Raw genomic sequence first — 56711 nt, forward strand, 5'->3', positions numbered from 1 at the left:
TTATACCATGATAAATGATTTATTGTGTGAGATTGGTTATTAAAAAAATTGTAAGAGGCTTTTCCTTATAACAAAAACTTTTACTTTTAGAAGCTATCCCTACCTAGAGTTTTGACTTCTTACTTTTTGCATCATATGTGTAAAATATTAAGCTAATACTTATTTTTTAACCCTTCAAGCTGGTTCCTGGATTAAGAGATCCTACTATGGTATTTAAATTACATGTATATATTGGGTGTAATTTGAATTGCTGCTCTGAATATTAGGTACACAGTTAACTATAAATGGGGCCAACTAATTATGTGACATGTATGGCGAAATGATTTGGAGAATTAAGATTTATTTTTAATATCCTTTACAATGACCCTGCCTCTCCATTTTACCAAATTTAAATGGTTAAGACATGAGAGGGGAAAAATGCTTCAAAATGCCAGACATGCAAAGCAATAAACTCCATACTTCTATACTATTTCTGTATGAAATTTTGATATTTAATTCTACAACAACCAACTAATACGCCAAACAACCAAAGCATTCAACATCCATTTATATTGAGCAAAAATATCATCATTCTTTGTTACATATTGCCATACGTACCCACTAATTTGCAACAGTTCGGAAAGAGTACAAATGATAATCCATGATCAAAGAAAATAAATGCAAGAGAGCCCACACAAATTGTATTTACAAACAAGAAAAACTACAAATATGGGTCAGTTAGTACAAATATGCCAAACATAACCATGAACCTATAGGTTGGTTTGATAGGCAGGGTGGATTGCACTTGACACTAAGCCCAAGAGCATGTGAAATTCACAGATGAGGGCAGGGGGACTAGTTCCTTTCCCTTTGATGGCTATGGTTTCCTGGGAAGATCTCCTTCCCTGACAAATCACACACTTTGAAAAAATTTGTGGGTGCCTTGACATGACCCAGAGTCAAATCTAGGCACTATGGTGAAAAAACTGTGAATTAATAAAATTAACTTTTTTGGATAAATTTATGCCTAAACCTCTCAAGGCAGGCAGAAGTTATTATCACAGTTATTAATGAATATTGATTATTCTCCGGACAAGCTTCTACCCTGGTGACTGCTGCTTCCTTGTACAACCAACTGAAAATAAAACAAAACCAATTATGACATCTTTAAAGTTGTACAATCAACCACAGTATAATACTAATACTGATTTAGTTATTAGAATAAATTGAATTGTTTCTCAAGGAATTATTATTAAGGCCATAAGATCCAAACTCTTTGTACCTCAGAGGGAAAATTACCATACTGAAATCACCAAATAAAACAATAATCAATTTAATTTTGTATAAACCACCATTAGCATGTGTAAAAACACTCAGAGCCACCTGGGTTTTTCAAATCATGTGAAGCAGTAATAAATTTCTCTATCTACTCTAAATACAACTAACTAATGTCACAAATATCATTTCATATTTGAAAATTAAAGAAATTTGCCATATTGCTCAAAACTGCAAAAAACAAATGATAATTATTCATTGCAATAAAGCAATGGAGTAAACTAAGTAATGTACACCACCATTCATCGGGATGAAATAGAGTAGTATTGGAGATCTTTTTGAGAGCCAATATTGTCACTGCTATTTCATTTGCATTTACTAAAATTTCTAATAATGTTTCAAGAAAAATAACACAGATACTCTCCTACCCTCAATTTTCATGCTATATAAGCCAACTGAAGACCTCCAATGTAAACTGTAACTGCCACCATACTGAGAACACAACCAGGTGGAGTTTCAAAGACAGAGTAGCTAACCAATATGACTCCAACCCCTTAGCATGGTATAATTGTCTGACCACATTCATAATTACTTTCGGTAAGGACTCATTTCCAGTTGAACGTCTCGGTATTTCTATTACATTCTATTCATGATACTATTTTAAGGTTCTTGATTCTAGTACTGAGAGGTGTAGTGCAAAAAACATCCAACACCCTTTAAAAAAACTTCTTGCTACATCCTCCTCGTCAGTACCACTCTTTTCAATGTGGTCTAAATTTTCCTTTATTAAGACAAGACATTATTTTTCCAGAAAACTCAATGAATCATTTGTGAACTTTTACATAGTTTTTCACAATTTCTGCATTTTCAGAAGGGTATGACTGGGGTTATCACATTCAATACATATTATCAAGTACATATAACACATCCTATAACAAACCATCACCCCATATATTGCATCCTATTCTCTACCCCTAAATGCCACAAACCAACTATCCAAATTTTTACCATTATATTTATTTTTCTTGCCATTTCTGTGAGGAAAAATATGGCAAACTAACGTGCAGAATTGCTACAATTTTTATCAGAATCCAGGTTATTAACAGCAGCATCTGCTTAACAAATCTCCTTAAGATGGGGACACTAATTAAGGACTAGTTTTAGTCACTGTAGCCCTATTATGAAGGAGTGACGGCAACTCTTTGAGCCAGCTGGAAAAGTTTACTTAGGATGCAGATGAAGATGGTAAGGGGTACATGGAAGTTCCTTCACTCAGGGTGTGGGGACATGAAACCTTCAATTTCGCTGGTGTCAGCATTTTTTCCCCTAACTGGCACAAATGATAAATATCAGTATGTTTTGGATTGTACGTATTTGCATAAGAATGAATTAATGTATACCTCACACTTGAATGGCAACTGCTGGTACTTTTACTCATTCAGTAAATGCTTTGTGAAACAATTAAACACCACATACTTAATAAATAACTGGTCTAGCAGCAAAGGGCATACAGTAAATAACTTGTATGAAAGAGGCTGCTCAACTGATGGAACTAACAAGATAAATGAATTCAGAAAATTTAACATTTTGCTAATGTAATTTGTGCATATAATTATTTACACCAATTTTCTCCCAGTAATGATTTCATTTTTTAGGCATACCGAGACAGTTCATTTACATCAATTCATTACAACTTTAACACAAAATCTTTTTCATTAATTAAATGATATATCTTATTTTGCTAGAGTGACAAATTACAAACAACCTAATTCTTTTAACTGTTTAATGATGCACCATAAGTGACATGGCAGCCTCGTGGGCAATACTTTCAACCGTTGGCACTAGGGTTCCATCCCAGGACCAGATTCATATTTGGATGGCAACGTCAGACACTCACAGTCAACCTCAAGCAGTCATATTTTTTTTGATTCAGAACAGAATGGAATAGGTGATAATGGCAGATAGAGAAAGACCACGCGATCCTGGATGCATGAATTTTACAACATACCGATTGCATACAAATTCAAAATATATCCATTTGATATGCTATGAAGTGTGTATTTTGAAGTACCCAATTGAAGGTACAATGTTTTTGGTTTGAAGGATTACTCACCATCACAACTTGCAATCAAAGATTTGTTTAATACAGAGAGTAGTGCTGTAAGCTCCAAGATCAGACCAACCTTCAGGTTGATTCTGAATGACTATGTTCTCTTAATGGAGGGACTCAAAGGCACACATCCTTCACAGCATGTGAAATGGCTCTGAGTGTGACTTGATTGAGTCCCAAACATTTTTAATACTCCTCAAATAAGACACATATTATTAACCACTAGTACTACTCCTCCCTGGGCCACTAATATTCATTACATGGGGTCCACGGCTGAGTTACATAATTTTTTCCCCTGTTGATACTATGTGGTGGATGGCCTATATGCCCACTATAAACCTGAATAGCACATGTTAGCTTGCCACCAAGATTTCCTGGAAGCCAAACCATCATAGTCTACAAATATCCACGCCCAAGAGAGGAGGTCTCAAGCCCATGATTTTTGGTGGTGGGTGCAATACCAATCAGACTAACCTGGTAGACTGGCTGAACTGTATGTTCCCAAAGTTGAATTCAAGGTTTTGCTTTAACTCCCATTGCTTAATGAACACAGGGAAGCTGATCTTTTGTGACTATAAAAGAAAACTATAATCCAAATGAAATGGATCATTAAGGGTGCGGCAATATAACTCCCTCTTTTCTAATGCAAAATGCTTTCAAAAAAGGATGTAATGTTGCTGCACCCTAATAGGTTGAAGTGAGCTCGCTGAGACTAAATGGCACCTTCCATATGATATTTCATCATTTGACCCAGTCGCTCAAAAGGTTAATTATTGTTTACAGGTTTCAGTGCAAAATATCACCGTTCTTAAATAAAAAATACGGTGCATATTTATTTTAGCATGTAAAAGGTACATATTATTCATGAAAATGTATCAATGATATACTTGACACATTCTCTTGTAGTGAAAGGGAGGAAATATAAATTTGAATACCATAATTTCTACATAGTTTCACACATATATATGTATATATATTACTCGTAAAATGCCTTTCCCAACTATATAATTCAGGCATTTAAAATACTGTAATTTCCCATCAATAATGTGCACCCAGAACTTTGTATCTGTCATGAATTTGTATAGATACCGTGCATCCAGGGCATCATAGTTATCTTGAACGTGTATAGATACCGCACATCTGTGTAAACATATATATATATATATGCGCGTATGGCCTGAATTGTCACTTTGTTGAAACGATGCATACCGGAGAGTTGAATACTTTGCTTTTCCGCATGAGTTTTGGTGTGCGTGGCCATTGTTTCGACTTGCAGGGTCTTGATCACGATTATGTAAGTTGAAACCTGGGTCTCGGATGTTGCAATAGTTGCGGTGAGCAGATTGTTTTCTTTTCTGATTTTGTGTCAATTCCACCTCCTGCCTCTCCCTCCTTCCCTATCTCTGCTCCCCTCTAGCCTCTCCTCTCTCCCAACCATTCCTCTCATCCCTCCTCTGCCTTCCGTTCTCCCCTTCCCCTGGCCCCCTTCCTTTTCTCTTGCACCCCTCACCTCTACTATTCCAGCAGTCATTACTTCTACATCTTCCAATGAAGACGGAGCAGAAAATTCCGTCGAAATGATCACAAAATAACGTGTGAGTGATCTTTTTATGTGTTTCTATATTGTTTGTTGCTGTCCAATTTATTATTCAACACTTCCGTGTTATGTCAACAAAATCATATATATATATATATATATATATATATATATATATATAAAATATATATTATATATAGAAACAGATATAAGGAAAAGGGATAGGAACACACATAAAGGACGAACACAATAAAGGTGGGGAAGGCGGAATCGAACGGATCACAAGAGTAAAAATATTTCCTTGACTGGGACTCGAACCCCGGATCTTTCCACTTGCTGGGCGGATGCTCTTAACCACTTGAGCTATCGAGGAAACGTAATTTACCCTGAGATCCGTGGGTCTAATATGTTGCCAAGCCGATGATTCTTTCGCCAAGAGATGGCGCCAGGGGGCTGTTTCACCCACCAAAGGAGAAATAGACAACACACAAGAAGGAAGGGCAGTGGGTTAGAATTCATGCATCATAAAGGAAAGGAACAGTGCGTTTCATGGCACTCATAGCCAGAAGAAAGAGATGAGCCACATTGGCCAAATACATATTCAAACACAAAATCCCGCCAAACGGCGAATAAATACTCATTGAGTATTTATTCGCCGTTTGGCGGGATTTCCTTTTCATTCCATGGTATTAACTCACTTTCTTAGCAATGGAGCGTACACTTTATTCAATTTTTCATTAGTTTTTTAAGTGTAAAATTATAGTTATATAGTTATCATGACGTGAATAGCAGAATATTTCTCCTCAGCGAGCTAAACCAATCTTGGAGCCAAGAAAAAAAATGACTACTGAAGGGCAAATATTGACAAATCATTGCAGATACAGAGTCATTCATCATATGATACCAATTTAAATAATGGAGTCTAGATATTTAATGAGATATTTTTCACAAAGTAAAGCTATGTATTTGCTTGCCTTAGGGGAGAATATGGACTTTTCAGGGCTAATGAATGCAAGAGAAACCATAATGGGAAAGTACAGATAGTACAAAAATGTTTTAATTAAAACATTAAATACCACTGACAACTTTTGATTTTGTGAAATTAAAAACTTTTAAGACAACTCAGGTTTTTCAAACTTGTTTTTTTTAATATATCCAAGTTTCCAAGAATTTAATTATCTTAACTATTGTAATTTTATTAAAATTTTGAGTTACCATGAAGAGAATAGCACAGATAACTGAGTTTACTGTACTTTTATCCTGCAAGGAAAAATGTACCTCAAGGCATCAAGGGTGAATTATTTATGCCATGACCTTTAACCATATGATCTCTCTGCAATGAAACAACAAAGATGAGTCATGAATAAACCAATTCAGATTTCATTAAACTAATGGTGCACAAGCTTTCAGCTTTGTTTGCGATCTAGCTACTATTCATTTATTCCATAAACAACAAAAAACTTTTGATTTTAGTTAACAAAAAAGAATACAAAGGTGGCTCTGAGTTGTGTTTAAAGAATTAGAAATACTTGGTAGTCATTCTGTGATAGCTGCACGTTTCACAGTCACATAGTTTCAAATATAACTTCCAAAAGGATACAACCATTTAGCATTGACAAAACTAGCAATATGTTATTATTCTTTCAATTAATGAGCCAATACTGGGGTGTGAGAGCTAAACCATTGTATAAGGATTTTAAAACATAATTGTGATGCTTTTCACAGGCAAAGTAAGTAAAACAATTAGGTTCTTCCATTGACATTCCAAAAGGTTTATTAATTTACGAGGGTCATCCGGAAAGTAGTACCCGTTCGTGCCGCATGAAGTGCTGACGACGCGAGTAGCCGCTGGACGAGGTCAGATAGCTTCAGTGGCTTGTCTGCCTTCTCTGAGCCAAGTTGCGTGACGCTAGCATTGCCTGTGTTGTTTCTGTGATTGTTTACAATGTTTAAAAAAATTGAGAACGCCGCCAGTTGTGAAGTGAGGGCAGTGATTAAATTCCTCAATGCAAGAAACGTTCGCCCATGTGATATTCATCGCCAATTAAAGGAGGTGTATGGAGACAATGTAATGGACGAGTCGTCTGTTCGGCGGTGGTGTCGCAACTTCAACATGGGGAGGGGGAACACACACGACGATGAGCGTTCGGGGAGACCGTCTGTCATTACAGACCAACTGGTGAGCTCAGTTGACGAATTCGTGAGGAACGATCGGCGCGTCACAATTGATGACATCTGTGAGCATTTTCCCAATGTTTCTCGAACAATTGTTCATGAAATTGTTAAACACCATCTGCATTATGCAAAAATTTGTGCAAGATGGGTCCCTCGCGTATCTCAATGAGCTGGCGGCGAAGGACTATGCAGCAGGAATACAGAAACTTGTCACACGTTATGACAAATGCCTTAATTTGCTTGGAGATTATGTTGAGAAGTAGTTTAAAGTATCCTCTTTCAAATCAAATTTTTTATGTTTGTTAATATTTACTTTTGTGTCTTTATTTCACGAACGGGTACTACTTTCCGGATGACCCTCGTAGATATCCTATTCTATAAAAGGCCATCCATATGATTCATTTGTCTATGGGTTCCTGACAAGGTTCAGTAAAAAAAGACATTTAAAATTGCATTGAACAAATAACACAAAAAATACAGTTGCTGTTGTACCTTTAATGCATTTCAAAATATTATGCCTGTAACCAAAACAATAGAATAATATTTTCATTGCATTTACAGGAGAATATAATTAAAAATGACGGTATATACCACAAGGTAAAATATATTAATAATATAGCTCTCCACAATCATAAAGTAAGAAGACTTCAGAATTTTAGAAGTTTCAAATCATCACCCATCCTCTTAAGACGAAGAACATATATAATTCTATTTATCCCTTACCTGGCCTCACTTCCACCCATAGGAACTCTGAATATGATTTTCTTGCGGCCAGTGATTTTTAAAAGTGACTTCTCAATCCTTTCTTTCAAGATGTCAACGCCTGCAGAGCATAAAATACTACTATTGGTAACCAGGTTTTTATATTTTGTAACCATAATTTTCAGTGCATTAATGCTTTCTCCCTGTGTTTTTATAAATTAGGGTGCATAATATATAAGGGAACAAATATGCATTATATGAACATTTTTCTGTGTGTTAAAGGTAAGTATTTTTATTTTCATTTTATCCAGATAATACCTCACATATGAGGGCATTTAACTTAAAAAAATTGCCATAAAATATGAAACTTTGTTATTTTGACACTATTAAGTTACAGGATCAAATTCAGTAAAAGTAATTTTTTTGGAGAAATCAGTATTAAACAGTCTACATTGGCCTTGGATTTGCATCAAAGATGTAGGATGATATCATTATAAGCACTATATGCCCCGAGAATATTACAGTAGTAGTTTTAGGAGAAGTGACTGACAGCTGATGTCATTTAGGCCATAGGGAATGGATGGGAAAGGAAAAGGGTGGAGAGAAACCTAGCATTGTCAAATTCCGAAACCAGGTTTCTCTCTACTCTTCCTCCTTTCCCATCATTCCCTTAGGGTCCGAAATGACCTTAGCTGTCTTTGACCCATTAGAAAGGTATCAAGGAGTCCGCAGTTTAACATCTCATTCAACTGATGGTGTACTCACTCCAAGTACTCTCCACAAACCACTTCAAGCAGAGATCAGGATACCACTGAAAAATATTTACCATCTTCAGGATTCAAACCCATGCCCTATGGGCAGGAAGTATATACGTTAGCCACCCACCATCCTGATTCCCAAGATTATTACAGAAAGTCAGGTTTCTATTACATGTGATTTGGTTTGCACATCTATTTTTCATAATACTCCTCTGGGATTATCAAAACCAGTAATAAACGCAATAAATTCTAGTGTTGGCCTATACTTCTATTTCAAATCTTGCTTGAACACGCCATCCAAGCTAATCAAAACATTCAAAAAAGGACAGGAAGTAGTCCTAAATAGTGTCAACGAATTGCAGTCTAGGTTAGTGAATTGTATGAAGAAGATAAAGGCTCAGAATTCAATAAATCAGACAATATCTAAGCATTGAGAGGGAAATACAAATGACTCGGAGTGCATACAAAATGACTAGGATTTGTTTAGTGCAACAAAAAAATTCTAAAATGGACTGCAAGAACAAAGCAAGAAAAACAGAAAAGGTAGATGAATTGAAAATCATCCGGGTAAATCATATTATTCCCCAAAACCAGTCTGTGACGTCCAAGATGAGTTTGAGTGCCACACATTCAACGGCAAATAACAATTTGCTGATGTAGTGAGGGGCTGCAATATAGATTAGCCATTAGACCAAGTGATTAAAACCCCACTGAATAGGATAACTTCCACAAAGTTCACAACAGCAGGAGAGGAGAAGTTCTCAGATTGATGGAGCAGCAATTGCTGATTCCTCAATCAGAAGGGTCTAATGGAAAATACAAATGGATGTGTGGAATTTTCACATCAATATTACTGCTGAAGATATAAAAAAACCATGTAGAGCAAAAATAGAACAACACTGAACTATACTATAAAGTCCAGAGGTTAAACAGTTAAAAGTGACAAAAGAACCATGTATCCTTTAAGATAAGAGTTGATAAGGACTTAAAGGATGCCATTTTAGAGCCTCCCTTTTGGCCAAAAAACATAACGGTGAATGATTATCTTTGTTTCTTAAGGTTTGCACAGCAAAAAGACAACAGTTAAAAAAAGTCAATTCAATTGTGATAAACTCCTTGAATATTCAGTGCCTCAGAAATAAAGTATAACTTTATAGTAAAAGTAGAACTGAACAGTATGATTGATAGATGAAGGTAGAGATCACTAAATGCTAAACGCAGCATGTGAAATTCACATATCAGGGCTCCTAGTATTTAATAAGTGGGTTCTTTTCTTGGTGTAGCCTATGATTTTTCAGGAAGATCTGGGATGCAAACAAACAAAAAGTTAGGGTGAAAATGAGACTGAAGACCACCTGGAAACAAACAAGTCAAAAAGTGCAGTGATCTATCCATTGGGCTACCTCCCTGTCAGAAAATGAACATTAAAAAAAAACTACACAATCATAGTTACCAGCATGTGTTACAGAAGATACTGACAGGGCATGACTACCCAGTATCTGATGTTTATCCTTGGGTCCAGCAAGGTCCACTTTATTCCCAATCACCAATATGTTGCTTTTTAGCTTCTCAGATATATTTAAAGACTGAAGCGTCTTTGTCACTTGCATTGATTGTGCCAAGGCATCAGGATGGCTAATGTCACATACATGGAGTACAAGATCCTATGAAAAAGATAAAGATTGATTTTCATTGATAGGAGAGGGATTTTGACTGATAAAGTAGGTATAATGGTTGATAATCAGTCAATACTATACTTAAAATTAGACATTTCACGGGAAATTATTAGGGTTTACATGTTTAAGTACTCCACTGTCATTAACATAAAGATGTTTTATTCAGTGATGCTGAAAGACTGGAGAACATGCAGTAATACCAAATACATAAACATATAGTACTATGCAATACGTTTGATGAAGAAAATATTGGTTTCTATCCATAAACTACTTTGGATAAATATTGTGACATTAGCGATCATTAGAGAGACTCATATACGTTGGTCCGTCATGAGATTAATTTCAATACTAACCTATCATTGTTCACGACTTATCAGTGTCATAATTTTAAGGGTTCTATACAAACTCTGACAAACCAGCACTTTTAGTGAAGAGTGGAATTACTACAATGGTTCCTGGCCAGGAATTGATTTTTCTGCAAATAAGCACAAGAATGAATAATGTAGATTGCCTGTCTGTGAGTGTGTTTCCTGTGTGAGGTGCTGCCTAGTGAGAGATTAAATTCCCCAGAAATCACTATACAAGTATTCAATTCTTTTTCAGATATATATATATATATATATATATATATATATATATATATATATATATATATATGTATATATATATATATATATATAAATATATTTATTTACAGAAACGTTTTGGGTCACAATTTAATCAAAAGAGTTTTTCTATGCAGCTTTGCTTCCTTTGTGGCATTCAAGAGCGTTTTTTGAGGCTTCTTGAAAAATGTTCCTCATTTTGTAATATTGAAAATTGCAGTTATGGCAAAGTACTGATTATCCAGAATCTGGTTAACAATAGCTAAAACTCAGTTTTGGAGAGATGTAAATGGCTGCTGAAATCCTTCATAAAAATATTTCTCTATGGCCAGAATCAGTAATTATTTTCCACCAATAGGCAGATTATCGACTCTTCCTCAAGAGGCATTTCCTCTTCTCCATACAACTTCCATTCCTACCTTATCTACTACATAGGTGCAAACTAAAGTGCAAAATGTAGGTGTCCTGCAAGAAATGTACAGGTGAAGAGATATGCCCGATTATTTGAGCTAATTATATGACAATTGAGCAATAGATTATCAAAGAAATTTAAATACCAATTTAAAAACTATTTCCTGTACAACTTCAGTAAATAATAATGGCAATACATATTATCTTTTAGTTCTAGAGTTATACACCCTACCTGTAACTATTTGTAAATCTAGCAACTTATCTTTGGGGTTCCAATATAACAATTTCAAAGAGATTAAATATAAACTAAGTCTATATCTGAAGCAATACAAAGAACACGTCATGCATTAAATTGTGCTTTTTTTTATGACTAACAGTTGATAAAAATGGATTATTTCAGAATCTATATATAATTATTGAATAAACATAATATTCCAAATAAAAGATTAAGGAAAATCAAAGTGGTCAAATTTGACTATTTGGCAGCGTAAGATTAGTAGGCTAAGTTGGGTGGTTTTAGTGATGAATGATCCATTTTGGCATGGAACCTAAATCATTGGTTCCTAAATAGTGTTCCCCTCCATAGTGAAATGAAAATATTTCCTAACAATATGATTCAGGTTTCTGGAATAAAAAGTTTAAATAAATATGCAGCATATAAACCTGATGGATTTCTGAGTATTAATGATCCAGTTCCAGAAAGTAAATGAAAAGGAAAAAGTATAGGAAAGATAAGCAGAGAATAATGTTTCAAATTAGTACATCTTTTAGGCAAAATGAACCCAAACTAAATTATTCTCTTTCAGTTCACATTAAGTCTGAATGAAGCTGTTTTGTAATACAGTAAAACCCTTTATTTCTATTTCCTAGTGACCCCAGAAAAGTGCAATGTGAGAGAATGAAAATAGCAGAAAAGGAGAATTTTCACAATTGACTATAATACTTTTCCACATTGTCTTTCCATTTTCAAGGAGAATAATATTTACATTTTAGGGTCATTGAGGAAAACTTAACAATTGAGAATCTGCGCTCCCTCGCCATCCAACAAGAGCAAACAGTAGCCATACTGCAACATTTTTTGAAGAAAATAAAATCATTTTTGATTCAATGTAGTTTTGATTTGATGAAGCAAGGTTCACTACTTTTTATCATTCAGGAATCACTAACTGGTTTATCTTTTGTGGTGAGGAAGCACAAATGATATCTGTTGTCAGTCACCAGTTCTTTCGTTTTTAATGCTTCAACATGTTTGCGTCAGAGTCATTTTCATTCCCTATGTGCAATATGAAGTCTCTCAGGTATTCTTATTATGCATAAATTAAATATATTAATAAAATTATTTAAATTTCTCCTAGTTGTAGAATGTATTCATTTCACTGCACGAATCTCTCCCTGGCAGACTGAGATTAAAAGTTGAAGTAGTTCGCATTTTTGTCACTAGAAGTATACAGTAATACTATTTTACTAATAATTTAAAAAGTCTTCATATTCTAAAATAGTACAATTTTCTCATAACTTAACCCAAGAAAAGAGTAAGGTTTTTATCTGCCAATACAATACAGATCGTAATATTACCGATTGAAGAAAAGATTAAGAAAAATTCCTCCAATATTTCTAAAGCAGTTATTGTACTGCCTGCCATAATCAAATTCCTTACTAAAACCATTCACATAACCGCTCCCTCTCGTCTTTTTAAGGTATATATGTAAAAAACAAAGACAATTTTTTATAAAGGCTGATATACCTGAGCAACTGTTTTAGAGAATGAAATTTAATTAATACAGCAGTTATAGAATGTTAATTTTACTGTTAAATGTAGACATCATTCAATAAAAATAACAAGCATATTATTTCATGGCCCAGATTTTCTTTTGGCAAATAAAGTTTCCAAGTGTTACCAATAGAAGATTTTAAAGCAGCTCAATGGTTTGCTTGAAGATTCCAAAAAATGTGCAGAAATTCTGTATGCAAGTTTGTCAATATGCCTGATTACAATTTTTTCTGCTTGACTGCACTCTTTATCTCTCCAAAGTGTCCTATGACAGACCCCAATAACCATGTTGCAGCACCCTCTTCCCACAATTTCCCTTCCATCTCACCACTTTGTAACCACTCCTCATGATGAGCAAAATGTCCACGACTTTTACATACAAATAGTTAGCATGATTCCAGCCATCTCAATATCTCTCCGAGCAAAAAAATTAACCACCGCAAAGCTTCCCATTTCATCAGAGAGAGGATGAATATTCTGGGCATATTTGGAGAGCAAAAAAACTTATTACACGAAGATATCATAATAACTTACAGCAAGAAGGGCATCCTCCAGCGTGGCATTAAAGGATTCTATCAAATTTGTAGGAATGTCACTAATAAACCCAACTGTGTCCACATAGAGCACTTTCAATTTAGAAGGAAGGATGCCAGCATGAACCGTGACATCCAGAGTGGCAAACAAAACATCTTTGGGTTGGAGGGCTTCCTCACCAGTCAGAGCTTTGATGAGTGATGTCTTCCCTTACACAGAAAATGTGAAAATTGCCATTCAATGAAAAATGTAACATCCAAGAGCTGGATTGAAATTGAACAAATTAAAAATTATATTAAACAACTTAAGGCTGGTTACACGGGTCTTGAGGGTAGAGCTCACCCAAAAATAAGCCATGGAATGGGCATGGAATTCATATATGAGGGTAGGCAGGCCAGATCCTTTACCTGAGTCGCCTGTGGTTTACCAGAATGATCTGGTACCCAAAAAATCACAAAACTTGGGTGAATTTCACTAATCACACAGCTGGGTGAAGTAGTGAATGCTCAAAAGCATCACCTGGCATTGAATTCCAGCCCCCTGGTCCAGCACTCTACCTACTGGACTAACACACCTTCAAACAAACAAATACTTATGAATAATTAGGTACCTGCATTGGTATATCCCACCACTGCCACAGTTGGATACTCATGCTTATGTCTCTTGTTTCTCAGTAATTCTCTTTGGCTACGCAATTTTTCTAATGCTGTTTTTAACTTATGCTCTCTGTTGGCAAGAATTCGCCTCCTCATCTCTGTGTAGGACTCCCCTGGGCCTCCATAACCTTGTCGAGATGGCTCCCCTTCATACATTAAATGAATTTTTGACCTGACAATAAAACAATTTTATTTCAATTAACTTTTCTTTTAGCTGAAACATAAAACCAACTTCAATGGTAGCAAGCTGGGCACTGGAGGAAAGAAAAAAATCTTGGTGGTGCAGAGAAATAAAAGTGGAACTATCTTACCAGCATCAAGGTGATGCTCCACATTTTACTAGGATTCTTTCCATTCCCCTTGGCATGTGACACTTAGTGGGTGTGGATTGAGTGGCCCATTAATACCCATCTAACTCCTATTGAGTGACTGACCTTAGATCACCTATTCCTTATGGTGCAACTGACCCTATATATCAGTCCCCCATTTATAAATATTACTACGAGAGTTATGAATAACTATACAATGTTACATAATGGAACAACAAATAATGCCAAAAGAAGGCACAGCAATAATAATAAATATGAAGTTCACTTCCATTAAATATGGAGAGAAAACAACATAACATGAGAACAATTAATACACTCATGTTTTTGAGAAAGAATTAATATAACATACCAATTTTTCAACAAAAAATGGATAAACAAACATTCTGGGAGTGGAAAAGAAAAATTTAATTGCATTGCCTTGAATACATTATAATAATGAGAAAACTCAATGACAATGTACAGGATATATATGTTTATGGAGGAGCCAAGTTATATGCAGACCAACACTTAGTAATTGCATAACTAAAGCTAATAACCTATAAGAGACCAAAAGATGAAAAGACCAAAGAGAAAAAAAAGATATGAAATTTAAAGTTGAGCACTATTTTATATTTATCAAAATATAGCCAGTGCATATAAGATTTCGGGGTGATTTTTGGGGAACTGTTTTGGAAAAAGTGCATTTTACCAGGAACGCAAGTGTGAAATACAGATTTCAGATAGTAGATGGTGCACCAATGCAGTTTGTGGTATAAAGATTTGACACTTATGCCATATTGTTGTGCCATCAACAAGTGTCAGACGAGCATTGGTGATAAATTGAAGAAGTGTTCCCATAGTCTTGTATTGCTGTGTTCAAAATGTTGACATTTATACCAAACAAAGAGCATTTGCAAAAAGCATTAATTTTTGTTTTCATTTGAAGAAAATAGAGCAGAATCATACTGATTACTTCGAGAAGCTTCAGGTGAACATGCTCCATCTCAAAATGCATGTGAATGATGGTTTTGGTATTTCAAAAGAGGTGACTAGATGTTGCAGACAAGGAACATGGAAAACCACCAAAAAGGCAAGTAGATTGGGTATTGCGAGCATTGTTGGACAAAGATGATTCACAAACAATTCATTCACAAATTCGCAAAGCAATTCAAAAATGATTCACAGAGCAAATGAGCATTAGTTAACAAGCAATTTCTAATCACCTATGACAGATGGCAGTGATTCAGAAGACTGGCAGTTGGGTACCATATGAGTTGAATGACAAGCAGATAGAGGAGCACCTCTCCATCTGCCTCTCAAAAACCCATTTGGAATTTTGCTCGCATGATACAAAAGGAAGTCTTTTTGCGTTGTCTCTTTACTGAGGATGAAAAGTAGATTTAATTTGAGCATCCCAAGTGCAAAAAAATCATGGGTACACCCAGGCAGACCATTCACATCAACCGCAAGATATAATTGATTTGGCAGAAAGACGATTCTCTGTGCTTGGTGTGACCAGAAGGATGTGATCCATTATGAGCTGTTAAAACAGTTAATACTGAATGCTACCAACACCAATTGTTAAATTTGAACCGTTCACCGCCAGACTTAAGACGAGAATACCAAAAGTGCATAACAAGGTGATTTTTCTTCATGAAAATACTCCCATCACATATGGACAAACCTGTGTACGACAGGTAGGAAGCACTCAGCTGGGAGGTTCTGCCCCATGCAGCATAAAAACCAGATTTGGCTCCTTCCAATTACCATTTGTTTACATCTATATGTCATGTACTTGCTGAGCAGCAATTTGGTTCTTATGAAATTGTGAAAAAATGACCTAATGAATGGTTTGCGGCAAAAGGGAAAGAATTTTTCTGATTTAGTATCCAAAAATTGCACGAAAGATGGGAAAAATGTTTAACTAGCAATGGATCATACTTTGAATAAAGCTATTTTTATTGTTCTTCTAATTTTTTTGGAAAAAAAATCTGCAATTACTACTTGTACACCTAGTATAAAACCATAACCATAAACAGTAATCAACCAGTGAAGATCGGCTTGGTAGGTGATGGTAGAGTTCACCCAGTACTAAGCCCGACAGCATGTGAAATTCACACTTTAGGAGTGTTAATGTTCTTAATGTTTTTTCGAATTTATATGCAAATAGAATTATTCTCTATTCCAGTCATAAAAAGGGTGAAAAACAAAAAAAATTATTCATTTTTTATAAATCAATTAAATATTTTTCCACAAACACAATAATGCAGATTAATAAAATATGATTACCTCTTCTAAATTCATTTTAAGGGTAAATTTTTACATATGGCCATTTCATATACACTGAAATAGAAGTTATGAATTCTTGTGTGTGCATCTGCACAAAGCAATGAATCCCCAATCGAATGTCCTTTATGCTTGAAGGGCTCAATAAAAGCTGAAAATTGGTAGTAGGGGCTCTTCAAAGAGGACAAGGTGGTATTATTAGAAAATATAAAGCAAAATAATACATCTCACCACAGGTATGGAATTTCGGCCATTGCAACTTGAATTTTAGCTTCTTTGGTGACAGCACGCTCTCGAAATATTTGCATTACAACACTGTATCGATCAAATATAGGGAGTCCAAAAATTTCTTCTAAGACACTAGGAATAAAAGTTTAAAAATAGTTAGCTCTAAAGAAAATGTGATTACCAAGGCCATAAAAATTCAAAACACAAAATATGCTTCAATGGAACCTACATCTCCGGCCTTATACTGAGATTGAAGGAGAGTTTTGTCTCACGCCAGGGATCCCAACATGAGAAATACATACACACAAACAGACATACAACGATTTCTCCCTCTTTATCAATGCAGTGACTTATGAAGAACTAATCCTACACATGGATCAGCACATGAGCCAAACAATATCAGTCACAAAATGTGTCACTGTTTACAGGAGAACACACTTCTTGTCAGGGATAATTCCAGGTTCTCAGGCACTCATAATTGCTTGATGGGGGCCATCACCAGGGAATAAAATACAGGTTACATTCATCCCATCAGTTTTTATTTCATTACTACTATAATTATAGGTTACCGACTGGTTAAGGTAGGTTTGGGTTGGACACAGCTACCGAATATTTCTCCTGACTCTTCTAACAAAACAAAACCCAACATCCTCCTTTACAACAAGCCCCTCATCTCTGTGTACTTCCTTTTTCCCTTCATCGCTTACGATACCCTTATCCTATTCCTGCCCCTTGCTCTTTTGCCTCACATTCTCCCCTCTATCACAGCCTTCAACATTCCATTGCCAATCAATATGCTCATGTTTTGCATCCATCTTTCCTGTCTCCTTATGATATCTCATAACAATCCCCCCTCCACCAAACCCAGCACTTCCTTAATTGATTTCCTATCTGTCCACATCACCTTCTCCATACCCACATTTCAAAAGCCTCCAATCTATGCCTATCATTCTCCTTTAATGCCATAGTTCAGCCCTGTACATAACTATGCTCCTTATCAAAGTTTCAACAAGCATATTCTTAACATCCTTACTCAACATCCCATCATCAATTCCGTCCTCCTTGTGAACGCTTCTCTGCCTAATGCAATTATTCTCCTTAGGTACCAACTACCTTGATCATTTTGGTCCAAAACACTCGAGATATGTAAACTGTTCCACCTGCTCTAGTTTTCGCCCTCCTTTTTTAACGTTTAGCTTAGGCTTCCTCTTTCTGGAAAACCACATTACCTTTGTTTTATTTACAGTTATTCTAATCCGGTATCAATTGCAATGAATTTCTAATCCATTTAGCAATGCTTGGCTGACAGAAAATAAAGTTTGGTCATCAGCAAACTTGTTTTTATGAATTCCCAGCCAACTTTCATTCCCTTCCAGTTCTCCCTGTGCTTTTTTAATCATTTCCTCCACATATAAGTTCAACAGCACAGTGATAATGGATGCTGCCTTACCCCTCTTCCTAACACTGCCTATCCGGAATCTCCATCTGCCATTCGTACCCAAGTTGTCTGAGACATGTACAGATTGTGCATTCGTCTCCTATTCCTCCACTCTACTTGTATTTTATCCAATATTTTCACTAATTCTACTCTATTTACTCTTATGAAGCACCTTTTCACAATCTACAAAACAGACACGTACATCTTGAATCTTTTCTGTATTCCTCTCTAGTAGAAACCTCATTACTGCAATGGCATCACTCTCCCCTTCCAAAACCCAAACTGATCATCTCCTAAGTAATCATTGGCCCTACTCTCTATCCTTTCTTAATGATACTGAGAACAATTTTAGTTTCATGGGAAATCAAACTCATTGCTCTATAGCCCTCACATGAAGTAGCCTTTACCTTTTTTTAGAATAGGAACTAACACTGTTCCCACAAAGTCTTCTGGCCAGCTTCCTTTCTCGTTAATTCTACGAATTAGTCCATGAAGACTTCCTCCCACATTTTCCTTAACCTTCAGGTATTTTCCCAGGAATGTTGCCTACTCTCACAGCCTTATTTGATTTCCCTTAAAGCCCTTTCTATCTCATCGTCAAGTATGGCTGGACCTAAGCTATTTCAATCCATGTCGTATTCTTTTTCTAATCTTACTGGCCTAAGTTCCTTACCTTATATTTCTTCTATGTATTCCTTCCATCTCTCTTGGACCTTTTCTGTTTCAACTATTATTTTACCAGACTTATCTCCAACTGTTAACACAGATTTTCCCTTCTTACTTTCCAATAGTGTTCCTTCATGTACATAGCACACCATTTTCACGCTTCTTCTGCAAACTTTTCATATCCCCACACTGACCTTCCACCAAGCTTCTTTTGCTCTACATGGTGTCTCAATCTATTATTTAACTCGTAAATTTGGGGAAAAGTCCAAATTTGTTTCTCATAATTATATAACTCCTTGTACTTCCTTCTGCCTCTGTATTTACAGTCTTCCGTTTCCTTATCTCATCTATGTCTCTAATCGCCTCATCCATGATTTAAATGCCCTTTTCCTATTAACAGTTCCCATAATTTCTTTTTCGGCTTTCTATATTCCTTGCTTTAATAATTCCATTTTTCCTCAATAGTATTCAATTCCTTTCCCTCACTCATGATTTTCTTTATAGCCTGCTGATACTTATTCCTCGTCAATCGATTCAATGCTTCTTTATTTCACTTCTTAACCCACTTCCTATGCTTTATCTTTTTGAATTAGATGCTACACTCCATAACTACTTAATTGTGATCTGAGTCTGTATCCACTCCTGGGAAACCTGCGAATTGATCATGCTGTTCCTAAATCTGTGCCTGACCATGATATAATCTAACTAACTGATACCTTTCTGAGTCACCTGACACTTTCCATGTATACCTATGCTTTATGTGGTTTCTAAACCAAGTGTTGGTGATGATTGGTTGGTCTCTCGTATAGAACTAAATTGCTTTCTCCCTACAGTCATTCCTTGTACCTACACCATTACCTCCCACCTCGTGGTCATCTCGTTCTTCGCGTACAGTGAAATTCCAATCCTACATCATTAACAAATTTTTCTCTGCAGGAACACACATGATTATGATCTTCAACTGATTTCTACTTCACTACTGTTAGTTAAATCACAGGGTAACAAAATAAATTTAAATTATGCTTGCATATGGAAATGATAGGGATATCATGCTTTTTACATATGAGAACACTACAGACCAGATTCAGTGGCCCTCTTTTCAACTAATGTATACCAGAATGCCTCTAACTCAGAATTAAATAAAGATTACCAACAAATGAGAACCATGCAAATAGGATGGAGTACCAGCTTAATAAGTGGGAAGTACACCAGCTTATGCATTTTCTATAGCCTGCATTGACTTTCAAAGTCTCTACAGTTTTCTTTTAATTTCATTTAGCATCTATCGCTCTGGTCTCCCTTTTATCCAGAATTGAAAATAACAAACGAGGGCTCTTTTCATGATACTTATCAGATGCATCGAAACAAAAATGAGCCAACTGGATATTTATAGAAATATCATCATTAAGAAATCATTTCCATGTATATGCTTCACTGAACTTTCATGAACACACGAATGAGAAAACATAATCACACCATTACCTCTGTTGATAGCCTTTCAGCAAATCAACACTGATGAAAACTGCAGTCGCTAATTCATTACTCTTCACTTTTTCCTGTAAAACCTCTAAAGAACCATGTCCAAAGAGCGTTTTCTTGTCCAAGCTATGAAGAGGAACTTTCAGCTGAAACAAAACAATTTTATCAGGGTCCACAAGTAGTAGGGTATACTCCATGACAATATATGCCAAATTACTACACCAAAAGTGTTTCAATGGACATGGTTACATCCAATATTAAATTCAATCGACTACCATTTTATGCAAATTACAATGTCAGTTACCGAAAAGACTACTTTCCAGTTCTCCAGTGAATGCACTAACGCAACTGCTTCTGCCAACTGCAAATCTGGAGTGGTTTTGGCTTTCTTTTTAGGACCCCATTTCACATAGGGCTGTAGAACAATTACTTGGTGACCAGCCCCTGGGGTAGTGAAATACCGCTTTGCAATCTGCTCATACTCCTGGAGTTCTTGCCCACCTCCCAAATCTGTGGGCATGTCCACGTCGTTTGTGCCACTTCTGTGACTCTGTTCATCAGAAAACGACTTTGTAGGTGTGGAGGAAGACTTTTCGGACGACAGCTTATTGTTTATTTGATAACAGTTTTTGAAAACATTCGAGAGATATTTGCTCCAGCCAACGAAAGTCCTAGGTTGCACATCAAGAGTTCGCGCTCTCGCAATATTTGGCACAGTACGATGGAATAGGGAATTACTTCTGCCACAAGTCGTTAGTTTCAACAAATTAAGCATTTTCAAGGTATAAGAGCTTATATTTTAGAATTTGGACTTTCTGAAAAATATGTATGCTTCTCCTCAGCTGCCAACCAACCAGCTTGACACGCCTTTGTTCTAACTGATGTTACTCTATATGAAACAGCTGTAGCAACCAAACTCGATATAATCACAAAGGATTTTTCCTTGTACGGTAGATTTTTCTTTAGAAGGTTCTGCCCGATGTATGTTCCTGCGAATGCTAAATGGTAGATAGATCTTATAAATACATTTACATGAAATTAATAATTGATACTATCACCTCATATCAGATATTTTCATAAAAATTTACCTAAAGTGAATGAAGCCAGTCCTGTTAATAATGTCCTCGACATGCACTCCATATATGAACCAAACCCTGGGTGAACGTCTTTGTATTGCTCTTTCAATGCATTAATATTATCCATTTTAATTATCCATGCACCTCAAAGGTTTTTTGGAGCCGTCGAAGTTATTGACACAGGATAAAAGTACACGTACCCTTCACAGTTATCTGTCAGTACACATTTGGATAACGTGATGAGAACATGAATGGGACACTATTTACAGTGATCATGCAGGAAATTTGGTGCTTAACGTTAATGTACAACCCTTAATCGATTATTTGTTGATTGCGAACACAGATGCCAACAGTTTTATATACTCGCTTGATCAACAACAATTAAGAAACATACCATTACACAATAATAATTTTAACGACTATAGGGCTATTCTTAGCCTGTACGCATTTTCATTGAATTTTTCAAGAAACCTCAATAAAAAAAGATGTTAAAATATTAAAATCGTTGAAAGGGTTTAGAGCATGAATGTTGACAAATAATGGACATTGAACAAATAAAGGTTTCTTAGACTAACATTATGATTCACCTTTTCCTCGCCAGAGGCGCTGTGCTCAAAACAGAAGAGAAAGGAGGGATATTTAGAACCACCGTGGAGGCTGCTCCGAGAATGTTTATTTTGTTCTGAAACTGGAAAAGCTAGATTTAATGGTTGGATGGTTTTGATAATTCAGTGAGATGAAAAAATTAAAAATTACAAATGCAGTAATGTAAACAGGTAATTTTCACATCATTTGAATATATAACGTAGTGTCAAAGTTATATGGTTCGAAACACAGAATATAGATACTTCTCCTCGGTTTAAAAATATCAATTTTATGTAAATAAGCCTCATCTACCATAAAAATTGAAATATGTTACTTTTCTTAAGGTAACAAGTGATAAAAGCGAAAACAAATTGAGAAAAAAGTTCCCCCAGAAGGGCGCCAATTTCCGCCTTATGACGTAAAGTACGCTTATTTGTAAATAGTTTTTCAAGGACTGTCTGCCTGCTAATTTGGAATATATCTGTATACCAATTAAGCTGCATCCAAACATTTCAGAAAAACTCCTTAAAATGCTCTTTTCACCCGGAGAGAGAAGTTGGGCCCCTCATGCTCAATTGCTCAAATTGAGTGAGGATTCTTGAAGGATGTCCAAACTCGTTAGACAGCAAGAGGGGGCAAATTTAAGCACATATTTTGGCACCAAGATTAATGATACATGTATATAAATCCGAATAAATATAGCAAAATACATATATTGTGACCCCATATTTCAAAGAGCTAGAAGTGAAACAACTAGCAGAAGAATACTCGGCATGGCGGGAGAGTATTATGATGTGCGGTCACAATAATGTTGGTTATTTCTTCAAGACAGGATACTTATTTTTACTCATTGAAAAAACGAAAGGCTTAAAAATTTAATAACTATGAAACCTTTAGAAATAAAAGTACGCATAAGTCTAAATGAAATACGCACGACAGAAAGCATGTCTTAAAAAATTTACTGACCAGGATTAATGGCCGAATACCCTGGAGTAAAATACCATTTAATATGATAACAAGTCAAAAATTATTTATGTGAAATACTATCTTAACTAATCAATTAAAGCAAAATATAAAAACACGGGTAACCCATAAAGAGTAAATAACGTCATAATAAATGTATCTAAGGCTATGAGATAGTAACAGAATTTAAAATGCCATCTCAAAATGTCCTTTATGCATCACAAATTAACATTATTCTTCAATCTGTAATGCATAATACTTTTCAACTACGATTATAGTTGAAAATTTTTGTTTCGATTATTTTGTTGCGTTGTTGATTTTGACAAAACTATGCATTATTCTTATGTAGTTTTGATGGTGGTGGCGACATAAAGGCGATTTTGGCATAAATATAATCTTGAATGTCTATACAATTATTAATTTAATAATGCCTCAATAATTTGCGGACTTCTTATATGTTTTGTGTATCCCTTTGTAAAAAGGGTTATTCCCGTTCGCAGTAATAAATGAATAAATTTTCAGCATATAAACACCATTTTAAGTAAAATCCATTGAATTAATCATGAAAAGATTGGAAAAGCTGATTTCCTCTCTGAATACCGAAGTTCTACCCCGCGCCATGTTTTTGCATTAAGTGTACCCGTCGTACCCATGAGTTTAAGGTTGTATTTACAAATGTTGGCTGCATTGGAACACTCGATTGGTTCTGTATTGATCCGTGGTGTCAACAGTTGTGTTGCGAATTGTGTCTTGATCCTGTAGTGGAACATTGGCTCGTCGAAATGAAAGTGCAAGTAAGTGTAGATGAATATCAAATTCGGATCAATGATCCATTTGCATTAGATGAGGCAGAAACTGAAGAAGTAACTGACGAAGATGAGGAGGCAGATATTGAGAGTAAGTTTTCATTTTACATGAATTCCTGGTGCTGATTTATTTCTGTCACCATCGTTTTATTGCCGTTCTCTCTCTATGGCATCTAAATAATTGCACTTGCGTCTGGATAAGTTTATAATTTAAATATCCATTCTAAGTATTGGCCATGATAACATAAAATTAATTCCTTTAACGTCTTGCGTTAACGATTTATATATAGCGGTACAGATATGCATGTCTCTCGTGTAATTTTATGTCCAAACTTAATTAAAATCTGACGTCAATATAATATTGAAGCTGTTTTAATTTTTCTCTTTTTGTTGAATTTTCTTAGATTCAGTCTTGAGTTATTTATTACGCGAAGTCAACGACATGCTAGTTTCCTTGGAAAAGTATAGCACAGGTTTTTTCGGCGCAACTCTCAACTGGGAAATAATCTTCGTGATTTGTAATTGAGTATTTAAGATGGGTCAAGATTTTACGTATTATTAAAAGTGCCGATATTTTTTTGTAAAATATATTATCAATAGTTCAATGTATTGGTAGAACATTTTCTTGAAATTGATTACCGAAATTCCATATATAATTCAATGGTAACAGTTATAACCGAATTAAATGCTATGATTTATTTTATTTATACCTCCATTAAATGAAATCAACCTAATAGTGTCAATGACTTTTTATGTGTAGTTATTCTTATGCCCTTTATTCCAATTTAAACAAATAGAGTCATTAGCCAATTTATGGCATTTCTTCACAATAAGTTATCAATATTCCACTTCATAACTTGGGAAGTATTCATTGTTATATGATAATTAAAAAAATGGTAAATCGTTATATTTAATAGTAGAATTTATACATTCAGTGGGATCAGGTGGAACCTGATGGAACTACACAATTTTTCCAAATAAGGAGTGCACTTGCCAGGCTCCACCAATATTTAATTGGTAAACCAAGAAACTGCTTGAGCTTAAAAAAATATGTGGGGCCTTGCAAGTGTTTTTCTTTCTGGGTACATATACCTAATAAACATGAATTAAGTATATTTTACAGAGCTAAAGTTGGCAAAATAGTAGAATGAGACAATATTTTTACTTTTCCTATTATTCTTTTCCCTGGTTACACGACAAACTAAATCTGAAAAGATAAAGATAGTTCTACTTGATCTATTGGTATATGTTTAAACTTACAAGTTATGCCACATTGTAGTCACTTCCCATCTAATCCTACGTTGTCAGCAGAAACACCTGCTTGAATTAGCGGTACTTTTTTGATGTATTAAATACATAGCCCCTTAAAAAGTTCTCAATATTATTCATAAATTAACAATCCCTCAAATTGTGATTAAACATCCCTTGCATAAAGCCCTATAATAACTTGCAGTGTAAGAACTAAGTACCATTTTACTAGTTTATCAAACAGATATACTGGGGAAATTAATCTTAGGTCATATATGAAATACTATTGATTAAAAATCCACCAGTCATGGTCTGTGTTTGTCCTTGCAACTTGGAATTTAGAGCATTATAAGTTCTCATGTGACTAGGAAACCATTTAAATAAATGTTGATGTTAAATTTTGACAACCATTGTGATTTCTCAGCAATTTAATTGTTTTTATAAATATTTATAACATTAGTCTCATTATATTCTTTCAGTGGAAGAGGATGGAAATGCACCAGTCATTGCAGTGAGTGCTATTGGTTTTATTTATGCTTATCCTTTAGTATGCAGTAGTTAAAAGGTTATAGTTATGGTTATTGTGTAAATTTCTTGGAAACAATGGCTGATAATAGGTGTCCAGGTTAATGTACTAAGTTGTTCTATTTTCATCAATCTGGGAGGTGGGGAACACCTTTGTGGTAGGTGCTTTAAGCCTTTGACCCCTCCTTGAAATTTATTTGTAAGAGTTGGTAGGATGTCAGTGCTTAAATGAAACTTCATTATAGATAATTTATTTTATGTTACACTAAATATTCCAACCTAAATTGGTAGTACTGCTGAATTAGAACAAATTTTTTGAAAAAATTATTCCCTCAAAAAGTAAAAAAACAAAATTTTCCAAATCAATGGTTTTTCAAGAATTTTAGTATACATTGTTAATCATGCTGTTCTCTGGAATAATGCTATTTTATGGAAACAAAAAATTCATTTGCCTAGGTCTATTGGAATGATTTATTCATTACAGTTCATGAAATAATGTTGCTAGGAAATTAAAACTAAGATCGTAAACCTCCAAAAAACCAATCTTGGCCATATCACTGGAGTTTTTGTCATCAATACTTGTTACTTTCACTAGTACTGTCATACCAAAGTTCTTGAAATGAAACAATCTTCTAAAATGTGTAACTATAGATTGATGCTATTCCTCCTCTCAAAATATTTCAGGTGTAAGGTTTTTTTTCACTTAGTTTTTACCATAGATTGCTTTGTTATTCTCTTTTAAAAATATTGTTTCCTGAAAAATTTCTGGAAAAGTACTGTTTCAACAATGGTTTCTGAGATAAATCCCAAATTATTTATGAACTAGAAGGAAGGTCTCCATGGTAACTTGTCAAAGCACTTGCATTATTCTTCTTTCTTTCTTAAATATATATACTTGGCATGTCTGATTCCGTAGATATGTCTTCGTTGAATGCCATCAGTCCCATTATTTGAATTTGGGTGTAAGTCAGGGTTTTCTGTATTATTCATATACCTGTACATACTTTATGATTGATCAAGTTGTCCAATTTCCTCCACTTGTCACAATCCCGTAGATTATGCATATCATTTTTCTCTCAGCCCTGTCCAGCAATTCTGTCAATTTGGTCATTGTTGTTTTTTCATTTTGTTTGGGTTAGGATACTCATGTTCATGCTTGGTTGAAAGATACCAACAATATTAAAGGAAAGGAAATAAGAATGTGTTTAGGATGGATAAAATTTCTGAGGAGCTAACTACAGGTAACAGAAGACATTGCTTGCTAAATATTTATGATCTCAATCATAGCATTTATGAGGGAGTAATTTGGCCTGAAGACTTCATTAGGTTGGTATGGATACCCATTCCAAAAAAGGAAAAGTAGCAGCATGTGAGGACAGAAGGTCCATCAGTTTGATTAAACAGGCAGCAAAGGTAGTGTTATGATCATCAATAAAATGATTACTGTGGATGATTATTTTGATTTAGGAAGTGAATGGTTACATGTGATGTTAATGCAGTAGAGGAATCAGATTAAAGGAAAAAGATTACATCCATGATATATTTGTTTACTTTGTGGATTTTGAGAAAATATTGGATGGAATTGGGTAGAATAATATATATTACAGAAGATGAAGTTAGACAGAAGAGATCACTGACTTATATAGTTCTTGCATACATGGTTTTTATAAAGAAATATTGGCAAAATTTTAGGAAAAATAGATCTATTTCAGATATTGCTACAATTCCTCAAATTCTTTTAAGTGAATCACTTGAGCATCAACATACTATTGTCAGTGGCTTTTCCACTATTCGAAGACTTCCCTGGTAGATGGATTCTGGAATGTCCATAAAGGTATGCATGCAAGCCTCCTTGTTGGCAGCGCTTAGGGTCCCATCATGGTGTCCTTTGAAGGAGGATTTCACTCTTGGGAATAGGAAATAATCTGCTGGTGCCAAGTTGGGACAGTAGGGGGTTGGGGAATCTTCACATTTCATTGCAGTAAGTCTTCGCTAGCAGCCGCTCGACTCTGCTTTCAGTCATCCGTCAAAGCCTTTGGGACAAGTTTAGCATAGATTTTTATCATCACTAAGTTTTCAGTGATAATGGTGTGCACTGTCATCTTATCAATGCCAATACAATCTGCGATAATGCACACTTGGCGCACTCGCCATGAAAAAGTTGTTACCCATATCTTTTACCCAAACCTTATATGTATTAGATGGAGAGTTAGAGTGGGGAGTGTTAAGTAGGAGGCTAAGACTCAGCTGTATACTCTAATCTATTATTTTCAATGCTCGTTTACACAAATGAAATGTTTAAAGATGCTTGAGAATGACTGGATGTAAAAATTAAATTAGATTGGGAATCTGATTTGTGGATAGTAAAGCTGTAGTTATTTAGTTAGGCAAAGGACTGCAATCATTGCTGAGTAACTAGCTAAGTCAGTTTTGGAAGTTTAATGAGATGTAAATTTACCATAGGTGATGAGGTTCTCATGAATTAGGAAAACTAAGTTGAACGTTGAAATCAGAGGGCATGAACTAAAGGAAGTGGGTCAATTAACCTATGTTGGATGTGTTTTTGATGAAGATCATCAAAGAAGTAGGATTATTAGGGAAGGATAATGCTTGCCAAAGGAGATTTTACAAGGAGGGAGCTGCTGACATGGGTCTCAAGTATATTGAGAAAAGATAAGTGAAAACTTTGAAATGAAATGTTGTTCTTTACAGTTCAGAAAATTAGTTGTTGATGAAAGAGGATAAGTATAGAATTAAGGGATTTGTAGGTACTTGTAGAGGAATTGAAAAAATAAAATGGACAGAAGAAGAAATGAATGAGGAAGTATTAGGCATGTTTGGAGAGGAGGGAAGGTTCTTGGGAGAAATTAAAAAGCAGCAAGATAAGTGGGCGCAGGGAATTTTGAATGAAGTGTTGAAGACTGTGATGGAAGGGAGGAAGTTATGCTGAAGTGCTGAAAGGAGGATGAGATTGGACATCTTGAATGGAATGGAGGTAGAAGGGAATAAGATATTTGGATGAGATACTCAACCACTGTAGGCCTTTTTCAGGATAGAGAGTAGGTCCTTTAGTGGGTCCCTAATATTTGGGGCTACCGCAGATAAAATCTCTAATAACATGTAACAGAAACTTTCAACATTAAAATTAATACGTACTTAAAGACATTTGACATGCTCTTCTCCACAAGCATGTACTAAATTACTTTCAGATGTAAATATCTATCTATGTATCTCTCTATTCTTGTACTAAATTGCAGAAGCCTAAAAAAAAGAGCGGACCTCAAGCATAAAATCCAAGTTATTGTGTTGGTATAGTATTAGGCACAGAGAGTTGGCTGTATGATGATAAAAATGACCAAGAAACTTTCCCAATAGATTTCACAATTTACGTACGCGATAGAGGTACCAGACCAGACACTATATGTTTAAAAATAATAATATAGAAAGTGTTTGGTGCACCTTACTGTGATCTTATCTACCCAGCATTAACTTATGCTCTTTCTATATAACTCCAGACTCAGATGATAAAACACTTCATGCACTCGATTAACAGATTTACCAGTCTACGCGTTGAAATAATAACGGCTTCAACATGATTGTTGGTGACTTCAACCTCCCCAGTAAAGATTGGGACAGCAATAGCATTAAAACTTGGACCAGTGACTGCGTTTCTTGTAATTAATTATTACGATTAGTGTAGAGAAACTCCCTTTATCAAGCAGTACGCATACCCACCCGTAGATAGAACATATTGGACCTATTTCTTACGAAGATACCAGAGCCTATTATGAGTGAAGCAAATAATGAAGGCTTAAATGACCATAAATCCATCAATGTCACCTTCGACGTAGAAATAAAAAAGATTGTTAAACCAAAAAGAAAAATTTATAATTACCATCAAGCAGACTGAAAATTTTTCCAATCTGTTAAACTCTTCACTACCCAAGTTTAAAACACGCTTTAGTCATGCCAATGTGGAAGATCTTGGACACAATTTGTCAATGTTATGCAAAAGAGATATCACAGACTTCATCCTTAAAAATAAGTTAAACAAATCGTGACTCCAGGTGGTACAATAATGGCGTTAAAAAAGCTCATTGGCAGCAGAGAATGTTACACTAGAGTAAAGAAAGCTGGCTGAACCTATCTTCCTCAGTGAGTAAACATTTATTGGACCAGTGTAGATCTTCTAAAATTGAAACCAAAATACTATTATATAGCACCTTACAAGGCTTTAAACGGGAAGTACTATGGAAGTATTTGGACAGTGACCCTTGAGCATTCTGGTCATATGTTAGGGAGGTAAAAGGGGGTGAGCAAACCATGGCTTGTGCAGCAGATTTTAGCAATACCATTCACACTGACAATGAGGGAAAAGCGAACATTCTAAATAAATTCTTCCAAATCATTTTCATGAAAGATGTTGCCACAGCATATCTCCCAGAAACAATATATACTGAACTCATGACAAATATTAAGAGGACGAACAAGGAATTGTCAAATTGCTCAAAAAGATTAAACCCAACAAATCCCCGGTTTCTGAAAATATATCTACTATGGTATTAAAGCATTTAGTTCCTAACATCTTGTCATATCTCAAAGTTATATTTAAAAAATCCATCACAGAGTACAAAATCCCTAAGAATTGAATAGCTGTGCGTATAATGCCTATTTTTAAAAGTGCTGACAGGGAGGGCCCCAGTAATTACAGACCCAATTCTCACACTTCTAAATGTGCAAAATATTGGAGCACCTTATTGTCAGTGCGATAATGAGATACCTTGATAGCATTACTTTTTAAGTAAAAGTCAGCATGGATTCAGGAAATCCTGCACATGTGAGACCCAATTAGGATTATTTACACACGACTAACTTTTATTGCGTGAAAGTGGTAGGCAAGTGGATGCGATGCTTTTGAATTTTCAAAAGGCATTTGATAAGGTTCCCTGTGATAAACTAATTCATAAATTAAAATTCTCAGGTATAAACAAGAGCCCAATAAATTGGGTTGAAGACTTTCTGTCAGAGCAGGAACAGAGGGTAGTCCTTCACGGCGCTAGTTCAAACAGCGTAAGAGTGACCTCATGGGGTATCTTAAGGAAGTGTAATTATTGCTTTCCTTGATCTTTGTCAAAGATTTAAACTGCGGAGTGAAAAGTAAAATTAAGATGTTTTTAGATGACATGGATTGTTGGCAGAAGTGACTGCAAGGTAAAGGAACGCTGTTGCCAAGCTCTTGTAACACCTCTGGTAGAATATGCATATAGTGAATGGGATCCAACTGAAAAAGGCCTCATTTGGAAAATTTAGAAGGCTCAACACCAGGCAGTCCGCTTCGATAAAAACTGTTAGGATAAAACGAAAAGTGTCATGGAAATGCTTCTGGAGTTGGGTTGGGAATTATTAGAAGGAAGACAATGCAATGTTAGGTTGAACTTACTAAATAAATGCAGATCTGCATGTTTCAGCGCCAAGCTCTTGCTAATTGTTTGCACTCCAACATACATTGGTTGCTTGGATCATTAATATAAAATTTGAGAAATAGATGCCAGAACTTGCAGACTCAAGGACTCCTTCCCACTTACAATGCGAGTGACCAACTTTAGGGCTATATATAGCAAAAATTCAACTTAACGCCAACAGTGTCTTGGAAATAATTAGTTTTACTCAAATGTGTACACCTTCACTAATTCTATTTGTTTTGCTATCAAAATTCTTCCAGCATGACTGTGTGGGACTGCCATTAAAGTAGGTAGTGCTCATTGCAGTATTGCTTGCCCTGCTTTGTTTATTTTCAAGCTTCTCATTCCATCCCTCGTTTCTCTTGGGGTTTAGCTTCCGCTGCCTGTAGTGGTGTGTCACTTTCGCTACCTGTCTTTGGGGGGGAGACCATGAATTGCCTGTACATGTGGTATTGGTATTTCCCCTTCTTACATTTCAATTCTAACTTTCATGCTATTGGATTAATTTTTACTGCATTCTAAGGTGCATGAGTATTTTAGTTGGCAGTATCTGTGTTTGTATGCGTGTAAGTTGAAAAGGTTTTCGCCTGAATATATATACCACTGTGGGTGAAGGTTTGAATGAATGTGTTGGTTTTGTATGTGGTTTTGTTCTAATTTAGGGGTGGTCCCCCCCCCCAATCACACGCCCTTGCAGCGGCTTGTGGGATATTATGTTGATGTAGTATTGAGGATGGCAGTTATTATACAGTGGTAGCCCTTCTTGAGGTGCTTTGTGGAGAGCACTTTGAGTGAGTATGCCGTCCGTTGGATAGGAAGTTAAAGTGGGGACACCTTGGTACCTTTCTAATGGGCGAATGACAGCTAAGGTCATTTGTGCCATCCCGGATAGATGGGAAAGAAGGAAGGGTGGAGAGAAACACAGTGTCAGCATTAGCCTTCTCTTAATGAAAGACGCCAAGGGGTCCACAGCTTAACATCCCATCCAACAAATGGTGTTCTCACTCAAAGTGCTCTCCATAAAGCACCTCAAGTAGGGATCAGGAAACCATTGAAAAATGTGTGCTGCCTGCAGGATTTAAACCCAGGTCCTCTTGGAGGGAAGTCAGTACATAAGCTACCACACCATCCCAATCCCAAATTAACACAGTCCTGAGCCTGAAACCCCTATATGCTTCATGGCATAGCCTATTCAAAAATATTTGTTCAGCTTTGTGGGCTCAGAATTAATTGATGTATATAAAGTTATATGAGGGTTGCTATTTATATTTTGAGCCTTGGCAAGACAAAGTGCTTTAGGTGCCATTTGACGTTTCCATCTGAAAGTTTAACCCTTTTAATGCTATCTTGCTTCGGGACATTTTGTTGTTTGACCATAACTTGTATTGTTAACAGTGACTCGAAAATTTTGTCTAAGCAAAAAAATGGAGTTAACTCGTGAACAATTTCATGTCATGATTTTTTACAATTTTCGACGTGGATTATCAAGACAGGAGTGCATCGATCAACTTATTTCCTTTTTTGGCAATGAAATCCCATCCTTTGCCATTGTAAAACACTGGTATATGGAATTCCATCATGGCCACCGTTCGCTTAGCGATGAAAGTCATGAAGGTCGTCCTAAATCTGTTGTTGTGCCAGAAAACATTGACGCTGTGCAAGAACTAGTGAGGGAAGATCATCATGTGACTTATCCTGAGATTGAGAAGTCCTTGGGGGTTAGTATGATGAGCATCAATAAGATATTGCATGAACATTAAGTTGTGAAAAATATTTTTTCATGTAGGATTCTGCATAATTTGACAGAAGCTCAAAAAGATGCTAATGTCAATTGGTAAAAAGAAATGCTGAAGAAATACAATTGGGGTGCAGCAAAAGCTGTGTATAACATCTACGCAGGTGACGAATCTTGGATCTATGCATATGAGCCTGAAACAAAACAGCAATCAACTGTGTGTGTCTTCCAAGATGATCCAAATCGGACAAAAGTGATTCGTGCACAAAGCACATTGAAGCAAATGAGCGCCTGTTTCTTCAGAATAACTGGACATGTGGAAACCGTACCATGAGAGCAATTTAGGACTGTGAAATCTAAATGGTACATGAGCATTTGTTTGCCAGAAGTGCTTCGTGAAATAAGGAAAAAGAAGCGGCAACGAAGGATCATTCTTCATCATGACAATGCAATCTCTCACTGACCGGCAGAAACAACTACCTATGCATTTGACAGGCAAAAATGTCGAATTGATGGGTCATCCTCCGTACAGCCCTGATTTAGCACCAAATAGCTTCTTTTTATTCCCGTTTATGAAGAAAAACTGCGTGGCCAACATTTTTTAGCTCCTGAAGAAGCCGTTGATGCATTCAAAAACCATGTTTTGGAGGTATCTCTTGGAGTGGAAATAGTCTTACGAAAATTGGTTCAAGCACCTGCAAAAGTATATTGATTATCATGGAAAATACTTCAAAAAACAATAGAGCCATTTTCAACAATTAATTACTCTTTTCATTATTAGGCTGAAAATATAAATAGCAACCCTCGTAAAGAATGCAAATTTAGTGGTACATAAATATGAGTTTTTTCAGTACCCAAGAAGGTTTTCTGTCACGACACTAGGTCCTTATCACTTAGTTTTGCATATTCATCTGCCGGTTTAATTTTATTGAATTTATTTGATTTCTCTTTATTTTCAGGTTCTCAATTTAGAGCATTGCCGATTTCAAAGTTTGAATGAGGTTGAAGGACCTACATTTGTGCAGGAATTATTGGGTGGATGGAACCTGGTGAAAAAAATAGAAAATTTAAATATATATCCAGCACTTGTACAATTAGAGTTGGCTGATAACCAGATATCAGTCATTGAAAACTTGGACACTTTGGTACACTTAGAGTGAGTACAAATATGGGATGGGGTATTTGATCACTTTAATTGAATTAACCTGTTTGTCTTGCATATTTTAGAAGGGTTGTGTAGTTTAGGATACTTTATCATAACTGTGGAAATCTCAATTGTGTATTGTGTGTATTATGTTTTGGTAATTATCCATCAGAATAAATAAATGTTAAAATAGTTTGATTGTTGCAAATAATGCAGCTACTCTGGATACATTAGAAGATAAGGATTGATTATGTGAGGGGTCCCATTAGCCTTTCTGAGCTTGACAGGGCTGTTTGATATTCCAAATTTACAAGAAAAAATGAAGTTTCCCTTGACAGCTCAGAAGAAATGAGAACACCCTGTCACATTGCCACTTGACATGCAGGTGGTCTGCTTATGTGTATCCCTGAGTTAAAAAATGCTAATACACATCATAATATGCACATGCATGTTTTCATTGTCATAGTCAATAAATGATGATGGAGAATGTGCATTGATAAGAAGATGAAATTCGATTTCAAAATTTGAGGGAACCAAGGATGTTTTGCCAAGTAATGCTCATAATGATTGTTATGCATAAATATGTGTAATTTTGTTTGAGTGGATAGCTTGACTTCTTAAATAATGACATGGGCTAACTGTTTGTCGAGAAAAATAGTAAAAAATGTTCATGTTGGTAATGTGTTAGCCTTGTGTGTTTGAATGGTGTACTACAGTTGTTTAATGAGCTTAATATTGTTTGCAAGTCTTTTTATAGAATCAATGACTTTTGAAACAATTTTTTCAATTCAGTGCATTTTATTCTCTAATTCTGCGTAGTAATTATCTTTTTGAATTAAGTATTATAAAAATACAGTGGAACCTCCTTTAACGAGCACCTCGGGTAACGAGTAATTCGCATAACGAGCTAAAATATTGCATCTAAGAATAACTCGCTTATTGAGCGACATTTCGCATAAGAAGTGACAAGGAGAGGGGGATTCCTGGAGTGACTGCCCTGGCTGTTTATGTTTGCGTTTATCACAAGTTCCACTAGCATCGTAATGTTGCTAGTGATCGCACATTTGCCCAAATTTGTGTGCAGGCATGTTAATTGTGACTTTTCGTGCACAGTTTAATAATATTTTATGAATAGTTTTAAAAATATCCCCAAAGAAAATGCCGCAATTAGACAGGCAAAAGAGAATAGAAATACCCGTAGACACAAGAAGTGAAATCTTTCAAAACCAAGAACGAGGTGTTAGTATAGCTGATCCATCACATGCATACAATCGGTCGAAATCAACAATTTGCACTATCCTCAAGAACCAGGAAAAGCTGACTCTTAAGGAGCTTATGGTGTTGCATTATGTTTCACAGGAAGAAGTTGTGGAGAGTTTGTTGGAGGAGGAGGATGTAACAGCAAAGCAACAATCATCTAGCTCAATAAAAGAAATGCTGAAAGTATGGGCAACTGTTGCATTGTGCAATAAGAAGCATCACCATAATATGGCAGTTGTTATGTGCGCTACGAATTACTATGATGATATTGCTGTTGCATTTTGGCAACATTTTGAAGAGTCAGCACAAACAAATATATCTGGACAGTTTTCTGGGTAAAAAGAATTAGGTATGTATCATAAATAGTAAACTAATTATTTTAATTAGTTTTTTCTACCAAACTAATTCGTGTTTCAGGATGGTTCATTCTGCGATAGTGGTAGAGATGGAGACTAAAATTCTCTCTAGCATCGTGTATTAAGAAGCATCACCCTGATAAGACTGGCTATGCATGCTAAAAATTTACACAATGATAATGCTATATCTTATTTTTTAAAAAATTGAAGAGTCAGTAAAAACAAATGCCTCTTGACAGGTTTCTTGTTAAAATGAATTTGGAATAATCCAAGAATGCATCATAAATAATAAACTAATTATTTCAATTCTTTTTTCTTTTCTACGAATCAAATTTGCATTCCCGGTAGTTTCTTTCTGCAATAGAAGAAAAGGTGAATTTGAACCACGATCCCAAATAATATCTGTATAATTTTTTTTATAAACCTTGTAGAAAATAATTTTTTTTGGTATAATGCATTACTTTATATGGAAAAAAATGATTCACAGAACGAGTGATTCTTTTTACAAGGAAGGTCGCAGAACAGATCATGCTCGTATTAAGAGGTTCCACTGTAAATCATTGTGGTCAGTTGATTGGTTGGTGCAATTACTGCTTGTCTCAGTCTTAAGGAAGTTAGTTTGAAATTTGTTTTGTGATTTGCTTCCTTTCAGAATCCTGGATCTGTCTTTCAACAGAATTGAGAGAATTGATGGGTTAAATCATTTAACAAAGCTGACAAAGCTATACTTAACCGGGAACAGGATAACCAAGATAGAAAATCTTGGTTCTCTAACAGGGTTAGAAACTTTGGAACTGGGTGACAACAGGCTAAGGGTTTGTGTAACTTAAATATATTAACCCTTCTCAAATAAATGCTTATTTTCTGCATGTACAAAGAAAGTTAGGTGAATATATTGGGTAAAGCAAGTATGAATTTTGTAATGATTAAAAAATTCTCTTACAGTGCATTGAAAATTTAGAAAACTTTCCGGTGCTTAAAGAATTGTTTTTAGGGAAAAACAAAATTGAAAAAATTGAACGGTTGGACAATTTGTTATGCCTTCAGCTTCTTAGCTTGCAGGTAAGGCTATAAAAAGAATTTAAAAAAATTATTTTTAGTTTTACGCTCCATTCTCCCTTAGCACTTTCCATTTTTGTGTGTGGTGAAGAGTGCTAATACTTGATTAATTTATTACTAATTACCTGAGTAATTAATAAATGTTCTTCAACAAATATGCTTTAAAGTTTACTGAACAGGTTGACAGACAAGGTAAATTCATTGCCCTCAAATACATGTTTGTCCCCCACTAGTTTGGGCACGGGTACTTAAAGGATACATATTCTTTTAAACTCCCTGTGATGCTGCTGCTGCTTTTAAAATTTTTTGCTTGTCCATTTTGGTTAATGGGTTAACACACTAATCAAGCCATATTTTGCGGGATTATAGAGATTTTGCATATTTAATTGTCAAGGAGCTGGTCTGATGGAAATATTTTCAACAGATTTATGAAAAACCAAGATTAAAGAAAAGAGCATCAGTCAAAAATATAAAATTTATGACAGTGTGAAAAACAATGTCAGTGTTTGTAATGAGGAGTTCGTACTTGAAAAATAATGGTGGTGCCTGCAGAAAAAGTAGTTGTGGTTTTGAGATGGATAAGGGATGAGAAAGTTTGTTTGTAATGTTTTATATTAAAAGTTATGCTTTTACCAATTAATGAGTATATGATAAATTGTATTATTTATGCATAGTTAGTTAAATATTGAAATATTGATCTTTCTTCGATGTGGTTATGTTAAAATACTAATTGCAGTAACCTGTGAAGTAGTCTTTTGCAATGTTCAAATATTTTAAATTTGGATTAGAAATATTGCTGAAAGTTTTCATACAAAGTGTTCTCATGATCATATTGAGAACTGCAGGTCATAAGACTACATGCTATTATAGGATAATGTAAAATTTTTGCTGTATAAGACAAAATTATAGGCATTTATTTATTTGAAACAAAGAGGGTATGAACTATTGGCTGTGAGTTTGTAAGGTGGCAATTCTATAGCCAATATTGATTGTTGGTGTTACTCTATACCGAACTATGGACAATTTCCAAGAAACTGTTGGAGATGCCGCAACAGGAACGTTTAATGGAGCTGTCCCCTAATATGTATTTCAATGCAACAATTTCAGAATTTAAGAATCATTTGCCTTGACTGGGATTCGAACCTGGATCTCTTGATGTCTTGCTGAGTGCTTTAGCCAGTTAAGCTATCAAGGCATCCTCTTACACTCTGAAATCCAGTTTCGAATCCCAGTAATGGCAAATGATTTTTACCGTCAGAAATTTTTGAATTAAAATGCACATTAGCGGATGACTCCATTAAAAGTTAGTGTTGTAGCATCTCCCACAGTTTCTTGGACTTTGCCAAATATCAAAACAGCCTAAGTATTTAAAGTTGGCTTTAACCACGTGGACTGAGGCACATCGCGCATGACTACGAATGCCTGTGACATTGTATATACAGTATTTTGTCACATCTTGTCCCTTTAAAGCCCCCAAAATTTCAGATTGTAAGAGGACACCTCAATAGCATAACTGGCCAAAGACCTTTGCCGGACATCAAGGGATCCGGCTTCGAATCCCGGTCAAGATGAATGATTTTTACTCTCTGAAATTGTTGTAAGGACAATTTGTTGTTTGGAACTCTATACAATGTATTTTTTGAAACTCTATACATATGGCCATTGTTTGACATTTGATACAGTGAATTGGGAAAAATAAATAATAAATTGCCAAAAATAGGAAACCATTGGAGGAATTGGAGACTAATCCTCAACCTGTGCATTTCTCAGATTGCTCTGGTGCAAGTGGGGAACACAGTCAGGATGGGAAGTGTTAGGAAGAGGAGTTAGGCAGTGTTGTTCATTATCACCCATGCTGTTCAACGTATATGTGGAGGAAATGATTACAGAGGTATGGGAAGACCTGGAGATAGGAATAAATGTCGGTGGGGAATTCATAAAATCAATTAGGTTTGCTGATGATCAAGCTTTACTTTGTCAATCAGCCAAGGGATTGCTACCATTGCTGAGTACATTGGAAATTCAGTTCGATAGGTATGGAATGAGAAGAAAGGTAAATAAAACAAAGGATTTGTGGTTTTCCCGAAAGAGAAAGGCTATGCTGAACATTAAAATAGGAGGGCGAAAACTATCGCAGGTGGAACAGTTTACGTATCTTGGAAGTGTTTTGAACAAAAAGGTCAAAAGTAGGATGTAGGGAGAAGAATTGCATTAGGCAAAGAAGCTTTAACAAGGAGGAGGGAATTGATGATAGGAGGTTGAGTAAGGATGTTAAGAAAAGGCTGGTTCAAATTTTGATATGGAGTATAGTTGTGTATGGCGTGGAAACATAGTAATCCAAGCAGGATAATAGGGGTGGATTGGAGTTTTTTGAAATGTGGTTGAGGAGAATGATGGAGAAATTCAAGTGTACAAAAAGGAAAACAAATGAGGATGTGCTAGGTATGGCCGGGCAGGAGAGAGGATTAATGGGAGAAATCCTAAGGAGACAGGAATAATGAATGCTAAGCATATTGATTGGCAGTGGGATGTTGAAGACCGTAATAGAGGGGAGAATGTTAGGCATACAAGCAAGGGGCAGAAATAGGATAGGGTTTTGGATGGAATGAAAAGAGGAAGAGAGTAGATGGAGATGACGAGGGGACTTTGTTGTAGTGTAGGATGTTGATTTTGGTTTGTTAGAAGAGACAGGAGAAGTATTTGGTAGTTGTGTCCATCCAAAACCTACCTTAATTGGTAGATTGCTTAGAAAAAATACATTTGACCCCAAATAGTACTTCATTTACCGTTGAGTTGGTCTAGTGCCAAATGCTCATTCCTGCTGAGTGTCACCTAGTTGAAGCAAATTACAGTATACGCTTCCTCGAAAATTCAGTATTGGCTATTAGATTGTTGCCTTACAACTTAACATATTTGATCAATTCCAATTTGTTAATATTTTTGATCAGTGTTAGTGTTGTGATATACTACCTTGATCAAAAAGTTCCCGGAATAACCACCGTGTGGCGCTCCCATCGTTCCGATTTGAGTTCTGTTTTTTTTGTTAAATTGGTACATCTGTTGTTGATATTCCCTTTAAATCTTAGTGTCATAACTTGACATTTGCAAAAGTTACGTAGCCAAGAGTACATCTATCTCTGTGTGTGTTGGTGATTTTTTACAATTTCAGAAATGGATTTAAATTTGCAACAACGAACTTGTATTAAATTTTGCGTAAAAAACGGATTTAGTGGCGCACGGACGTTGGAAATGTTGGAAAAGTGTTTCGGCAACGATTCTCTAAAAAAAACGGTCGTTTACCAGTGGCACGAGCGGTTCAGAAGTGGTCGTGAGTCAATCGAAGATGATGAACGCAGTGGCAGACCATCGACATCGAAAGTCGGTGAAAAAATTGATAAAGTAAAAGAAATGTTGGTCAATAACCGCAAATTAACCATCAGAGAAATAGCGGAGGACTTGAACATTGCCTATGGATCCGCCCAAGACATTGTGGTTAATGATTTGGGTTTCCGTCGTGTAGCAGCAAAGTTGGTGCCAAAAGACCTCAATTTCATGCAAAAAAGAGACCGTGTTGACGTCGCAAAAGACATGATTTGCGAGGCTGAATCCGATCCCACATTCATCAAAAGGATCATTACTGGAGACGAGACGTGGGTTTATGAGTACGACACGCAATCCAGACATCAGGCAAGTGAATGGCGTTCACCAAATGAGCCGAGACCAAAAAAACCACGTCGTTTTCAGTCAAAAAAGAAGGCAATGCTGACGGTTTTCATGGATTACAACGGTGTAGTGCATCATGAATTTTTGCCAGAAGGCCAGACAGTAAACAAAGAGTATTATTTGGGCGTTATGAGACGTTTGCGTGAAGCAATTCGCCGAAAGAGACCAGAAATGTGGGCAGAAAACTCGTGGATTTTGCACCATGATAACGCACTGTCGCACAGTGCTATCATTATTCGTAATTTTTTGACGAAAAATGCAACAAATACCATCCAACAGCCACCGAATTCACCTGATTTGGCTCCCTGTGACTTCTTTCTGTTCAATCGAGATAAAAAACCATTACGGGGAACGCGTTTTAGCAGCCGAGAGGAAGTAATGGAAAAATCGCAGGAAGCACTGATGGACATACCGAAAACCGAATATAAAAAATGTTTCGAGGATTGGATCAAGCGCTGGCATAAGTGTGTTGCAGTCGATGGGGATTACTTTGAAGGGGACAATATAGATTTAGATGAATAAACTTGTATTTTTAATTTTCTGAATAAATTCCGGGAAATTTTTGATCAAGGTAGTATACTACTTTAGTGTCAAAAATTTCAATAAATTCACCTCCTGAATTCTTAAATATATAATTGGATTGTCCTTGGCTTCAGTCTGAAAAAGTAATATCAAATTAGACCATCACTTAAATGAAAGAGAATAGTGGTGCCTACATAAAAAGAGGTCTTGTTTTTGAGTTTACTGAGGATTGAATTAGGTAGACTATGTCTGATACATTTCATATTAAAATTTATGCAGCTGCATATTTTTAATTTTAAAATGAATTATCATTTTAATTTATAAAAATTTTAGATCAAGTTGAGAGCATTGCAATCCGTTATTGAAGGTAATGTGTCAGCCATTTATTTTTTAATTAACATTTATTATTATAAACTAATGTAGCCATATTCCTTATATGCTGTTTTCTTGCAATGGAATTTTCAGCAGTCCTGCACACGGAGAGTGACACGACCATTCTTCTCACTCCCGCATAAAGTGCCATCATGTGCAAAAAAGGGAATAGGCATAGCTTAATATCTTTTTATAAGTGACACGACTACTGTTATGTATCAAGTTGTGATTTTCTATGTCATATATCAAAGGCAACTTTTTGTTCTGCTATTTGCTTTGAAACACTTATTTAAAATTTTCCAGGTTGTAGGGGCATAATTTTAGTGATTAATTTGAATATCTAATAATAGCGGGTCGTGGTAGTCCAGTGGGTAGAGCGTTGGACTGCTGACCGGAGGGTCCCGGGTTCGATTCCCGGGCAAGGCACTCTGGGCACCTCCAGCAGCTCCACCCAAGCTATGTAATTTTTCGGGTACCAGGTCTTCCTGGGAAACCATAACTGGCACAGGGAAAGGAACCGGCCACCCTACCCTGATGTGTGAATTTCACACGCCGTATAGGGCTTAGTACTGGGTGAACTCTACCATCACCTATTAAACCGACCTTCGGGTTGATTACTGTGTTTATGGTTTTTTTTTATCTAATAATAATTAATAATTCTGATCTTATTCTCCTTGGAATAATGCATCTTCACATTGGAATAATTAACATAATTACTCTTTTTATCTCAGGCTAATAGAATTTTGAAAATAGAAAATTTGTCATCCTTGACAAATTTAAGAGAACTGTATGTCTCAGAAAATGGATTGACCTATATAGAGGGATTGGAGTCCCTGACGAATTTAACCCTGTTGGACTTGGCAAAGAATAAAATTCAAACCATTCAGAATATTCATCATTTGAATAATCTTAGGGAACTTTGGGTAAGTAGTGATCAATAATATTAAGTATGAATATTTAATTATTGTTCTTAGGGTAATGTATTGATTTTATGCACTGTGTAGCTTAAACATCTTTAGAATAGTTGTCTGTGGTTCTGTAGTAAATTTATGGAATTTACATCTTCAACTCATTTCTTGCTGTGGTTAACCATTATAGAATTACTAAGCAGTTCCACAGGAGTACTAAACAATGTCAAAATGCCTAAAAGTGTGTCATGTGCAATTTTTTTTCTGCCAATTTGTGGGTTACACCCATTGAAATATTCACTATTGCTGATAGTTCTCTTAATTTATTCAATGTCCTACCCTCAAAATTATAATGGCAATGTCAGTGTTTATTTACGTCAAATAACCCGATCTCTGTGTCACCCTTTCATCTAAATTTGTCTCTCTTCTTTATGCATTTGAAACCATCTAGGTGTACCTTTGGGAAGGAAAGAATCTTTCTGAGCCTCCTGTTGGGTTACTTAGCCCTTGGGTGATTACTTGTTCAGACCAGATCAAAATTTCAGTTTAGTATAATGCTCACCATTTGGTACCTCTGTTATTATAGGAGGCAAAAGTTTTCAACTTGCAACTATGTCCACTGATGTAATATATACTTGGTATAAACAATGAAGCATCACATGCACATTGAGCAAGCAATTACCAAGCATGGAAATATTAACATTACATTTTTATATGATAAATTATGTAAATAAATCTATAATCATCACAAATCACTCTATTGAATAGCCCTGGTATTATGTTTTTATTTCCAAAAGAAATTAACTTTGTCATGTTCTACTTTGAGGTGAGAGTCTAAATTGTTGTATTAAATGCTTTTCATAATGAGTAATTTGTTTGGTATAACCTGGAAGGATAGAAGAGTAATGAAAGAATTTTATAGAAAGGAGAAAGTGGTGCCAGTAGGGAATGAGGAGATAGATGAAATAGGTATTTATAGTTGTTAATGCTGTCTGTCACCAACGCTCTTCAATTTATAAACTTAAGGGCTTATAAACAAGGCCTTGGAAAAAAAGATGTGTAATGGTGGTCGGAGAAAGAATGAAGATAGTGAAATATGCAGATGATCAAGCATTACTGGCAATCAAAAGAGGAGCTACAATATGGATATAGAGACAGAAGGCAAGCCACATGATGGATAGTATTGTGAAAGTGAAGAAACAATTTGGAATAAACAATTATAGGAAAGACAAAAGTGTTGAGGGAAAGTAGGAATGAAGCAGTCACTGGTATATCCTTAGAAGAAAAAACTTCAGCAAATTAAGTACATGTATTTATGGTATTTGGGAAGCTTAGTAACTTGGAATGGAAGCCATGTGAAGGAAATAAGAAATATTTTGAAAATGGGAAAGGGCTTGTGACAGCAAGTAGGAAGTCCGTAGTTCTAAGAAAGAAAATTGCGAACTGTTTTGTTTGAAATGTGGTGTTGTACAAAAGTGAAACATGACATAGTTAATAGTGACAGTTAAATAGGAAGATTCTTAGAAAATTTTGGAATAAGGCTGTGAAGAAGAATGCGTAAGGTAAAGTGGACTGATAGATTTAGAAATGAGGACGTGCTAATGAGAAGAGGATGGGGTAGAAAACTGCTGGGACGCATCAAAAATCAAAAGACATTTTGGCTGGGGCATATATTACGCCAAGTGATAGAGTCATAGAAGGAAAAAGAGGAGGGGGAAGATGGTTTTGAGGGATTGTTGGGTTCAGAAATGCAGAAGTTTTTCCAATTGTATCACAAGATGCCATTGAAATTATGCAAATTGAAATATAATCTCTGGGTAAGAGGGACTAGGAAGGGAGTGTAAAAGGCAATCATTTGTCCTTATTCTTGCACCTATTTAAGTTTTGTTAGTGGCACTCTGTATCTGTATGAATGCCTTTTAGTAGAGAATTGAAAACTGTAAGAAAAGATGATTTGAATTCTGTGAACATTTCTCTTTGTGCTGCTTATTCTGTCCAAGACATTCTATGTTTAGGATTTGTGCCATCGTCATGGAATCCAATTCCCTGGTGCATTGTACTGTCGTCTAATATAATCTGAGTATCTGGAGGCTTTAAGCATCACGAAAATGTTATCCATGGCAAAGTTATGTCATCAGAATATAGGCATCGATTGCAGCAGGCTGCTGTACAGCATGGGCATTGATTACAACAGGCTGCTGTTCAGCAGCACTACACCTCTTTACTGTCTCTCACATCTGAATAAGCCTTAGTATGGTCTGATAGGTTAATTTCTACATTTTACCTTTCTAGCTGGAAAATGGCAAAGACTGATTTTGATGTGGAGTAAATGCATGCAGACTGTTATTCTCAGAATGGACTTATCTCATAAAGTGATCTGGCTTCAATAGATTATCTCATCAGAGCCCAAGCTGTAATAATGATTCAGATGAAAGTCCATGATTCTGTATGGAATGGGTTGGATGGAATTTTGCTGGAAGTTATTTTTCCATTTTTTGGTGAAAATACATTTTTACTGCGGTGTGTAGAAAAATATGGCATGGTAAAACCAAATTATCTTGGAAAAGCTAAACAAATTAATTTATTCATTTATTTAATTCAATTACAAGATATCCCAATTGCCTGTTAATTTGGGTGCATCATCTACATAACTGTGCTAATTTATGTAAAACCCTTCAGATTATATTAATTGATTTTATTTTCTGGTCATTTGATTTGTATTACAGTGTTGTTATTAGTTGCCTGGATATTTGGCTAAAATTTGCCAAACAGGTTGGAATAGATATTTGTTATCAATTCTTTGTTTTTCATCTTTATTTCAGTTGAATGATAATGATTTGCCTATAAATACAAACTTCCGAGTTCTTCACCATTTGAGAAAATTAAGGTCAATCTATATCTTGGGAAATCCATTGGATGGACGGAATGATATTCGTATGAAATTGCTATTAACCCTGCCATGGATTGAAGAAATAGATGGATTTGTTTGTCAGTAAGTGTAGTTGATATATATTTCTTGGATTTATTATTATTATAAGTTCATAATCTGGGTTAATAGTTCGATTTTAAATCAGTTGATATGTTTTCATGTATCCAACTTTTGTATGCTTGGGCAAATTCTGTACAGAATTTCGGCTTTAGCTTTCTATTGTAGCCAGTTTATGTGTAACCTTAATTTTGCTTCTAAAGCCCATAAGAACTCGGTAGCTATTTTTCCTATTACTAATCAATACTTGAACTGTATCCATTACATTCAATGCTCAGAAACACTAATGTAGGATTAATATAGGTTCCTATTTTTTTCAAGAACATTTCTGATTCTTTTTCTCATGTAATTTATCATGTAATTTTGATGACATATTTTAGAATGGTTATTTTTGCTTATTAACCATTAATTAAGCAATCATTTTCAGAGGAAAACAGCAAATAATGTTGTCCACAACCAGATTTAATATTATTCTGAGACAAATTAAAAATAGGATGGCCATTCACTTTGGGAAACCTGGAAAAAGTCTCTGTTTAATCGATTTATTCAAGTAATTAGGAACAATGTGGGGAAAAATAATTTAAAAAGTTGGGAGTGAGGTAGGTAAATCAAGATTTCCCATCGACAGGGTGGTCACTCCATTTGGGACATCAGCAGGAAGTCAGTCAGCAATTCTCAAAATTCTTCCAAATGTTTGGATCAAATTGTGAAAATACTCTAATTATTGCGAGAAATCAGGAATAATATACATTAACCCCATATTTGTGTTATTCAAATTTATAGTTTCCTGCAACTTAAATTTTTTTTTGGTTCCATATAATTTCCTATTATTCATTATTGAATTGGTATGTGCAAACTGTATTTACACCAATTCATTCTCAGTTTCCCTGTTATTTGCATCCATATGTGCCAGGGTAAAAATACTTCTCTCTCTAAAACAGTTACTTCTGTCTTTATTTGAAAAAAAATTTTTCACTGTGTTTTATACATATTTTTAATTTTAAAATAAATTATCATTTTAATTTATAAAAATATTAGAAAAAGTTGAGTCTCATGATGGAACCCATATTGATCTTGCAAATGTGTATGATTACTGGCCTCTACACTGAATACGAGGGTAATCCCAGAATTACCTAGTAGTAGTAGTAGTAGTGTTTAGGGGAGGCAACCGACAGCTAAGATCATTTGCGCAATTAGGGATGGACAGGAAAGGAGGAAGGGTGGAGAGAAACCCGGCGCCGGCATTAGCCTACTCTTTACGAATGGCACCAAGGGGTCCGCAGCTTAACGTCCCATCCGACGGACAGCGTACTCACTCAAAGTGCCCTCCACAAAGCACCTCAAGTAGGGATCGAGATACATCTGAAAAATATTCAACACCACTGGGATTTGAACCCAGGCCCTCTGAGTGGGAAGCTAGTACGATAGCCACTGGCTTTCTACCCAGAGGGCCCCGACCCAACCCAGAAAACACAAAAATTTTGGAAAAAAACTATTTATTTTTCAACATAATCTCCTTTCAGCTCTATTCACTTTTCCCAGCGATGTTCAATAAGTTCGATACTCTTTTAATAATAAGAACTATAAATGAAAAAGAAACACTTTGTTCCAATCCACCAATTTATAATAAATGAAAAAGAAACACTTTGTTCCAATCCACCAATTTATTACAGGTACGACTAGTTTCGACGCTACGGCGTCATCCTCGACACCTGAGGATGACGCCGTAGCGTCGAAACTAGTCGTACCTGTAATAAATTGGTGGATTGGAACAAAGTGTTTCTTTTTCATTTATTATAAATTGGTGGATTGGAACAAAGTGTTTCTTTTTCATTTATTAAAATGAACTTCCACAAAGTTGAGGCTGAAACTATTGAACTAATAAGAACTATATTGCTCCTCAACATAGCTATTAACTGCCAACATCACTTTTGCACATTTGGAAAATCTTTGACCACCGAGCCATTTTTCAAGTTTGTGAACAGAAAATTATCCAAGGGGCCTAAATCTAGCAAATAGAATGCATGAGGTAGCAATTTAAACTTTAATTGAGGAATTTTGTGCATTGCCATTACGGATTTGTGAGCTGGTGCATTGTCTTGATGAAATTGATGAAAACACTTTCATCTTAGCCAAATGCGACCGCTTTTGCTTGATTTCTTTGCTCAAGTGTTTCAATAAGTTTGCAAAATACTCGCCTTTGACAGTTTTTTCTTTTTCAAGATAGTCAATGAAAATTGGCTACCTTGACTTGCCTGCAGATAAAACGGTCTTCGCCATCTCTGGAGCCGGTTCTCCCTTTTCAATCCGTTGTTTTTATTATTCTTTTGTCTTGAGTGTGAAGTAATGGTCTCATGTTTCATCCATGGTTATGAAACAGAGCAAAAATGATGCTTTTTTGCTGTGAAACTGTGCTAAACACTCAGTTGAAGCATCTTCATGATACTGGTTTTGCTCGAGTGTGAGCAAATGCAGCACCCATCTTGCACACAGTTTTCTCATGTCCAAATTATCAGTTAATATGCGATGTACCACACTTTTTGAAATGCCTACTATGTCTGCTAGCTTGTGCCTTTTCATTTGATGATCATCCAGTATCACTTTGTGGATTTTCTTCACTGTTTCTGGAGTCATCACCTCATTTGGTCAACCAATGCGATGCTCGTCTTGACAGCTCATACGGCCTCGTTTAAACTCTGCTACCCAATATTTTACTGTTGTAAACAAAGGAGCCGACTCACCCAGGTTAGAATCCAGTTCAGCTTTTATATTGGTTGGCCTGAGGCTTTTCATATAAAAGTATTGTATCAAATATCAATGACCAATTTTCTACATTTTCACAAATTCACTGAAAACGTTCACAATTGATGGCTGCCAAGCAAATACTAAACAACGTAGCATTTTCAAACTTGAACCATATGCTTTAAAGATTGCATACTTTTTAATACAGTGATATATTTCAAACAACTACTGCCATCTCTAGTTCAGGCCAGGTACTTATGGGCCCCAATGTACTGTTTATAAATAGCAATGTTTTATTGAAAGTGCTGGTAAGCTCATTCCAGCTACAATGCATGTCAGGAACTATCGAATAGGATATTATCTCATAAAGTAATTATTGTCAGTAGTATTCTACCATCATGGGTTAGATTTTTTATGGACCCTGGTATTACATCCTACTGTACTTATGAGCTGTTAATAATGATAAGAAAGTTGGATCTTTGAAATTTGTCTCCCTTCTTTATGCATTTTCATGCCAAAAAGTTCCTTAAATCTTTTACCACATATTGCAGTAACAAGTTCTTTTTCCCGCTATATTCTCCAGCTCCTTTAAATCCACCCATCCTCTATTTTTGTGCGTAAATCACATTTCTTTTTATACATTTTTGTTGGTGATTGGGCAATTTTGTATTCCAATTTCATACCAGCTCACCACCATGTTGGTGAAGAAGTGTTGGCCCCAATCTTTCACCTCATCATCGTAGCTGTATCAGCTTCCAGCCAATGGTTCTTTCCTCCTAGGAAACGAGTTGTAGTCACTGGGTACCTAGTCTGGATTATAGGGTGGGTGTGTGTTGATGTCCCTAGATCTTCAAATACCCCTGTGAATAGCAACATCATGAGAGAAAAAGGATTGCACAATGCCACAAAATTGGGGATCAAAAGACTATTTTATGCTTCTAAGATATAATGTGCTGCTGTTAATTTCATTCCTCATGTATAAATAAATGGGAAGAGCTATAGTTAAAGAGATAAATAATAATCCTGCTTAATTCAATTTCAGTTTATGTCTGTTTCTAAAGTAGTTAAGGGTGTAGAAGTAAAATTTCTCCTCTGCCCACAATTTACACATTTCTCATGGGGTCTGTAGAAGAGTGACTAACTGACCATCTCCCTTCTATAATTCTCTTGACTGGAAATCTGAGAACCCCTCTTTCAGCTCATCTGCAATCCAGTAACTTCTGCTGTTTGTAGTGTAACCATTGTATGGATCCTGATCCTTTTGGATCATATGAATTTCTAATATATGAAGTGGCAAAATATTTGTTGAGTCTTTTTATGACTAACTTTACTTAATCCAGTAGCAGAAGGAATATGCAAATGTATGCTTGCCAGCTGATAACCACTAATGTAGACAAACTGCTGTCATATTAAAAATATAGCAAGGCGGATTTCTAAATTCAGGGTAGCTGACTGTGGTTCAACTCGGATCCTTCAGTGTGGCATAACTCCACCTGAAACTTGTTCAATATAACTCCAGGCTCTGGTCTCATTAACCTCACTTACCTTCTGTCTGTCTTTTAATTAGAATATTCATAAGATTTGAATGAAAATATTCAAATGTATTTGGGAATAATGCAGCTTTTTAAAGAAAGTAGGAAGTACTCTCATAAAATTGAGAAGAATTAACCAAAGATCAGAGTTGTTCCTTTTTGGGAATTCAAATTTTTACTCAACTGTTTCACTGCAAATTAATCAAATTGACTACATTGAGAAGTAATGAGATCTACTGCTTTCACATGATATGTTACATTGTTCCTTTCTTTGTGTGGAAGACATGATTAAATAGTATAACAAAGTGAACTTGAGGAGAAAAAATCATTTTAAGTACCAGCTGGTGTAATCGTCTAAATTCACCCCCAAATTTTGTATCACTGAAAAGAAGCAGCTAGGCTGGGAATCACTCACGGAGCCAAGGTTAAATTACAGATTGAAGCTCTTGCATAAATTGGAAAGAGGTCTCTTTAGCAGTGATGTTGTAATGTATTATTACCCCAACCTACTACACTAGGAGAGACCATGTTAATGAAATTATAGAGATTAAGTGTAGAATAGATAGATTTAAGATGTAATTTTTTTCCACGAATGATACAGGATCATAATATCATTGTTCGTCCGCAGTAAGGTCATGTGGGGGTAAAATTATTCTGATGGGTATTCACCCCCTGCCACACACCTTGGCGGTGGCTTGCAGAGTAAATAATAAATAAGGGGATTGAGATGGTGTGGTGGCTATCCTACTGGCTTCCCACCCAGAGGGCCTGGGTTCAAATCCAGGCGAAGTCGAATTTTTTCCAGAGGTATCTCGATCCCTAATGTAGGTGCTTTTTGGAGGGAACTTTGAGTGAGTATGCTGTCCGTCGGATGGGACATTAAGCTGTGGACCCCTTGGCACCTTTCATTAAGAGTAGTCTAATGCCAACACCAGGTTTGTTTCTACCCTTAATCCTTACCTGTCCATCCCTAATGGTGCAAATGACTTAAGCTTTTGGTTGCCTCCCCTAAATGCTACAACTGCTAAATAGATAAATAAAGGGAACCTCAATTGGACTATATAAAATCATTGTATGGAGGGAGGTATCATTCAAGGCAAATTTCAGGAAATGTGCTGTATATCTGTGGGGAAAATTGAAAAAAGTCCAGATATACTACCTTGGTGATGATGCTATTGACGAGAACAATATTCTTGTTAGTTGAGAAACCTGTTAATAAAATAGTGTTGGCCATTGGGCATAACAGCCTTGGTAAAAGAAGGAATCTATAAGCAGGGACAACTGTGTTTATATCAGCAGGACGTACATTGATGATGGATGATTTGAGATAGTGCCTGATTTGAAAAAGTAAACTTAGAAGGGAAAAATTGAGAAAAACACTGCATGCTGACTGGGAAAATAGAGCAGGGTCTAGAAAATGAGTGGTCACCCGGAAATAGCATCACAGTTTACTGTGAAATATTAATTTTAAATTTGAAGCAAGCAAAGAATATTTCCATGCTATTTTCCTGAATATAATTAAACTTTCTCTCTTTTCAAAGGTCGCAGTGATTTACAAGAGAATGTTGAAGCTTCTAATTTATTTTCGATGATTCAACATTTATGTATAGTTTTCACATCTCATTTATACAAAGGTAAATATTTATTATACAAATTTGTTTAGAATTGGGTCAATGGGAATAATTGTAAAAGTAAGTTGAATAATTAAAATTCCAAGTAAGAATAAATGCTAGCTTTGCTCAGTTGTATTTAAATACTCATGTCAGAATTATTTGAATCCAAGTGGATTGTGCTAGCTGGAAAAATTGATTAAAAACAAGCAAAGGAAAACGTTCCTATTGGGATAAAAATAAAACAGTATTCTTAGATTTTTATTCATAGTTTTTGTATGAATTACAGGTTCTGTATTCAAGGATTTTTTCATAAAACTAATTTTGCCATTGTTTTAAATATTGCAACTGAAAGGTATAAAAATATCAAATGGTATACTACTAGCTAGCTATACTGGAGTAAAATTTCATTATTTAAAACCTGCCTAATTTGAAATATTAAAATTTTATCATAACTCAATGCTATGAGTCTTCCCCAGGCTGAACCATAGAAATTTAGTACTATCGTCTGAATATTCAAAATATTTGCATGCATAGTGTTTGGCTCCTTACACCCCTGAATGGTTGTGCTGTCATTATGAGGTTTTTATAATGTCAATGTCTACTACATTTTATGTGCTCATACTGTAATTGCTTCCTTTGTCTTATGTACAATTAGTAATTGAGGATGCAAAGCATAAGGGGTATTGTGGCTAATGATGGTTCAAGAGATTTGTGAAAGCATTTTCATCATTCTAAAATATATTCCTATTCATTTTATCATTTCTTCTGGTTCTGAATAAAAAGAAAGTGTGTTACTTTGGGATTGAGGTATATTTGATTAAAGAACATCCCAGCTTTTGAGATATATTTATATACATATCCCTAATAGATCTCAAATATATCAATAGATTTTTCAAAATCTTTTCAAATTTTTGTATGTTTGAAATTGATCATTTAACTTCCATAAATGTTACTGAGGACTGGATTATTTTCAAAATTGTAGTGTAAGTTAAAACGGTAGTCCATGCTACCCTTTTTAACACACATGCCAATCAAAGAATCAAGGTTGAGTAAGCTCCTTAATTCTTGTGCCTTGCTGTGTGTAGCTCCACTTATTAAAGAGACTGCCCCCGGATGTGTGCCTTGAATCCGCCACCATGGATGAAGCAGAAGTGGATTCAAAGCAAACTGGCCCTAGAACAGTTCCCTCCAAACCTTAACTCTTGATGAGCAGTTTATGTCCAGTTTTAAGTATTCAACCCTTTTACTGTCTGCCCATTTTGGGTTGGATGTGCAAAGACTGCCAAGGCTATTTTTAGAAAGTTTGCAAGATTCTAGATTTTGGATTTTCTAGTACTTAATTTTATTTAATGAATTTAGTTTTTTATACAATGCTAAAGAGATATTTTGGACTTTGATCATGAAAAAATTACAGGGGTTGACTATAATTTTTAGAAAGGAAATAATAACAAATAAATTAAAACATAAAAAACAAACTTTTTTGTTTATTTTATGTTATTTTTGGAAAAATATTATTTCCATGCAATGAAATGATATTTTTATTGATGAAATTTAGTTTTTTCTCTAGTTTTGCATTTTCATGATGATCAATAAGTTTTGCAAGAGGTATAAATTTTTTTTGTGACTGTACACTAACACTCTGAGCTGATACACACATGCTTATGGGAGCATTCACCATTAAGGCCTTTATTGCATTTATCGCACACAGTTTTGGATCTTTTTCCCTGTCCTTTTCCCTTTTTCCTTCATATACTGCCCTCACAAGAATCCTCTTTTTTATTTGGCAATTTGATAAGTTTTTTGACACCACGTATCACTGATGACTCAGGTTGTCTACCTCTGTTTTGCTTTTCTTGAAGCCATTCTCTGCCAAGTTCCTCAATTATGCTGATGGTATAATGTTACCTGGACAAAGGCACTTGGAGGAGCATGCTTCGGTCCTGGTGTCTCTAGAAACTCAATGGGTATCTCCATATCTCTGGAGGTTTATCACAATTCACTCTCACTTCAACCCATTCAACTTCGACTGGATCAGCATTTCTATCCTCTTCTTGGTCGGACCCGCATGAGCCATCTCCCTCGGAGGAAGAAGAGATCCGGGGACTCTTTTTCCCTGGCGTTGAGGTGTAAACGAAGGATTCTTCACTGCTTAAAGAAGAAATCTCTTCATTGGATCGTCTCGGATGGCAAATCACTGTTGTCATTATTAGCGATGAGCAGATTTTCAATATCCTTACCTTTCAAACACTTCTTGGGAATTGAGAAAAAGAGAATATTGAAAATAGGGGAAACCATCGTATTAAGCAGCAGAGACAGAGCGCAAGCTGTAGAAAGGGATGGGAGCCATTGGGTCGCACATCACAAAGTAAAATAGGCAAAAACATCGGGCCGATATATCGGCCTGCTGGCAGTAAAAGGGTTAATATCTCAATAATAGAGGGTTGGGTGATAATATTTGCTCAATTTGAGGATTATGTATTACTTGATGTGTTTAGTCATTTGAGTTCCTTGAAGTTATGAAACAAAAAGTTTAGTTGTGTTAATTTAAACAAATACTACATTAAGAAACATGCAGCCACTACCTTGAAGAAAATAAAAGGAGGAATGATAGCATTGCATATGATGCCGTATCTAGGTGAAGTGTGAAGGATAGCTGCCTGAGTCACTGGCAAAATCATGGGTTTTACTCTGCTACTTGTATGAATTTGGCTGTGACTTAGTTGAGCATCATTCATAAGTGTGGCAGTGCATAACATTGTAGGTGCTACTTGTACATTGTACTGTTTGAAGAAAGTGTGGGCATTGTTGTACATAAAATTTTTGTAGCTAACTTTTTTAATGTTCCTATTTCCTTCAAGTAAAAGTTTTTTGTTTTCCTCCATACTAAGGAATGTATTGGGGTGCAGATAGATCTATTGAAAATGACTAAGGGAAGTTCCTTGTGGGAGAGTCTAAATGTAAACAGAAGTTTATATTGTGATAAGATTTATTCTGTGATAATTTTTATACTGTGATAATTATGATTCATATATTAAAAGAATTGAATATTTTCTTCTTTTAATATACACATGCAATGAGCAATGCCAATGAAAATGAGCAAACATTGTTTTTAGACAAATTTTACCAATTTTCATTGGAAAGTGTGGCTCTTTCAAGAAGACAATATATTTTGGTTGTGTGCTGCATGTTTACAGTGATTTTTATTATGTCTGTGCCATTTACTTCAGTTTTTGTATGTATGCATTCTTAAAAACTAAGAAAAATCTAAAAAAAAAGTATCTCGAAGAATTGATCTTGGAAAATATGTATCAGTATTGAATTGTCATAATAATTTGCTATCAAGTTGATTGGCTTGTTGAAGATAATTCTTAAGTTTTTATTTCATGAGTTTGGCCAGCTATCGATTAAATATTGTCCAGGATAATGTAACACTGAAGTCAGTTTCAAGTGTAATGGAAGTTCAAATTAATATTTTGTGTGAAATATCCCCTGAAGTCTTTTAATAGGGACTCAACTCATATTAGGAAACCTTGTGTATATGTTGTTACTATTTGTGATTGATGTGCATAGAAATGCATGTATATTTTGCAATACACGTCCTTTTGAAAACTGTGAAAAAAGAATGATAATCCTAGTTTTGTAATATTCTGAATTGTTTTGAAAATATTTTTTGGAAGAGAAGGCCTGTCTTTTTCTTTTGTTATGTTATCCATAAGCTAAATTGATACCTACTGAAATAGGTGCTCTTTTTTATATCATATTTTGTAGAGGCTGGGGTTACAAACTCTGCCATTTCTTGACTCAATTTCATGGTAATTTGTTATTTAAACTTTTGAAGTTTAACTCATGTACTTCATGTGACATACTTGTTTTCTATTAAGAGAATGCTTGTCATTGATATTTATTATCAACCATGGTTTATGTAACTCTGATTAAGAGTGATGTAATTGATTATAAGTTTTATTAAATTAGGAATTTATCTGCATGTGTGGGAAAATTTCTCTAACTTTTTTTCTGACTTCATTCCATGATCAAATGTATCTAAATTTCGTGTGTTGAGAAACAACATGTTGCATCTGGACAACAGTCATATAATAATAAAAATAATACATTTTATTTGTCCAGCGATCAAGTAGTTACAACTGTTACACTTGATAGAAGACACGTCAGGGGAAAGTGACAAAATGCATTCATGGATACAAGACATATCAGGCATAATCAAGAAAGTCAGCAATTGAATAAAACATTTTTAATTTTAAGAACCTAAGTAGATTGACTTTAAATGCAGCTACACTTTTATGGGCCTTAATCTCAGCTGGGAGTTTATTATAAAGTTGAAGGCCCATGAAATTTGGGCCAGCACCTGCATTTTTTGGACGTACAACGTGCAGCTACTCATTCTGCCTTGTAGAATATTTGTGGATGTCACAATTTTTCACATACTCAGATAGATTTCTTTTTGTATGTACTGCTACATGAAAAATATAAATACATGGCACTAGCAATGCATCCAATTTTTTAAACGGGACAGCAAGGGGCATTGCGTTTTGCAAAACTCACTAGCCGATTGGCTCTTTTTTGGACCCTGAAAATAGCCAAGGCCTTAGATGATGAGCCCCAGTAAAGGACACTATAGGGGGGATCGATGGTGCGGAGGCTAACGTACTGGCTTCCCACCCGGAGGGCCCGGGTTCAAATCCTGGCGGTGTTGAATATTTTTCAGTGGTATCTCGATCCTTTCATGAAGTGCTTTGTGGAGGGCACTTTGAGTGAGTACGCCGTCCGTCGGATGGGACGTTAAGCTGCGGACCCCTTGGCGCCTTTCGTAAAGAGTAGGCTAATGCCAGCGATGGGTTTCTCTCCACCCTATTATCCTTTCCTGTCCATCCCCTATGGTGCAAATGACCTCAGTTGTTGGTCGCCTCCCCTAAATACTACTTCTAGGATACTATAGGCCATGTGAGAATAAAATTCACCATAGTACAGTGCACAGAGAACAGCCACTAAAACTGTGGATCTAATGGACCTTATTAAAATGCAGGCCGAGCTTAACTTACTGGTTAAAGTACATTTGTGTTCATCCCAAGAGATTTGAGAATTGATCTGGAAACCCTAAAATTTGGTTTTTTGTATCTGAGGGATCACCTTCCCATCAACCTTTATAGAAAGTACTTTGCTTGCTTTATTTTTATTTGCAAAATATATTAGTTGAGACTTTTCTATATTCAAATCTAGGAAATTATTATGGCACCAAGAGAGTAAGGTGTGATTAACCTGTTAACACAACTATCAATTCAGCAAAAGTAGGCCATACATGAATAATGTTGGTGTCATCAGCATATAACAAGGGGGTAGCACCATTTATATGTTGAAAACTATCAACAAGGTCATTTATGTAAGAAAGAAACAAGAGAGGCCCAAGAACAGAGCCTCGAGGAATACCTCGATTAAGGACCTTACTTGGGGAAACAAAAGATGTATCATTTTTAGAAACAACCAC

The 56711-nt window shown here is 35.6% G+C and overlaps 3 protein-coding genes across 4 annotated transcripts; 1 reads left to right on the plus strand and 2 right to left on the minus strand.

The window, feature by feature from the left end:
• Positions 1–380: 380 nt before the first annotated feature.
• LOC139700570 (putative GTP-binding protein 6) lies at positions 381–21369 on the minus strand. Its single transcript, XM_071599097.1, has 8 exons — positions 20899–21369; positions 20598–20740; positions 17015–17143; positions 14144–14361; positions 13534–13742; positions 9990–10200; positions 7800–7899; positions 381–1114 (listed from the first exon to the last, which is right to left on the minus strand). Exons 1-8 carry the CDS (start codon positions 21367–21369, stop codon positions 982–984), a joined length of 1614 nt encoding a protein of 537 aa, XP_071455198.1. The 3' UTR covers positions 381–981.
• A 17-nt stretch (positions 21370–21386) lies between these two features.
• Positions 21387–22231, minus strand: LOC139700571 (transmembrane protein 141). Its single transcript, XM_071599099.1, has 2 exons — positions 21683–22231; positions 21387–21592 (listed from the first exon to the last, which is right to left on the minus strand). The coding sequence occupies exons 1-2, from the start codon at positions 21795–21797 to the stop codon at positions 21387–21389; spliced, it is 321 nt and encodes a 106-aa protein (XP_071455200.1). The 5' UTR covers positions 21798–22231.
• Positions 22232–23949: 1718 nt separating this feature from the next.
• LOC139700572 (protein phosphatase 1 regulatory subunit 7-like) lies at positions 23950–55174 on the plus strand. 2 transcript variants are annotated; one of them, XM_071599101.1, is made up of 9 exons: positions 23950–24115; positions 25752–25783; positions 33954–34150; positions 36407–36569; positions 36700–36816; positions 42162–42353; positions 45161–45330; positions 51140–51232; positions 53071–55174. In XM_071599101.1, exons 1-8 carry the CDS (start codon positions 24001–24003, stop codon positions 51147–51149), a joined length of 996 nt encoding a protein of 331 aa, XP_071455202.1. In that variant the 5' UTR covers positions 23950–24000; the 3' UTR covers positions 51150–51232; positions 53071–55174. The 2 variants fall into 2 exon arrangements, with proteins under 2 accessions (XP_071455202.1, XP_071455201.1); XM_071599100.1 differs by lacking the exons at positions 51140–51232; positions 53071–55174 and adding an exon at positions 48753–48992.
• Positions 55175–56711: the final 1537 nt, after the last annotated feature.

Source organism: Hetaerina americana, unplaced genomic scaffold (assembly GCF_022747635.1).
Source record: "Hetaerina americana unplaced genomic scaffold, ioHetAmer1.1.p SCAF_105, whole genome shotgun sequence".
Lineage (NCBI taxonomy): Eukaryota > Metazoa > Arthropoda > Insecta > Odonata > Calopterygidae > Hetaerina > Hetaerina americana.

What these genes read in the sequence shown, in the direction of transcription:
- LOC139700570 (XM_071599097.1), bottom strand. Translation starts at nt 21,369, where the DNA reads ATGCTTAATTTGTTGAAACTAACGACTTGTGGCAGAAGTAATTCCCTA. An exon ending in GCCGAAATTCCATACCTGTG is followed by an intron (nt 14,362 to 17,014) that starts GTGAGATGTATT and finishes TTTTATTGTCAG; the next exon opens with GTCAAAAATTCATTTAATGT. An exon ending in TGGAGGATGCCCTTCTTGCT is followed by an intron (nt 10,201 to 13,533) that starts GTAAGTTATTAT and finishes TCTTTTTCATAG; the next exon opens with GATCTTGTACTCCATGTATG.
- LOC139700572 (XM_071599100.1), top strand. Translation starts at nt 24,001, where the DNA reads ATGAAAGTGCAAGTAAGTGTAGATGAATATCAAATTCGGATCAATGAT. An exon ending in TGAGGAGGCAGATATTGAGA is followed by an intron (nt 24,116 to 25,751) that starts GTAAGTTTTCAT and finishes ATATTCTTTCAG; the next exon opens with TGGAAGAGGATGGAAATGCA. An exon ending in ATAATCTTAGGGAACTTTGG is followed by an intron (nt 42,354 to 45,160) that starts GTAAGTAGTGAT and finishes TCTTTATTTCAG; the next exon opens with TTGAATGATAATGATTTGCC.
- LOC139700571 (XM_071599099.1), bottom strand. Translation starts at nt 21,797, where the DNA reads ATGGATAATATTAATGCATTGAAAGAGCAATACAAAGACGTTCACCCA. An exon ending in ACTGGCTTCATTCACTTTAG is followed by an intron (nt 21,593 to 21,682) that starts GTAAATTTTTAT and finishes TCTACCATTTAG; the next exon opens with CATTCGCAGGAACATACATC.